The sequence below is a fragment of the Pogona vitticeps genome, chromosome 6 (assembly GCF_051106095.1).
Source record: "Pogona vitticeps strain Pit_001003342236 chromosome 6, PviZW2.1, whole genome shotgun sequence".
NCBI lineage: Eukaryota > Metazoa > Chordata > Lepidosauria > Squamata > Agamidae > Pogona > Pogona vitticeps.
The window spans coordinates 103,963,768-104,015,187 of NC_135788.1; the positions used below are offsets into that span (position 1 = coordinate 103,963,768).

Genomic DNA, 51,420 nt, shown 5'->3' on the forward strand with positions numbered 1-51,420 from the left:
CGGATGATTCGGGTAGACCTAGTCAGTTCACTGACACCTGGTCATACCTAATTCTGGGACTGCATAGGTTAGCAAGGACATTCTGCTGAGATGCCCCTCCAGAAGTACTCAGCCCACAATGAAGCTAATCCTAATAAACTATCTTTTTTTTTTTTGGCCAGGCAGGTTTCTTATTCAACTTCTTATGAAATATATTTTACTTTTACTTCCTTGATGACAATTGCATTCCTAATACCTTACTAGGAAAGTTTTTCAATTATTCCTAATGCACCTGAAAACCCAAAAGGAACCAGTCTTATACGGACAAATTCCAGGTCCAGTTTGAACTGGATCAGGATGTGTTAGGAGAGATGGATGTAGTGATATGATTTTGTGATTAACTGCTGCATCTTCTAATCACATGGAATGTTCCAGGGAAGGATACAAAAATAAAACAGTGTGTTTGGAGGGGAGAAATTCGTTACCACCCCTACCACGGAATAAAGACACGAGAAAATTATTATGAAATAAACATGGGCCACACTTTATTAATTATTCATTAATGCCCTCAATAAATTGGGGGGGGGGTCCTGCCATAGTGTAGAATCAGATTCTGTAGAGGGGTCTCAATGGACCCCTACCAAATTATGGGTCCTGAAGACAGCACGAAATACCCCTCCACACAGTGTTAATCCGCTGGACATGCCAACATAGCTCAGGCCTCTCTCCATGCGGATTCTGGTGACCATTCACCAATCCAAGGCCATTGAGGGCTGCCCGATACACTTCACTGTCAACACTTCCATGCAGTGTTAACACACTGGGCATTCCAAAAGAGCTCAGGCCGAACCACACGGATCTCCTGGTGACCAATCACCCATCTCTAGCCATTGCATCCAGCTCTGCATAGTTCTCTGGTAAACTCCTCCGCACATTGATATCGCACTGAACTTGGCATTCTGTTCTCCATGCAAGCCTCAGGATAGTCGTGGACCATATAATGAACATCGCAGGGTCAGTCGCCCTCAACCATCCGAGGTCACGTAGTACATCCAGATCGAGGCCTTTCGAATGCACAGGCCCGACCCTTACCTCGCAATTGTATTAACAACACAAATGGGAGTTGCAAGGCAAATACTGTTAATCACCATAACGTGTAGCTGCCTCGCCATCACTACCAGATCTGTAATGACAACAGAACCAGGTGCCTGCCCAGGCATGAGGGAGTGTTCTGCCATATCCACTGTAAGCTATTGAAGGCACTGTTGAAGCCTTTGAATATCGTCAGGATGGTAGACTAGGGCAGCTGCAGTTGAAACAGCACCCATTCTAGCAGAATGTACACCAAACCTTAAATCTTGGAATTCCCACCTTATAATAATAATAATTTATTGTCATTGTAACTATATACACAGTATACCCATACAACAAAATTCACAGACAGCCAGAGACCAGACACATGCACACACATAAAATTCCCCAAACACTCCCCACCCACTAAAATTCCCCCCAAAATACAAACATCTACACCACAGGCCAAGTAACACAGTCCAACTAATTATTCACTACTGATGGTCTTTAAGCTCATTATTAATTGCAATTATAGCTCTGGGATCAAAACTATTTAGAAAACGTGTGGTCTGAGTCTTAATTGTTCTATATCTTCTGCCAGACGGTAACAGTTTAAAAAAGTTATAAGCAGGATGGGAAGAGTCTCTCAGGATGCTGTGTGACTTCCTTAGACAGCGGGATGTGAAGATGTCATCCAGGGTTGGTAGCTGGAGCCCGATGATATTCTGGGCAATTTTAATGGTTCTCTGTAGTGCAGTGCCATGTCTACAGTTTTACATAATTGGTACTCTGTTAAAGGTTAAAATGTTAGTGCACAAGGAAGTAATCCCATTGATGCCCCCTGACTTCTGAACATTCACCTCCAGCCCTTCCCCGGCATAGCTCCATTATAGAATGTGGAGCTGGACGAAGATCGGCACCTCAACTTCGCTGGTCACTTTGGATCGGTGAATGTACAACCTGACTGTAGTGTCCTGTTGCATGGCATGCTGCCATTGTAATACTACCTTGGTCAAGTCACTCTTTCCTATAGTTACCAGTTCCAGAATCCGTAATGCATCAACTTATGTTAACAGTGATGCCACCCTAAATAATGCTGCCTTGTACCCATCCCTACAAATGGCAAGCCGTCGACAGTCAATGTTACAATGCTAGGGATATAGGTACCCTTATATCCTAGACCCAACCCCTTTCTAAACTTTGGCCTGCAAATGTATTTTTAATGCCCAACTCAGAGGTATGATCCTGATACCCCCAAATTGGGGCCTGAAAAGCCATTGCTGACAACCTGCCCCTTATGGATCCCATCAACAGTTCCTTTCTATGTGACTAAACTATAAACTGTTGCAGTTGTTCCACTGGAGTGGCCACAACAGCCCCCAGCCTCTTAGGTTTCTAAACTCCTAAAATCTTATGCTCACTGTCGAGTACCTGTTTAGCATCCTCGGGTCAGTGCACAAACTTATCACGCTCTCCGTATCAACATGTGGATTTGCTAAACCTCCGAGGGAAGCGTTGTAGCGAGCACACTGAAGCCTCTATTATCTCAGGCCTCCAGGAGGTGCTCACTCTTCTACTCAAGTTGCTGCCACCAGGTATTGCTGTTTCAATACCAATTATTCACTGAGACATGTGTTTCTTTGAAACTTAAACTTGTTTATTTGATTAATAAAAAGTAATAGGTAAATCACAAGTTGATAATCAATCTCTCTCACTCACTGAACTCTCTAATACACAGAACCCTACTCTCACTGACTTTCTGGCTCACTGCCTCACAGACTCATAATCACACCAAACTCTCAAAATTCTCCCAAATCTCTCTCACAATCTCCATACACCCCCTTTATATGCCAACCCCTCCTCCTTTAGCACCACCTTCCATTCACTCATTGGCTCCTTATACCTTGTTCAGCTATGACGGACAGGTGAGGGCAGGGCTGAATGCTACAAGCATCTCCGGGAATTACTGGGCTCCTACAACTAACTCCCTAACTCGATCGATCTATTGGCATGACAGTGCATCAGTTAAGCTGATATCAGCAAGGAACTGACTCCAAACTTGCAAATCCTGACATGTGCATTATGTAACCTGGGTTCAATGAAAAGGAGCGATGCAAACCTCTCATTGTGTCACATAATCTACACAGAAATGCCCAGCCTGGAGCAATTACCCTACACACAAAATTTAGGTGACCTACAATCTCATGCAGTCCTTTCAAAGATACTTTCCTGCTTTCACTGAGAAGACAAATCCAAGACCTGAGGGTCTCCAGCTTGTCCTCTGGCAACTGAGAGGCTTGTTGTCTAGTGTCTGATTCTATCCCCAGGAAAGTAAATGTTGTAACTGGCCCTTCTGTTTTCCCTGCAAACAGGAAAAATATAGATATAATTTATTTTATCTGTACTTCTGAATGGGGAGGTTTAACTTTTAAAGTGGAAGTTGCAGATTAGTTTAGAAAATTCTAAAATACCCCACCCCTCCTTCTATTTCTACCCATCACTGTAAAGCGTTTTGAGATATTGTATATGGAAAAGTTTGAGCACTAATATTTAGATATACTAGTAATGCCTTCACTGTAGTAGCAGCATTTCCATAGTCCAGATGATGGAAGGAGATGTCATAGTCCTTGCTATGATGTCACAGTTCTAGGGATTTGATTTTGCAAGTCCTGCCTCTGCTACACTACTGGCCATCCTTCAATTAATATTTTAAATTAGTTTCAAAGAGCACCACAAATTATGTAAGAACCTATACATTAGAAAAAAAATCATAGATAACATTTGAAAAATGTGCTACACGCAGGTTGCTGAGGAAATTAAGACATTAGCCAAATCCTGTTGCTTAATGCATCAGATCGTGCTTGAGTAGATTCATGGAATCAATCATGATTTAGTGAGTCAATTCCTCTGCAAGTTCCATTGATTATATTGGACATACTTTGTGATTTGCTTCAGCATAGTCAGTTGTAGTTACAGCAGGCCCATTTGAATCAATGGAGGAATTGACTCACTAAATCACCATTGATTTAATGTGCCTATTTTATGTGATTTACTACACTAAGCAACAGGACTTTGGCCATTGTTTCAAATACCGCTCTGTGTAGCTACAGATCAGAAATTCTAAAACTCTTTGCAACTCACAGATATCCACAATGCTAACAGGAGGTTCACGAAGTGAAAACTATAAGATGGAACATGGCAGATCTGACTTTTAATGTGATGTGCCATGTACTCGATAACCTTTGGATTTTGTGCCTGTAGTTACAATCAGTGGAAAGATTCGTCCTATTAGACCCTGAGAGATTATGCATGACTTGGTATGTGAACTTATTTCACAAAACTATTTGTTTGTTTGTTTACTTCAAAAACCAATCTAGAATTTTGTTCAATTTTAAATACAATAAAACTAGTCACTAAAAGAATAAGATTAATTGAATGATAAAAACAATAGCATTATTTGAAAATAATGAATTGATAGTGTAACAATTAGGACATTATGAAAAGTCCAGGTAAATAGAAGCATAATCTGAATGGAGAACTCATTCCATTCACCAGGATTGCACCATTACCTCTTGAACCTTATAAACTAAAACTGGACTTTGACTCAGTACAGTAAGCAGGTATATTTCCCTTCAGAATTTAAAAATTAGACTAATCTGTATGGGAGAGGTGATTCAGAACAAAGCAAGAAAAAAAGGAAAAGGAAAAGGATTATGGTGTCCACTGTGTGTTACCTTTGTAGAACACTGAGAATCAGGAAAGCTAAACAGCGCAAATTAAGTAATCCATGGCAAGAATCCTGTTACTGTTCATGTAACATCTGTGAAACTTGCTATGGCTAATTGCATCTAACTGATGAGATGTGGGGTGCATCTCACATTCACAGCTGGATACATGAACACGTGTATAGCCAAAATGTAGCCCAGGGCATTGTCAGATAGCAGTAAATAGCTGTGGCAAGGTACACACACCTTATAGGATTCAGGCCAATGAAAAGGAGAAGATGCCCAAGGACAGCGATCTCTCTTAATTTCAACACTACTTTGTTTTTCAACAGGAACCATAATATCAAAATGCAAGTCTCAGTTTCTTCTTAAACATAGCTTTCACCTCCTTGTTCTGTAGACTGTAGATAATGGGATTTAGCAAGGGTGTGAATATACAGTACTGTAGGGAAAACAGTTCATCCAAGATTACTGATGACATTGAGGAAGGTCTCAGATAGCGAAAGTAACCTGTTCCATAGAAGAGGATCACAACAGTGAGGTGGGAGCTGCAGGTGGAGAAAGCTTTATTCCTCCCTTCTCTGGAGTTAATTCTCAGGATGCTGGAGATGATATAAATGTAAGACAGCACTGTGAGGAACAGGGATACAAGCCCAACTGCACTTCCAGAAATGAAGAACAACATTTTATTCATGGATGTCTCACTGCAAGAAAGAGAGAGGATGGAAGGGAGCTCACAAATGAAATGCATGATGATGTTTGATCCACAAAACTGCAACTTTAACAGTGGCAATGTGTTTGCAACTGCATAGAAGAAGCCAATAATCCAGGAACCTGCCACAAGCTTTTGACAGAACACTATGTTCATTGTTTCCATGTAATGCAGTGGTTTGCATATTGCCGAATATCTGTCATAAGCCATAGATGAAAGGAGGAAAACTTCAGCAGTAGCAGAAAACAAGATACAAAATGTCTGAGTGAAGCAGCCAAGAACTGAGATGGTCTTCTGCTTTCCAATGATAGTCTCCAGCATCTTTGGAACGGTAACAGAAGAGTAACACACATCAAGGAAAGAGAGGTGGCTCAAGAAAAAGTACATGGGACTCTGGAGCTGAGGACTTGTTCCTATGACCAACATAATCATGATGTTCCCCACCAAGGTTAGGAAATAAATGAGCAAGAAAAATGAGAAATAAAAAATCTGGAGCTGCCGATTTTTGGTGAACCCAGTGAAAGTGAAATACCATTGGAGAGTTTCATTCACCATTGAAAGCAACAAAGAAGAAAACCTAAAGAAACAACAAGACAAAGTAAGCTGGTCACACGCATGAAAATCTGAAAAAGAAAGAAAAAGAAATCAAATTTCTCAGGGGAATATTTAGTTCTCCAGATATTTTGGACCTCAGTTATTTTGGACCCTGAGAGGCCATGGCCTACCTAAGGGATTTTGAAAGATTTAATGGCAATCTTCAAGAAGTCCAAAAGTTTCATACAAATAAGAGAAGAGCACAACATTTAAAAACTGTGAGAACAGATTCAATTTCCTACCAAACCTTACTTTACAATCATAAAGTGATTACAGAGATTCCCACAAAGGTGAAATATTGAGGTAATATTGGGAAAACAAGTACATCTTCACTTTTAGAAAGCATGTGGAGTGAGGAGTTTAAATCATGGGGACAGTGAAAATGGCCTCAGTCTCATTTATTAAGGCTCACTCAAACCATCATCTAGGATCAGATGGGTTTCCAGTCAGCCTTCATCATTAGCGGTGCACAAAGATGCTTTCGAAGGGCAAATTGCATCATAGAGTGTAAACTCCTTCTTGTACATTGACAAGTTAAGACTAGCCTTAACATCAGTTATGATCCATCAATTATATTATTCAGCATCCAATTTAGCATCCCAAACAGCTGGATCAAACACAGCACAACATCCCTTGAAAACTGCTATATGTAGTTACTTCAACTGGGTTCAGGTGTCTTTCCCCACCTGCTGATATACAAGATTTCCCCAGCCACACTTGGTAACAGGTGTGTATAGAAGAAGACTGTTCATAAATCCAAGGAAACAAGCATTTGAAATAACCACATTCAGTGTCTAGCATATTTTAGGACATTGTTCGTTCCTCCACATAGTACATTGTAGAAATAATTACAGTGTGGAGAATGGTGTGAAGGTTAATTATCATCATGATCAGGCTGCAATCAATTCACTTCTTTCCAAATATATGAGAGACACATTTGAAATATGTTGTGATGGTTGTCATTACCACACCACCCTCTGAAGTGTCACCTACCGCTGATTGTAATACATCAAAGTTATGATGGGAATTCCTTTCTAGGGGTGGAACTGTAAAGAACATGAAATGTGAGCTAAAAAGTGAGGTTGGGGAACTTGTGACCTTCCATATGTTGTTAGGAGTCATCTCCCACTGTCTCTCACTGTTGACTCTGCTAGTTGAGGATGTGGGAAGATCAGAACAACAATATCTGAAGAGCCACTTATTAACCCCTGGTACTCAAGCATATATTTTGCAAATACGAGTACAAATAAATGAACAGTAACACAGATATTTATTTACTCTATTGTGTTCACATCCAATTACTTTTAATAACTTTTATTTAAAAATATTAAATAAGCAAAGGAAGTGATATCTTCCTGTAAGATTTTATACAAATCAGACTTATGCCCAGATATTTTAATACATCTCTTAATTGACATAACTTCTTTCAGAGAACAGAATAAGCAAGTTAAACTAACCCAAAGTGAAACTGAGATGATAATGATATGAAATGCATGTTTCTTTCTCTTTCAGAATTCAAGATTTTTTCATTGATCAGTGGAGAAAAAGAGAATATATGAATCTTTCATTCTTCAATTTCCTTCCTTCCTGCACCTTGCTGACCTTTTTTTGCAAATGAACAGATTTTAAGAACATCCTCTCTCTCTCTCTCTCTCTCTCTCTCTCTCTCTCTTCAACATACACACAGATGTGTAAGGCAACAATTTTTTTCTGATGAATGACTCTTGAATGAAGATACAAGTCATGAGTGTACCAGCAGTAGCAGATCATGTCATGTAACTCAAGATCTCAAGTTTCTGTGAAGGATAAGTCGAAATGTGAATCTCTAAGCAAAGCAGTGATACAGCTGAGGTGTCTCATGATATTTTTCCCACAGAACAAGAATTTTAGAATTGATGATGTCATGGCACACATAAACTCATTGGCCACGAACCTCTCCTCAAGCATCCTAAGAACGCTTATGTTTATAATTTGAGAACAAAGAGGTTTAAAGATGACTCCATATTGTGTAAGAACCATTGCTGCAAGAAAGAACATTTCAGTGCATATTACTGGAAAGATGTGAGATATTAGACCTCTGGGTAGTGTGGGCGGCATATAAATAAATAAATAAATAAATAAATAAATAAATAAATAAATAAATAAATAAATAAATAAATACATGAAATTGTCTGACTTTTAGAGTAATGCAGTAATAGCTTAGGTGCAGTTACTGAAGAAAGAGAGACACCTAGAAAATGCAGATGATTCAGTAACTGCCACATCATAAAATCCAATGGGGTGCATTCAGGTAGATTAACCTTCTTAAATGTTAATAGGAAACAGGTGTCCCTATCCTATCATAAAGGCCAATATGTTTTCCATGAAAGAAGCAAATATGGTCTGTTCCCCCAATCCATAAATTTCCATTCATTTGAACATCAGATATAGAAATTTGTAGAAAGCAGATGATTTTGACCCACACCAGAAAAAAAACTGTCCAAAGCTGAAATTCCAACTCAGATTTCTAGATAAATAAAACTCTGTCCAACCTCCAATTAGAAATATTAAAACTTCTGTTATCTTATTTGAATTTGAATGTTCATGCATTCTCTCTGCTTTCATACTTGACACACAATCTGTAAAGTTCTTTCTCTCTGGTATAGAAAGAGAAAGGCATGCTATCACTCGCTGGATGTACCTGAAAAGCCTCCATTTTACCAGTTGGCATCTGGCATGCGATCCCACCCATCTATTGTGACTCTACCTTGAAACCAAAGGAGAACTTCGACAAAATGACTGAACAAATGGCACCCACTCTGAATTAAGGACAATGGGGACTCCTTTAAAACAACAACAGCAACAACTTGATGACCAAACAATAATAGGAGACAAAGGAAAGGAACAATACTCACCCCTATTCAATTTGTTACGGTAATTCAGTCTGAACAGTTGTGAAGGGTGAGAGAACCCTTGACAAAGATTTACTGTTTTCTTCAATGTGTTCATACAGATGCTGTGTGCATTACATAGAGTGTGAGCAGAGAAAGAAACAGATGGTGTCATTCAGAAATACAGCCATGGAGACTTCATTTGGTGATTTAAAAGCTCATTGGGGAGCAATTTGTCAGCAGAGTCATGGGGCTTGCGGATATCAATATGTAATTTCCAAAAGGAAAATGATAAAAATACTTCAGTCGAGGGATTTTCATAATATCCTAAGTTTATCCAGCGGGTAATGCAAAGGCTTCTGTTCCCTGTCGGGAGGTACAATGAGGTTGAGACAATACCTAAAATAGGTGCTCAAGTAGCATCTCATTCAATTTTTTATCCAATATTTGCTGTACTTGTTGGGGACAACCTACCCCAGGCTCTTCTCAGAGGTCAAAAACATGATTTCCATCTTGATATCAACTATGATGTCATTCATTGACTAATCACTTTGGTCTCAGGAAGGCCAAGATCTGGCAGACCCAGAAGTCCTACACAGATTGAGACAGGCTATCTGTAGGACTGTAGCACCTCATATGTATCTCCCAAGCTTTGAAGATCTTCTGGAGAGGGCCTTCTCTTGGTTTTGCTACCTTCCCAAACCCATTTAGTGAAGCCATGAGAAAGAGACTTTTAGGTGGCTACTTCCAGGCTGTAGAATGGTCTCCCCAAGGCCAGTCTGACCCCCTTCCCATTACCCTTCTATTAGCAGTTATTCAGTTATTCAGTTGACTTGGACAAAGAATCTTATTATGAGATGTGAATATGCAGATCTCATTGGAAGGAGGAGTCCTGTTAGGTATCAAGGTCCCAAGACGTTTAGGGCCTTGTATGTCAAACTCGTCACCTTGAAGCTGGCATGGAAACAAACAGGTAACCAGTGCAAGGTGGCCAGTGTAGGGTATTTCTTTGGTATTTCTTCATCCCACTCAGCAATCTGGTCAACATGTTCTGGACCTGCTGAAGTTTCCATAGTGGTCCCATGGGTAGCCCAACATAGAGAGCATTGCAGTAGTCTAATCTCAAGACTACCAGTGCATGGACAGCATGGTGAAGGACCTTGTGTCATGGTAGGGATGCAGCTGGGCAATCCACCTTAGGTGGAGATTGGTGGAGTGGATCCCAGATCCTATCTGGGACTCCATTGATAGTGTTGGGTCCAGAAGTACACCCAAGCTGCAAACCTCATCCTTAGTAGAAAGAGCACCTCCCCCAAGGAGAGGGAGGCACCCAGACCACAAACATTAGGGGCACCCACCCACAGGACTTCCATCTTGCCTGGGTTCAGCCTCAGTCTATTATCCCTCATCCACCCCAGCACAGCATCCAGGCAGTGCTCAATGGATGGGACGGCATCCTCTGCAGAAGGATGGAAGGAAAGATAGAGCTGGGTGTCATCCATATATTGGTGACACGAGGGTCCAAAACCTCCGATGACCTCCTCCAGTGGCCTCATATAGATATTCAACAGCAAAGGGAATATGATTGACCCCTGTGGGACTCCATAATTAAAAGTCCAGGGGGTGGACATAATCTTCCTGATTTGCACTTTTGGGGGATGGTCCTCTAGGAAGGATCAGAGTTCAGGACAAAGCCAGGCCAGAGAGCCTCCCCAGGAGGATACCATGGTCGATGGTATCAAAGGCAGCTGAGAAATCGAGGAGGACCAACAGGGACATTTTGCCTCTGTCAGTCTCCCTCATAAGGCCATCTTGCAGGGTGACCAATGCCATCTTTGTGCCATGACACAGCCTGAATCCTGACTGGAATGGATTGAGGCATCAGTCTCCTCCAGGATTGCCTATAGCTGATCAGCCACTACTCTCTCCAGTAGCTTGCTTAAGAATGGAACATTAGCGAGAGGTCTATAGTTGTTAATATCATCTGTCTTGAGACTTACTTTTTAATGGATATGCCTGGGTGGAATAATGATTACAGTGTTTTTTCTCATTCTACAAAGAATGGAATTATCAGGTGCACCTACATGACACAGATACAGTTATAGTTTTATATTGTTTCCGCTGTTATGGCTGCATTCTAAGAAATTATAAGTTCTGTGGTTAGATGAGATATTCAGCATCTTCTGGTAGAGAGATGTAGTCTCTTGAACTACAATTACATTAACTGTAACTACAGTGGTGCCTCGCATTACAACGTTAATTCGTTCCAGCGAAATCGCTGTAAAATGAAAACATCATAATGCGATTTTAAAAAGCCCATAGAAACGCATTAAAACCCGATTAATGAGTTCCTAGGGGCTTGAAACTCACCATCCAGCAAAGATCCTCCATAGCACGGCCATTTTCGCTGCCTGTGCAGCAAGGAATCCGTGCCAGAAAAGAGCGGGCGGCCATTTTGTTTACCTGGCGGCCATTTTGAAACCGCCAATCAGCTTGCCAGAAATCATCGTTTTGTGACGATTGGTTCCCAAAGCAGGGAACCGATCATTGCAAAGCGAAATTCCCCCATAGGGAACATCCTTTTGCAATCGCAAAAACATCAACGTCTAGCGATTTTGTCATCAAACGAAGTGCCCGTTAAGCTAGGCACTACTGTACATTAAACCCAATTTCCCCTGATGCTCTCAGGGAGCCTGAAAGTAACTCACCACACTCCAAATTCCATATTTTTCTAGGAGGAGCCACAAAAAAGGACAACTTTAAAATGTCTACGATTGTGTGGTGCAGATTAAAGATGTAATGAATGTTTACAATTTTTCTCTTCCTTGGTGAGAAATAATGACACCACTCATTGACACCACTCATCAGAAAGAAATGTAAACTACTATGAGCTTTTCAGCTTCTCCATGAGAGAGAGAGAGAGAGAGAGAGAGAGAGAGAGAGAGAGAAGCCAGTACTTATCCAATAGCAGCGGAAATGACCAAAGAATAGTGTAGAAATGAAGTCTGCACAAAATCTAGAAGGCAAGATTTTTGCACTTGATACAGGGCTTTGCATCTTTTATTCAACTCCATTTTCCTATTCATTAAGTTATTCTCAGTTTCCTACTCTCAGGCAACAGAAATTCTCATTCTCTCTCTCTCTCTCTCTCTCTCTCTCTCTCTCTCTCTCTCTCTCTCTCTCTCTCTCTGTCTCCATCCATCCATCCATCCATCCATCCATCCATCCATCCATCCATCCATCCATCCGTATGTATGTATGTATGTATGTATGTATGTATGCATGCATGCATGCATGCATGCATGCATGTATACTACACACATGGAATCAGAAATAGCAAGCATCATCAAGCACCTGGGTTGTGAAGAAAATGGAACTGTATAGCTGTCTAAGATCAGCTGCAAATATTTGAACTCAAGCTCCTGAACAAACCCTTACTCTTTCAAAGACTTCTTGCCGGAATTACTGTCTGTTCTCTAGTGATTAAACTAATGATGCTGCAGAAAACTGTTAATTTTTATTAAGCTCAAGAAACCCTGAGATCCACACCTTCAGGGTACTTAGTACACAATCCCAGTGTTTGTGTTTTGTGGCCCTCTCTCTCTCTCACACACACACACACATTTCTTGAATTATAGGAGACAGAGGACTGTTTGAAAGAAAGTAGATGTTAGTCCTGTTGGAACATCCAACAATAAATAGCAATTTAAAGGGAATCACAATATAGGATGTACAGTATATCGGCACTTATTAGGGTACATTCACAAATTATTCAGACCTGTCCCATGAAGAAACCAATTCCACTAACTTTTGTTATTTATCATACTGATTTTTCTTAAAACAAAATTGGGTAATATAGATACTATCTCCAAAAAGAAATAGCTGAATTAGGTGTTCAGATCAACCTCTGTGCCCCCAGGAGACATAGGGATACTTAACTTTACCACCAGCTTCAAAAGGTTCTTAAGAACAGAGCTCCCTGCAGATCCACTCTAAACCCATATTAACAAGCTGATACTAACATTTCCATCTCAGTTTCACAAAGCTGCATGACAGGACGCGATGCACCATGTAGAATAAATAAGAACAAACAGATGCAACAGCTTGAACAAATCATCATCATTGTGAGCCTGAAAAACTAATTGGGAGTAAGGCACAGGAAGGAATTGAAAGTCCTTTTGTTTTTCCGTGCGTTGTATTTTTATCTAGTGTTAAAAACTAATCGAATAAAAACCCATCCGGTCTATAGGTCTTCAGTGTTTCATTACTTCACATCTACAGTAATTTTCTGGTAAGTTGTTTTGCATGACAATTCTTCCTCTGGTTCCTTTGTCCTCCTGTACTATTAACTTTCAAAATACACTGTTACAAAATGCTGTGACAGTTCCACAGTTAAATGACTTTTTAACAGTACTGTTACGATTCATGGAAGATGGTTGCTGTTGTCAGAGCTAATCTGAACACTCATGCCCATAGCAGGATGAGTGGGGAAAAAAGTTTCTGGGTTTGTTGGGTTTTTGTTTGTTTTTTGTAATAATTTATTACAAATAATGAATTTCTTCAAATTTGGAGTGGAGAATTTTGTGTTTTCTTTAGGTGAATGAAGACAAACAGAAACATTCATCCATTTATGTTCAAGGATCTGAGTGCTCAGTTCTTACAAGTCTGAATCTTAATCCCTTAACTTTAAAGCTTGCTATAGCCAAATTACTGTTGCTGTTACATACAGCACTGATGTTACCTGTCTGTCATGGGTTTGGAGGGAAAGTTCCATCCTATGGGGAGTGGAAGGCGGGACATCAGGAGGAGGGGCTGTACTGTATATATATGTGAAGCCTGTGTGGAGAAGTTAGGAGACGCTGGGATGTGACGAAGCAGCAGCTGGGAAGAAGAAGCTGGTGTGGGAGTCTGTGTGTCAGACAGGGTACTACTGTGTGTCAGAGTACCAACCTGATAGGTTCAGGTGTCTGTTGGTTAGCCAGAACTGATAGGTTCAGGGTCTGTGCTTCAAGTTAAGGGTTCTGTGTGAACCAAACTGTGTGTATGTATGAGTGAGAATAAGCCACGTTACTTTATCTTATTCACCTGATCGTTTTATTTTTCCCTGTGTGTATTTAAATAAACCTTATTCTTTTATTTGTTTAAAAATCCATCCCTGGTCTGTGTGACTTCTTACAGGGAATGGTTGGTGGCAGCTTAGTTAACGTGTGGCATATCCCAGTAGGTCTGGGTTTGTCACATTGATTGGTGTCCAGCGTGTGGGATACGACTGGTCCAGTTGTCCAGCGGTCCAGCAAAGCCTTGGCAAGTGTGCCCAGAGCAAGGGGGGTCTAGTCAGGGACAATCTGAGGCGCGTAGGTAATCTTCTAGGTGTACCTCACGGGGAGGTGCGCTAGTGGAAGAACGTGCCAACTGGGGAGACTAGATTAGGGTGCTCTGAGGCAGCCTGTTTTTGGCGGGAAAAAAGCTGAGGCAAAACTGTGTAGTAGCAGTGATCTAGCCTGCCTGCTGAGAGGCCTAGCAGAGGGGGGTAGACTCTGACTCGCTACAGTTGCAAGTAGTGCTGAAGGACAGCAGCAATCTATAGGGAAAGCTGGTTCTGAGAAAAAAAAAAGTGGTCGTTTTATTTTGAGGCTTGACTTTTTAAAGCAGCCTGTTCTGAGGGGGGATTATGCCCTTGACTCGAAGCCAGATGGCAGAAATGGGTGAAGTGAAAGACCCCCAGATTGACCAAGGTTCTGAGGATGAATTTGGCTCAGTGCAAGGTGACAGCACGGGAGAACAAAACCCAGAACTCAGAAAAATACTCATAGCCCAACAGCATGAACTGAGGGTGAGGGAAATGGAGGAAAGGGAAAGAGAGAAACAACGGCAATTTGAATTAGAGAGAGAGAGAGAGAGAATGGAGAGGGAAGAAAGAATGGAGAGAGAGAAAATTGCTCTGGAAAAAGAAAGAATGGCGTTTGAATTAAGAAAATTGGAAATGATGAACCAGAACAATAATAACAATAGGGATTCTGAGGGAGGCCAATTGTCTAAAGCTGACCTGAAGAAATTCCCTGTGTACCACAAGGGAGATTGTCCTGAGGTGTTCTTTTCCTTAGTGGAAAGAGCGTTTGTGGACTTCTCAGTGAGGGAAACTGAGAAGATGACCATCATGCGATCTTTAATCAGTGGTAGCCTGGCTGAGGTTTATTCAGAGATGCCACAGGAACTGATGAGAGATTTTGCAGAGTTTAAAAAACTGGTGTTTGCAAGACATGGGATAAATGCGGAACAGCTGAGGCAAAGATTCAGGTCCCTCACAAAGAAACCAGAGCAGACTTTTACCCAAGTGGGGGCCCAATTGGTGAGGCTGCTTGAGAAATGGCTATCTCAGGAGGGGACAGAGACCTTTCAGCAGCTTAAAGATTTGATAGCGCTGGAACAGTTCTATTCGGTCCTGCATGGGGAACTGAAATTCCAGGTGAGGGAAAGGAAACCAAAATCTGTGGCAGAAGCAGCCGAGATCGCAGATTTTATTTCCCAAATAAGAAAGCCCTTGGGTGAGGGGAAATCTGTGGGAAAACCTAAAGAAACCTACAGCAAGTACTCTCAGGGACCAGGGAAAAGCCAGCAAGGGGGAGGGGCCCATGGTGAAGGGAAGCCCTCAGACATGAAACCAAGACCTCAGATTTTGGAGGGAAAACCAAAACAAGATGAGAAAGACTCAAAATACACCAGAAAATGTTATTTCTGTCAGGGAAAGGGCCATCTAATCTCAGAGTGTGAGAAATTAAGGCAGCTAAAAGGAATTGTGCCTCAGGATTCGAGTGGAACCAAGCCAAAAGCTGTGTTCTGTGTCCAGAAAGAGCAAGGCTCATTGTCACTGAGGGAGCCTGTTGCCATGGCTACTCAATCTGAAACAGCTACATCTGCTGATCAGGCTGAGGAAAATGGTCCTCTTGTAGAGGTCAGGCGCTGCCTGTTGGTGAGAACAGATTCCCAGTTGTTTGAGACAGCAGGGGTGGACGTAGGAATACTTGGCCATCAGTATAGGGGGCTGCGGGACACTTGTTCCCAGGTGACCCTGTGCCATCCAGATATTATTCCTAGGGAGTATGTAATCCCAAATGAGAGCATGAAGGTGGCAGGGATTGAGGGGCAGGTAATCTCACTGCCAGTCGCGGAGGTACCTGTCAACTTTCAAGGCTGGAGGGGAGTTTGGCGGCTAGCGATTTCATCGACTCTGCCAGCAGCCGTGCTCGTGGGAAATGACCTGGCTGAACATGTGAAACGGGTGCTAGTGATTACACGCTCACAAGCCACCACGGGGACAGTTCAGGGGGTAATGATGAGCCCGAGACGGAAGCAGAGGGGAGTTCAGAAGCTGTGGTGGAAACCTTAACCACAGACAGCAGATTTGGACAAGAGCAAAAGGCAGACGCCACTCTCCAAAAGTGTTTTGAACAGGTGACTGACGCCCAGCTAACACCTGAAACCCCAGTGAGATTTCTGGAGAAAAAGGGGATTTTATATAGAGAGACCCTGAGGAATATCTCAAAAGGGGGAGATGGGATCAGAAGTCAGCTGGTGGTACCTGAAAAGTATCGCCCCATGATCTTACAAAGGGGGCACTCTGACATGTTTGCTGCACACTTAGGGGTGAACAAAACACAGCAGAGAATCACACAGAATTTTTACTGGCCTGACATAGGGAAGCAGATCAGGGAGTTCTGTAAACAATGTGATGTGTGTCAAAGGCAGGGGAATAGCCGCGACAGGACCAAAGCAAAGTTGTGCCCTTTGCCTGTGATTGACACTCCGTTCAAATGCATAGGGGTGGATATTGTGGGACCTTTGCCCAAGGCCACAAAGAGGGGGAACAGGTTCATTCTCACCATTGTGGACCATGCCACGAGGTACCCTGAAGCCATACCCTTGACTAACATTGAAACTAACACAGTGGCAGATGCCTTGGTGGGGTATATGTCCAGGATGGGATTTGCCTCAGAAATAATCACAGATTTGGGCGCATCGTTCACATCAAAGCTCATGAAACGCTTATGGCAAATCTGTGGAATTAAGCACAAGGAAACTACTGCCTATCATCCTGAAAGTAATGGGTTAACTGAGAAGTTCAATGGGACTCTAATGCGCATGATTAGGGCTTACTTGGCAGAGAATCCAAACAATTGGGACCAGAAGCTGCAATCCCTTTTGTTTGCTTATCGATCAGTGCCACAAGCCAGTACCGGGTTCAGTCCATTTGAACTTTTATTTGGGAGAAGGGTGAAAGGGCCCCTTGATTTGATCAAACAAAATTGGGAGCAGATCACCCAGGATGACCCACAAGACGTTGTGACATACATAGACACCTTGATGAATGACCTAAAGAGAAATCTAGAGCTGGCAGCAGAAAACCTGCAAGCTCAGAAGGTCAGACAGAAAACATGGTATGACCACAAAGCTAGAGAGAGGCACTTTGACCCAGGGGAGGAAGTGCTTTGGCTTAGGCCCTGCAGAGAGAACAAACTGCAGCTCAAATGGGCAGGACCATATAGGGTCATTTCCAAGATGTCAGACCTGAACTACCTTATAGAGCAGGAGGAGAACCAAGCAAGGAGGGTGGTTCATGTGAATGCCCTAAAACCCTACTACAGAGGGGAACAGAGGGTTTTATTTGCGATAAAAGCAGCTGAGAGTGAGGAAGCTGAACTACCTTTCTGGGAGGGTAGAGGGGAAGTAAAATACAACCCAGAGGAGGTAAAGATCAGTCCTGCACTCACCCAAGACCAGCAGCAAGAACTAAAAATGCTGCTCAGTAAATATCAACAGGTGTTTTCCAACAAGCCGGGGATAGTGAAGGGAGTGATGCATCGGATCCACACAGGGGATGCACCCCCGCAGGCAGTATCCCCATACCGAGTAACGGGACCCTATAGGGACAAGGTGCGGAAGGAGCTGGACGAGATGCTTAGGGAGAACATAATCGTCCCCTCTTCTAGTCCTTGGTCCTCTCCGATAGTCCTTGTGGACAAGCCTGATGGGAGCATTAGGTTTTGTGTCGATTACAGGAAATTAAACCGTGTAACCACTCCTGATGCCTACCCAATGCCCAGGCTAGACAACCTGATTGAAACCATAGGGGGTTGTCGGTTCATCTCATCATTGGACCTGGTAAAGGGATATTGGCAATTAAGAATTGATCCCAGGGATCAAGAAAAGACTGCCTTTTGCAGCCCTTTTGGTCTCTATGAGTTTCGAGTCCTGAGCTTTGGTCTCAGAAATGCACCAGCCACATTCCAAAGGCTGATGGACCAGACCTTGGCAGGGCTCAGTGACTTTACAGTGGCCTACATTGACGACATAGGGATCTTCAGTAATACCTGGGAAGATCACCTGATACACCTGGAATTAGTGCTGCAGAGGTTAAGTGCAGCAGGGCTAACAGTAAAGGCCAGCAAGTGTCAGCTGGGTAGCCCAGAAATAAAATACTTGGGTCACATGGTAGGGGGAGGAGTGATAAAACCCCTGGAGGCCAAAATAGAAGCTGTTCGTGATTGGCCCAGACCCAACACCAAGAAAAAAGTCAAATCATTTCTTGGGTTGGTGGGCTACTACAGAAAGTTCATCCCGAGGTTTAGCGAGATTGCGGCTCCGCTGACCGATCTGACGAGGAAGAAGGCTGATGACCGCATCCCGTGGACCAGCGACTGTGAGGAGGCGTTCCAGAGGTTGAAGCAGGCGCTCATCAACTATCCAGTGCTGCGTGCTCCAGACTTCGACCGGGAGTTCATCATCTACACCGATGCGTCTAACAGCGGGGTAGGAGCAGTTCTTTGCCAGGAGGATGAGAATGGTGACCAGCATCCAGTGTCCTACCTGAGTAGGAAACTTCAAAAAGGTGAGAGACATTTGGCAACCGTGGAGAAGGAGTGTTTGGCCATAGTCTACGCGATCCAGAAGGCCAAGCCTTACATCTGGGGAAGACATTTTGTTCTGTGCACTGACCATTCACCACTGCAATGGTTAAAGACAATGAAAACCCACAATAGCAAACTTATGAGGTGGGCTTTAAACCTACAGGACTATGACTTTGAAGTGAAGGTGGTCAGAGGGTCAGTGAACTGTGTTGCTGACGCCTTGTCAAGAAGACCTGAAGAATGAAGACGGCGAAAGAAACATGGACTATGTATATATATTGATGACAAAAAGTTAAATGTACCTGTTTTTTGAACTTGGTTTGTATGAATAAAGGTAAATTGATGTAATGTATATGGTAAATGTTTAAATGCCTAATTGCTATGGTTAACTTAGAATGTAAGTATAAGTAAGTATGATATGGTATGTATAACTGTTGTTGTGTGTTTTATCCAGGTTGTTTTTTTGGGAAAAAGCACGTTAGCTTTCCCCCTACAAAACAACTTATAAAGAGGGGAGGTGTTACATACAGCACTGATGTTACCTGTCTGTCATGGGTTTGGAGGGAAAGTTCCATCCTATGGGGAGTGGAAGGCGGGACATCAGGAGGAGGGGCTGTACTGTATATATATGTGAAGCCTGTGTGGAGAAGTTAGGAGACGCTGGGATGTGACGAAGCAGCAGCTGGGAAGAAGAAGCTGGTGTGGGAGTCTGTGTGTCAGACAGGGTACTACTGTGTGTCAGAGTACCAACCTGATAGGTTCAGGTGTCTGTTGGTTAGCCAGAACTGATAGGTTCAGGGTCTGTGCTTCAAGTTAAGGGTTCTGTGTGAACCAAACTGTGTGTATGTATGAGTGAGAATAAGCCACGTTACTTTATCTTATTCACCTGATCGTTTTATTTTTCCCTGTGTGTATTTAAATAAACCTTATTCTTTTATTTGTTTAAAAATCCATCCCTGGTCTGTGTGACTTCTTACAGGGAATGGTTGGTGGCAGCTTAGTTAACGTGTGGCATATCCCAGTAGGTCTGGGTTTGTCACAGTTGCCACCTTTTTTATTTGCATGTTCTTAGTTTTGACAGGCTTCCTAACATTAATATAGGGAAGACAGGCAGAAATGGGATTTAAAGGGGGGAAAGTGGCACTAAATCAGCACCAATTTAATTATATGTAGAGGGATGAAAACGCAGACTTTTAAAAGAGGTATTATCATGAACTTGTGAGCTTGGGCATGAAAATTTGCCAATTGTGGTTCCACTCATATTCATGGGAAATAGTTAACTTCAAGTTAAATCCTTCCTCTGAAAATGTTTGAAAGAACTTGTTTGAACAATGAACCAAGCAAAATCCTCATTTATTCCTAGCTGCTATTAAACACCTCCCAAACTATTGTAGACCATGCAGAAATCTACCAGACTTTCCCCATTTACCTTTTAAGCATTCTTAATATAATGTACCAGGTGTGTGCATATTAGTGATTACAAACTTTGCATAATTTATTCTTGCAGCTAAGAATGAAAAATGTTACCAATTTTCTCTCTGGTGTGGAACTTATGAGAATTGTTGTACATTTTTCACATTTGAATGGGGACTTTTGGTACAAAAATCATGCAGTTTGCACAGAATGTTATATTATGTGCAAAATCGGTTGCACTGATGCAAAATAAACATCTTTGTACAACAGTTTTTTTCTACAAAGAATGATTGTTGTTTTTTAAAAATCCTGTTTCTGAAAAAGTGTGCTGGTCTTTCCTCTCTCTTTCAGGAGGAAAAAAATGCAGAGCCACTGAGCTTTTTTTTCAGGTAGGGTGACTCCCTGGATAGAAACAATTTGTTTGTGAATACATCTTCAGTATACATACAGATTATTGAAAAAAAATCAGTGAAAGGCTTTTAAGACATTTTTTTTACTAGAGGAAGAAATCCAATACAGTGGTGCCTCGCTAACAAGCGCACCGTTTAACGATGAATCCGCATAGCGATCTGTTTTTTCAAATCGCTAATGCGATCGCATTGCGATGTTTGAATAGGGCAAACATCGCATTGCGACGATCAGTAAGCGTTTCGCTTACCGATTTTCGCATTGCGATGTTTTTTTAACAGCTGATCGTCGGTTCCAAAATGGCTGCCGGAGGCCCAAAATGGCCACCCGCATTGTTTTCGCGCCCTGCCTTCGCTTACCGAGGGCGCGAAAATGGCGGCGCTATGGAGAAACTTCGCAGAATGGTGAGTTTAGGAGCCATAGGAACGCATTAAACTAAGTTTAATGCGTTTCTATGGTGTTTTCCATTCCGTATAGTGATGTTTCCCCATAGCGACGGTTAATCCGGAATAGATTAACCTCGCAATGCGGGGCACCACTGTATAGGATATGGGATATGGATTATTATTTTTTTGGTGGGAAAGCCCTCAGAATTTTTTTATTCATTATTGTCGTTGTTTTGTTATTGTTTATGCCCCTGTAGTGGTCTGATATGATGGAGAAAGAAAACAGAACTGCGGTTGCAGAATTTGTCTTTCTTCATTTCACCAGCATACCAAACCTTGAGACCCTGCTATTTGTGCTGTTCTTAATCATCTACATCCTGTCTCTTATGGGGAACCTGCTGATTATTGTTATTGTGCTGGTAGATTCACACCTGCAGTGTGTGTGTGTGTGTTTAGTCGTTTAGTCGTGTCCGACTCTTCGTGACCCCATGGACCAGAGCACGCCAGGCCCTCCTGTCTTCTACTGCCTCCCGGAGTTGTGTCAGGTTCATGTTGGTTGCTTCGCAGACACTGTCCAGCCATCTCATCCTCGGTCGTCCCCTTCTCTTCTTGCCATCACACCTTCCTAACATCAAGGTTTTTTCCAAGGACTCTTTTCTTCTCATGAGATGGTCAAAGTACTGGAGCCTCAGCTTCAGGATCTGTCCTTCCAGTGAGCATTCAGGGTTGATTTCCTTTAGAACTGATAGGTTTGTTCTCCTTGCAGTCCAGGGGATTCTCAAGAGCCTCCTCCAGCACCACAATTCAAAGGCATCAATTCTTCGGCGGTCTGCTTTCTTTATGGTCCAGCTCTCACTTCCATACATCACGACAGGAAAAACCATAGCTTTGACTATTCGGACTTTTGTTGGCAAGGTGATGTCTCTGCTTTTCAAGATGCTGTCAAGATTTGTCATCACTTTCCTCCCAAGAAGAAGGCGCCTTTTAATTTCAGGGCTGCTGTCTCCATCTGCAGTGATCATGGAGCCCAGGAAGATAAAATTTGACACTGCCTCCATATCTTCCCCTTCTATTTCCCAGGAGGTGATGGGACCAGTGGCCATGATCTTAGTTTTTTTGATGTTGAGTTTCAGACCATTTTTTGCACTCTCCTCTTTCACTCTCATTACAAGGTTCTTTAATTCCACCTGCAGACTGCCATGTATTTTTTCATCTGCAATCTGTCGATGGTCGAGGTCTGGTACACCACCGTCACAGTGCCTAAGATGTTGGAAAATCTGCTGTCGAAGAAGATGACCATTTCCATTCAAGGATGTATCACCCAATATTACTTCTTCTTTGCCTTTGCTGCTATAGAGCTCTTTATCCTTACAACCATGGCTTATGACAGGTACCTTGCCATCTGTAACCCATTGCGTTATTCTACTATCATGAATCCTGTGACATGCAGAAATGTAGCTGTGATATGTTGGTTTGTAGGGTTTCTCTGCCCTACGTACACATCGTTTAGGTTAGCGAAAATTTCCTTCTGCTGCCCCAACAGGATTAATCACTTCTTCTGTGATGCTGGGCAGGTATTTCGACTTGCATGTATGGATACATATGCCATTCAGGTTGTGGGCTATGGCTTTAGCTCAGTCATTATAATGGCTGCTCTTTTATTCACTCTAGCTTCCTATATAAAGATTTTAATCACCATATTGAAAATGTCTTCTGCTGCTGCCCGGAGGAAGACGTTCTCTACCTGTGCCTCTCACCTCTCTGTAGTCACCATCTATTTTGGCACTCTTATTTTCATGTATGTCCGCCCCGCAGTAAAATACAAATCAAATGCCAACAAAATTGTGGCTGTTTTTTACTCTGTGATAACTCCACTGTTGAACCCAATGATATATACACTGAGGAATAAAGATGTGAAAGAAGCCTTGAAGAAAACTTTCCTCAGAAATGCACACTAAAAAAAGTTTTCTTTCTGTGATTTTTTTAAAATGATGGCAATAAAACAGGTGAGATATGCAAAATTCTGTGGTGAGTTATGCAATTTATTTGGTTTGCTGATGGTAGTTATCGAATGAATCCACTCTGAAAGGGGTTCTTTGATTTTTTCCTACAGAACATGACTTACAGGGTCCCTGTACTTAAGTTCAGACATTGTGCCCCCCACACTGTAATAAAGAGGTAAGACACAGGCGTTGCATTAATTAGGGCCATACTTTATTGAACAAGTGACTTTATTGTTCCCAAGCAGTGGGGCTGTGTTAGTGCGGGATCAGGTTTGAGGCTGAAGTTCTCATGGGACCCCCTCCCCAAACACATTCAGATGAGTCCCATTCCCCATTGTCACGTGGTCCCTTGGAGAATGCAAGGCTGGCCGGCACCTGAGGCAACCACCCCTGGGCCTGTAAGCCCTCAGCCCAGGGCAGGCCCTAGCACATTCTCCCCCCCCCGTAACCTCACAATCCGCAGCACCACAAGGTTAGTTGGGCTATCACCTCCCTTATATTCCCTGGGCACTCACTGATCGTTGTTGTTTCCTCACTACCCGACAGCATGATCAGTAAGTGAACCACTAACAATGCAATGCAGCAAACCTATACCAGTGTGGGATAGGCGAAAAACCCTACCAACCATAAGCCAATCTGGCCAGCAGGGAAAAAATTCCTATCTGGCCCTAAAAAGACAACCAGTCAGACTCAAACTGGATAAAGGGTGGGTGGTGAGTGGGAAGAAAGCCTCGAAAGAGGCTGCAGAGGAGGAAGAGCACAGTCAAATACTGTGCAGCCCACCCCTGCCCCTGGGATGAAACACGAGATTCTCATCTCTCCTCATGCTGGGGGGGGGCAAACTCCATTCTATCCACATGCACCAATGGAGCAGCCATTCTGCAAATATGTCACAGTGACACTCTGTGATTTGTGTTATAACATGGCCACCTCAGTATGAACTCAGTTGTCACACTGTGTACAAAAGCATCAACCCCTTCTAATTATACTTGCACATAATGGTGTGCTGTTCTGTACACAATTCCCACCACAGATAAAACAACCAAGATACAGTGGGGTCTTGACTTAAGAACGGCCCGAGTTAAGAACATTTTGACTTAAGAACCGCTCTCATACGAAAATATTGACTTGACTTAAGTACTTAGATTTGAGTTACAAACTGGAAAAAAACCCACGTGGGAGGCAGGGAAAGTGCAAAATGTGAACTTTCAGTTAACTGTTGGCCAGTGAAAAGGGTGCCTGTCTGCTTCCTCACTCCTCCCAGCGTTTAGAGAGTGGATTGGGAGACAGTCTTCGGACTGCCTGGTACTGTACTGCCTGGACTGTATTTTCCCTGCCTTCCCTGAACCTTTCTTGACCTAAGAAAAAAAGAAACAAAATATCCCCCTCTAGTGGTCGAAGGCGGAATAGTTTCTATGGACGGAAAAGAGCAGATACGGATCAAATGGTTTTCAATGCATTCCTATGGGAAATGCAGATTTGACCTGAGAACTTTTTGACTTGAGAACCGCCTTCCAATATGGATTAAGTTCTCAAGTCAAGACCCCACTGTATTAGGTCTGGAACTATATCCTCCCCTCTAAGATACTCAGAGTTTGATCTTTGTCAGCTAAGATGTTAGGAGGACCTCCTTCTCAATTCAAGAGTCCTTCTTTCATTGTACAAACTGAGCCTTTCTTGCTGCCATTTGAGAGAACCTCAAAGGAAGGCTAGAGTTATTGTGGAGGACAGCCAACACATTTACTCAGATGAGAAGTCTAACAACGAGCAATGAACAATTGTTCTTTCTTTCTTTCTTTCTTTCTTTCTTTCTTTCTTTCTTTCTTTCTTTCTTTCTTTCTTTCTTTCTTTCTTTCTTTCTTTCTTTCTTTCTTTCTTTCTTTCTGGCATTTTTCAAATGGTGCTCTTATATTTGTAACCTATTATTTGACCAACTATGAAAAACAACTATGATATAATACTGTAATATAGTGTAATATAATATACTATAAACCAGTGGTTCTTAACCTTGGGTTACTCAGGTGTTTTTGGACTGTGACTCCCAGAAGCCTTCACCAGCAGCTGTGCTGGCTGGGGTTTCTGGGAGTTGCAGTTCAAAAACACCTGAGCAACCCAAGGTTAAGAACCACTACTATAAACTACCATTATGTATATAGAGTATCATTGCTTCATGTGAAAATTCCTGTGGATTATTGCATAAATAGGGCTGCATTTGGCAAGATGGTTCACTGATCTAGAAATGAGAGGGACATAGAAAGAATGGTGGTTGATTGATCTCTGCTATGAACATACATTCTTTAAAGCTTCCAGTTGTTTTAGGAAGAGAACCACTGTTTCATAGGAACAGGCTAAAGTTGTTGCCCTGATCTTTACATGACAATGCTATCTCACTTCCATATCTCTTGATATCCAAGGAGTGGAGGATAACCATTAGTTAGAACCCATATGGTAGCAATTGCTTGAAATCCCATCAACAATCATGGTGCCTAGCTCCTGTCCCCTTTTCCTCATTCTCTGTACAGAACCTACAGCTCTTGGCCATTTTACTGCTGTGGTTTGTACACTATGTATTATCTACAAGTTCCTAAGATATGCAAGAAAGTTCTGAGGAAGTGGATTTGTCCAAAAATGTTCACCTTAAAATACAGCAGTTAGTCTTTAAGGTGCCATAATGTTTTATTTTTATTTTTATTTTGTTTGTTTTTTCTTGATAGGGCCATGTGGGTGTTCTTCTCTGTAATCTATCTCATCTTTTCTTGTCTCTACTTTAAACTGATATTCTCACAGTGGCTCACATTTTTCTGCCTTGCACTCCCATCATGTGGCCCCATTCAAAGGATGTAGACTTGAGGTCGCCTCCCACATTAACTCCCCATTTCTAGAGGGATCCTATCCTAAACTGTTTTCTCAATTTAAATCAAGAATGGGCAGCTTTGCCTTGCAGAAGTGACAATTTTCTGTCCCTAGGATTTTCCAGGAATAAAACATACTCTCAAAAATAGCAAAACAGCTAAACAGCAACTAGCTTGAACACCACTTCCAGTTATGAAGAAAAGGCATTTTGATGTATGAAGTAAGGCACGGAAATTCTGCTGCCTCTTGAAAAATGGTTCACAGGTACTCTTGCAATTCACTTTTCTTTTAAATCAGGGGTAGGCAACTTTACCAAGGCCAAAATGGAGGGAGACCTGGAAGTGGCAAAAAAAAACTCCAACAAACATAGAGGGCCATGGCAGCTACCCTTTGTCCACCACAATGTTGATTCCACGCCTTCCAAAATATACAAAAGGGAGCACATTTTATATTAAATCAACTCTTCTTCACTTAAATGGTGACCAGTCTTCCTGCTGAAAATATTTCCAAAATTTCAATAGGGAGGGAAGCGGTTTCAGTGGGAATAATTAAAAATGTTGGCATTGTCCTTCCCTTCCATCCACTCTACTCTGCTTACAGAATGAGGCAGTATTCCTGGTAACACTTTTTAAAATAACATCCTTGTTCAAGTAAATTTATGCCCTAGAGTTTTATCCTTTAGAGATCAAATTCCCCTGGGTCCACACATGCTGAAGAAATTCATATTATAAAGTGTGCTGATGTCTAATAAAATCTTCATACACAAATGTGATAACAGGTTTTATCTTTTGTCCAAAAACTTGGAAATGTACCGGGTAGCTGAATCCTATTTCTTACGCACTACTATTTTTTATATATCTTTTTATTATGTTTTGCCAAATTGCACTTCATGGTTAATTAGAAGAAACCAACTAGGTTCAGGTACATGGTTTGCATCAATGTGAGTATGATTATACCATTGCATTCCCATGAGGTAATTTTTTATTTGGATAAATATAAGATATTGACCTGATTCTTGTTGTTGTTTAGTCATTAAGTCGTGTCCAACTCTTTGTGACCCCAGGGTCTTTTCCAGGGAGATTTCTCTTCTCACCAGATGGCCAAAGTATTGGAGCATTAGCTTAAAGATTTGTCTTTTCAGTGAGCACTCGGGGTTGATTTCCTTCAGAACGGATAGGTTTTTTCTCCTTGCAGTCAAGGGGACTCTCAAGAGTCTCCTCCAGCACCACAATTCAAAAGCATCAATTCTTTGGCGGTCAGCCTTCTTAATGGTCCAGCTCTCACTTCCATACATCACTACTGGAAAAACCATAGCTTGGACTATGTGTATCTTTGTTGGCAAGGTGATGTCTCTGCTTTTTAAGGAGCTGTCAAGGTTTGTCATTGCTTTCCTCCAAAGAAGCAGGTGTCTTTTGATTTCGTGGTTGCTGTCTCCATCTGCAGTGATCATGGAGCATAAGAAAGCAAAATCTGTCACTGCCTCCATATCCTCCCCTTCTATTTGCCAGGAGGTGATGGGACCAGTGGCCATGATCTTAGTTTTTTTGATGTTGAGCTTCAGACCATTTTTGGTGCTCTCATCTTTCACCCTTATTAAGAGGTTCTTTAATTCCTCCTCACTTTCTGCCATCAGAGTGGCATCATCTGCATATCTGTGGTTGTTGGTATTTCTTCCAGCAATCTTAATTCTGGCTTGGGATTCATCTAGTCCTGCCTTTCGCATGATGTGTCTGCATAGAAGTTAAATAAGCAGGGAGACAATATACAGCCTTGTCATACTCCTTTCCCAATTTTGAACCAATCAGTTGTTCCATATCCAATTCTAACTGTTGCTTCCTGGCCCACATATAGATTTCTCAGGAGATCGATAAGATGGTCAGGCAGTCCCATTTCTTTTAGAACTTGCCATAGTTTGTTGTGGTCAAATAGGCTTTTGCATAGTCAATGAAGCAGAAGTAGATGTTTTTCTGGAACTCTCTGGCTTTCTCCATAATCCAGCGCATGTTAACAATTTGGTCTCTAGTTCATCTGTCCCTTCAAAATCCAACTTGTACTTCTTGGAGTTTTCTTTCCACATGCTGCTGAAGCCTACCTTGTAGAAATTTGAGCATTTCAGAATAGACACTGCTTTATTCGTTAGTTTTTTCCCCCTCAATAACATACCTTGATTTGGCAGTGAAAAACAAAATTCAACTAGTCATTTTACAGATGCATTCTTCACATTAATTATTGAAATTTAGAGGAATGTTGTGTTATGAAAAAAATAAGTAGCAACACCATTACCTAGGTGTTTTGACACCTAGAAGTCTTTTTGCAAAATAGCCTGCCAATTGCTTTGTGTTTGGGTGAGAAGTGGTTAATTGATGGAAAAAAGAATCAGCTTCTAAGATTTTCCCTTGATTGGTCTAAATGGCAGCAACCACAAGAAGGGCTCTCGCAGACCATTTTGACTCCGACAAGGGTGTTGTCAACATTCAGTCTGTTCTTTGCTATATAACATTTGGCAGTCTTATTCCCTTTGGCAATGTGAGCAGGAAATACCAGGTCATTTTTTTGGCATTTTGAATCATAAATACAGAAGCACAATATCCCACATTCATAAACTGGAGGCTTTTTGAAGAATTAGATTTCCTGTCTTTTTAAAACAGAAGTTTAAGTATACGTAAACTACCCACGAATTGCAACAGCAACTTCTCTCATGCTAGAGATTCCCAGAATATGATCACATTATTTGCAATATATGGTTATTTCTCCTGGACCACTGAGCCCCCATTTTAATGCCAAGCATTAAAATGGAATTTATAACACATTAAGATTTACTTCTACTATAGCTTTAAGAAATAATTCTTTACAGTGACTTGTACAGTTTTACTGAAAAAAGTGGATCAATCATGGAAATCCAGTAGGATTTTGACTAGTACTTTCCCATCCCAGTCATAGGCTGTGGAAAAATAGTGGTCAAAGACCTGTCAGATTTTTACATGCATGCAAGAAGAATCACAAATTTGCTGTACCTTATTGTAGCTAATTGCCAAAGTTGAATTCATGTTGGATATGCAACCAAGTTTGAGACCCTCACTGTGGCAATTAGCCATGGCAAATTGTGAATTTTCTTTTGTATACATATATAAATAGCAACTTGTAATTCTGTAATTTCTGGATAATCTATATTGATCCCTAAATTACTTTTATGACTTTTGCCTGCTCACTGTTTTATGAAGGGTTGAAACTTCATTGGCTCATACGGTACCTCCATCTCATGGCTGTGATGGTGAATACAGAATATAGTTTATTGTTACAGTCCTTAGACCAATCACACAGGGGGAAAATAGACATTTACAGTTTACAAAATTCCAAATACCTTATAAAAACATTTGACAATAACATTTCAAAATTTCAGGTACTTTGTAAAAAAAAATTGGCATTTAATTTAAAATCTATTATCTAGTTACCATGGAATTTCCAAGGCCTGAATATCGCTATACAAAATCTGGCTATTTGATAAGTGATCTTGGAGTCTGAGTCAAAAAACTAACGACTATTTTTTCTTTGGTCAGTGGGGTGATAGTCTCCTTACAAGGCACCTCATAATTACACAATTATTTACCTACAGTCCTCAGATTCATCATACAGAGAAGTGGACAACCCAGATGCACACAATCTCTGCAATGTGTAAAAACATCAAACTTAGACATAAAACAAATAAACAAGTATACAACAAGTATAAAGCAAACAAGTATACAAGTGATTCAAAAAACCCCATACCAATACCAGAGTCAAGAATGGGGAAATTTCTGAAACTTGAGAATCACCAGACAGAACCCAACTACTGTACTCTGTGATGGTGCCTTATTTCCACTCAACCGATTTTTGAAAAAAAAAGGAATAAATCATTCGTTTCTAAAGCACATTAAAGTTAGTTGAAAGAGTTTGTCCACACTAAAATTAGCAAGGCTTAATTTAGTCATGTATGGACCTCACCATATTACTTTCAAGAGGATGTGGATTCTTTTGGTGAGGAATATATGCTTTTACAGACTACCATTTTGTGAACAGTTTCTATTGTAATTTTTCTAAATTTATGTCTACACAACTGTATTCTGCATTAATGTCCACAATGATTATTTGGAGTAATATGGAACAAACTTTGAAGTGTGATCTTTGTGGAATAATATTTTTTAAAGAACTGTAAACTTAAATTCTGTCCCTGGGATATTTTATCCAAACTGTTCTCTATAGTTCTATAGCTCTATGATGATGTGCTGTCAAGTCAATTCTGACTTATGGTGACCCTTTTCAGGTTTTTTTTTTTTTCAGGATAAAAAGTGGTTCACCATTCCCTTTTTCTGGGGGTGCCCTGGTGCTGTGCAGCTTGCCAAAGGCCACACAGGATGGCTGTACTCACAGGAAGCACAGCAGAGAATCAAACTCTCAATTCCTGGTTTCACAGCCAGATACCTAAACCAGTGGTTCTTAACCTTTGTTACTCGGATGTTTTTGAACTGCAACTCCCAGAAACCCCAGCCAGCACAGTTGGTGGTGAAGGCTTCTGGGAGTTGCAGTCCAAAACTCCTGAGTAATCCAAGGTTAAGAACCAGTGACCTAAACCACTGAGCTATCCAGCCACCTATAGCTTAGTGATATTTGATTTATTTATTTCGTTTATATGCTAACGTCCTCCCAAGATGGGAACCAAGATAATTTAAAACAATATGATATGTCATACAATAATGTGATATAATCCTCAGGGCCAAGTTGCCCATTGAAGTCTTGTGCAGTGTATGCTGACAGAACATATTTGCTTTGGAACAATGCTGAATTAATTCGTATTTTATTTTCCAGAGAGAGCACCAGTTCTAACATGGATCTTCCAAACTTTACAACAGTGAATGAATTTATTATCACAGGGTTTCCCAATCTGCAGAAGAACAGAGCACCTATCTTTGTGTTAGTGTTGATTGTCTACATATTGACAGTGACTGCAAATATGGTTATAATCTTTATCATCAGACATAAACCTTCCCTCCATACCCCAATGTATTTTTTCCTTGGTAACTTCTCCCTGCTGGAAATCTGTTTTACCTCAGTCACAGTCCCAACAATGCTGGCTAACCTTATTAAAGAAAGGAATGTTATATCTTTCACTAACTGTCTTGTCCAAATATATTTTTTCCATGGTTTAGGTGGAGTTGAGTGTCTTCTTTTGTCTGCTATGGCATATGATAGGTATGTGGCTATACGTTCTCCTCTAAGATACAGTGTCATTATGAATAGTTTTGTCTATTGTCAACTTGCTGCCTGGTCATGGATCATTGGTTTGTCTCTACCATTAATACCAGTCACTCTCATATCTCAGCTCAATTATTGTGGGAACAATGTGGTAGGCCATTTTTTCTGTGACATCTTGCCATTGCTCAGGCTGGTTTGTAATAGAACCCAACTCAATGAAATGCTGAGCTTCTTCATCTGTTCCTTCCTTCTTGTTGGCTCATTCACAATAACTTTGATTTCTTATGCTGCTATTCTGGCCATTGTTCTGGGCATCCGTTCATCAGATGGTCGTAAAAAGGCTTTCTCTACTTTTGCCTCTCACTTGACAGTAGTTGGCATCTTCTATGGAACTATGATGTTCATATACATCAGGCCCACCCGAAACCTCTCTTTCAATATGGACCAGCTGGTGGCTGTGTTCTATTGCCTTGTTACTCCACTCCTGAATCCCATCATATATAGTCTCAGGAACAAGGAGGTAAAACAGGCTCTTAAAAAAGTTCTCTGTAGAAAATTAATGGACAGAGGTGACATGTGAATCTTCTGGAGAAGGTTGTGACGAACTACAGTTGAGGAACAATCATCTTTTTCTTCTGTATATCATATTTCGTATACATCTTATAATGCATCATATGTAATGTCAAATTGCACTGTCCTTTTCTTTTCGTAGAACAATATTATCACTACTCCATAACATAACTGGCTATGTTGCAATGCAGTTTGACATGCAGAACTGATGTATACTTTGCTTGCATGTGTTTATAGTGGGAGTTTTCCTGTGAAAGATTTGCATCTATTTTCAGAAAACTTTTGGTATGTTTAAGAAATAAGATCTTAATAGGTCCACTCATTGACCTAGTCATTCATTGACCCACTGATATCAATGTGACAAGTTAGTCGCAACTAACTAGTCCCACTAATTTCAGTGGCTCAAATCTGACTGAAAAATTAGGTTCTTGGTGTCAAGTCTGTTGGCATAAATCTCAGCTGCAAAGTAGCACAACTAAAGAAGGCAGAACCAGCATTTGCTACTGTGTATGAAATCATTAAACGGATGTTCAACCGTAGATGCTTACACTGACTTATTAACATATGGAAATTTGCACCTAGACTTTTGCCAATGAAGTTATGCCAGCAGATGTAAGTAACAGGATTCAGTTCCATAGATCTACTTTTAACCACTCTTCACTAAGTATGGTTAAACATATATCCACCCATTCCACTGCCACTGGCAATCTAACAATTCACTGATAAGCTATTTCAACTCAGCATGTAATTAGTAATTGTCTTGTATTTCAGTTGAATAATTAAATCCTACATATTCCATTAATTCTACTGCGTGTAATAAATGTATTCTGAGGATAAATGTATAATGATGATAAACATATCAACCATATAGCAGATGTGCTTGCATAGACCAAGCCAGTACTTTGATCAAATGGATATAATTCCTCATCTCTTCTCAAAATGTTTATATTTATGACTGTTGACTCTGGACTACTATTTACTATATATAATCTACAGTATTGGTTTTTGCCAGACTGGCTGCATTTAGCTATGTGTCTAGGACATCTGGCCAATGATAATGATTTTTTTTATTACCTAGACCTAATGAAAGAAGCTAGTCTTATCACAACTAGAGAGTGGGGATAATGAAAACCAACCCTAATTGATAAAAACTGGAAACTTATGTGATTTAAGCATACAGTTCACCAATCTCCTATAAGCATGTAAAAATCTAGGTACAAATATATAATTATCAGGGGATCTATTACAGAGTCATATTTTAATAACCCAGTTAGAGGACTGAAGAAGCATTTCTCAAATACATTTTATTTTTTTCCAGAACTCCCTTATGTCTCATAAGCTCTCCTATGAAAATTATGTGCACAATCTTCGTTCTCAAGAGATTTCATCTTGCGATCAAAAGAATGTATTTCTTTAATAATCTTCATTCATTTCTTCTTGTTCTCCTTCACCTCCATGTACCTTTAGCTGTCTCTATATATATGCGTATTGGCCACTGTTCAGGAAGGTTTGCCCTAATTCACTGGCTGGGGGTTGCAAAACAGAACACAGAGTCAATCTTTTTAACAATAAACTATTGCTTTCAAAAGCAGGAGGGTCACTAACAGGTTCACTAACACACACAGAGAGAGTATAGGTGTAAAATTAGTCTCACTGAATAATACAACAGGTTAAATCTGTAAAGCTTCAAGAGGAGAGTTCCAAAATAACAACAGAGCATGTTTTTCTTTATTTCTTTCCTGAACAGTGTATACAACAAATCTCAGAAGTGATGTCTTTTGCCTCATGTTAACAGTAATTACCAAAAGATCACTATTTTGTTTTTCTTTTGTTTCTCATTTAATAATGGATACTAATTTACATTCAATTAGTTTTTTATAAGAATTTACACTAACTTCCAAGTTTCTTCATATCTGAGATGGAAAGAATTTCAGTGAAAATCCTGGGCTCCATTAGCACCTCTGGGGAAGACTGAAAATTAAAATGGCACATGCTCGCAGACATATAGAACACCTCTATGTTATGTCATGTGCCATCAAGTCTCAGTTGACTTATAGTGAATCTAATAGGGCTTTAAAGGTAATTGAGATATTTATGAAATAGATCAATGAGCTTCCATGGCTGAGTGAAGGTTGAATCTAGGCCTCCTAAGTCCAAGTCCATCATTCTATCTAGTACATATAAATTGTATGGGCATCCCAGGAAATCTCTACGTATAAATTGTCATGTTTACATGTTCAAGGGTGCTTCCCAGACACATAAGTAATCTTACCCATGTTCTGAAAAGATACACAAATATATACTCATTTGCATCTTGCTGAGAGAAGTTATCAAGGCAAATTGGTCCCATTAAACCACACTTACACAGAGCTATTTCTCAGAATAAATATTTTTATTAACACATAGAAATTCAAATGTACATCTTAATTGTATTCAGAAGATAATTTTTAAATCTTCCTTCAAGACTGTTGGGAACACAATTTCATCTACTGCACTATAGGGAATCAATGTAGCATGGTGATGTAGAGTAGTTTATGATATACACATAGCTGTGTTTGCCCCCTTCTCATCACCACATTCTACCTAAGATAGCTGCTTTGCCCTGCTTTGTGATAGGACTGGGCCCATGTTATACCCTCAGTCCTGAGCAGTTAAAAGAAAGAAAAAGAAAGGCAAATTACATGGAATAAATCTGATTGCATTTTGATCCATAAAGACTGGTTCAAGCACACATACATATATTGACAAATATTACCTCATGACCAGTTAAAACTTAGTAACGGGCAGGAATATGCAAGTTCACCACATAAACAATTGTGCTTTACATGATGCAGGATGTTTCTAAAGTTCTCAGGGTGATTTAAGATCAGGGATGGCTCATTAACATAAACATCATCACATAATCTTGGACTCCTTAAATCGTGATTGAGAATGTATGAACTCTGCTGTAAAATGCAAGAGTTTATATACAGAAGTAAGGCATTGATTATAGTCTTTATAATTTCTTCAACATACTTTGTCAGGCTTTCTTCACATCTTTGTTGCGCAAGGTATATATAAGAGGATTTAATACTGGGGTCAAGGTGCTATATACCAATGGAACCCGCTTTGAGTTAACTAATGAATGAGTGGAAACATGCCTTGAGTAGCTGAAGATGGCACTACCATCTTCAGAAGGAAAGCTCCAATTTCAAACCTCCACTGCCTTGTGGCTATACCCACTCATGGAAAAGGCTTCAGGAGTTAACCTCGAGGCAAAATCCGGAGCTGGAGTCCCGAAGGCAGCATGTGTCGTTCTGCCAACTCCTGCGACATTGCTGGAACCAGTTGTATTGGCTCTTGCCTTTCCATTGGACCATTTCAGCAATGTGGAGAGGGGGGATCTGCTGCTTGGGTAACAGCCTATCCTCCATATTACCTTACCCGGGCTTCATGCTCTGGAGAGGACACTCCTCGATTCAGAGCATGTTACCATAGTCTCTCGAGACTGAAGGATGCCTATGCTATTTGTATATTCACGTCTAAGCACAAAACTGCCGAATAGCTCAGTGGTTTAAGTATTTGACTGTGGAGCCAAAGGTTGGGAGTTTGTTTTCCCATTGCACCTCCTCAACAGGGGCTGGACTCAGTGATCCATAGGTTCCCTTCCAGCTCTGCAGTTCTACAGTTTGTGTGTGTTTGTGTGTGTGTGTGTGTGAGAGAGAGAGGGGGGGGAGAGAGAGAGGCTAAGCTCCATTATGACATCAGAGAGATGATTTCTGCCCTTTAAGGGATAAACCTAGAGGTCCAAGGCTTGACCAAATTTTACCATGGAGCTATGGCACCTTGGAGGGACAAAGTAGAGTAGATCATTTATATTGCTGTAGCACTGAGTATGCTCCACAAATATAGGCAGGAAGTGAGGAATTCCTATACTTTAGAAACACAGAGGGCTTGTGACAGCATGGTGTGGACCTACAATGTAAGGGATTTGCCCCATGGTCCACTCAAAGTAGAGCATTGGCTTTGGTATTTTAGCCAAAGCACATGGCTAGGTAGGCAGTGTTCACGACTGCTGGGTACGGAAGGTTAATGGAGTTTTGGGCCAGGGAGTAGGCCATGGTCCTCAACACCAGAATCTCATTTTTCTCCTCTGTATTGGGATAGCTAGCAGAGAAGTGATCCCGCATTTGCAGGGACAAGCATGAGGCCATGTTATTTTGTGCCTCACCATTGGTGGCATTTTTTGAGTCTTCCTCACCTGCTTGCTGGTACCCACTCCATATTCAGGCATGACCAGTAGGGTTGAACAGGTTTGAGTGTTTGATGCTCTCTGTCTCCAGTGCAAGCTGGGCAGATTTGGTCAAGGCACACAGGTGACATTGGGGCTGTGTTCTATGGGTAACCTGTACCCAGTGCAATCCATGTCACAATATATACAGCAGGGTGAAAAGCATCATGACACCCTTTTTTTTTCCTTTGCTGATGGCACCCTGCTCATCCAGTTCCGGAGGGTGACAGATAAGGCACTCCTATAAGCAGATATATAGGGGAGGCAATTTGGGGAATCCATTCCTTTTGGATTGGAGCCACTACTATTGTCATGGCCTTGGGGTGCACATCCTGCCATCAAAGAATTTTTTGATGGTCATACACAGGAGCAAAATGTATGTGTCCCCCTTCTGCAGTGAGCTGTGCACTTTCTTGGAAGTTGTATTCTGCTTTTCTGTCAGTTTTGCTCCTGCTGGAGAAATGGCTGAAAGAGGAAAGTCATGCAGGTGCATTGTTTATTGGGCCAGACGACATGCGATCATCACCGGTGCTATGGAGCACGTCTCACTGGAATGGCTTGTAAATGGAGCATGCATTGGGAAGATTGGCTGCCTCTGGTTGTACATGAAAACATGAGTTAGGAAGCAGGAGACTTGAGTTTGATTCCCCACTCATCTATCGAAACACATGGGTGGGGTTGGAGTGGTAAAATAGATTAAACTTGGTCTTAAATAATAGTTTAAAAAACAACTATGAACCATGGTAGGATGTGGAGGATGCCCAAATAATACCTACCTAAATATTCATAAGGTGCAGAGGAATCTCAAGTTCATGGTGGAAAATACTTCAACACTTTGGTACTTTAAAGAAATGTGCACTTAATAGTTTTATAATGTTTATTTGTTTTAAGAAATGCATTCTGATGTTAGAGTACTGCAACATTAATCAAGAGCTTTGATACTGAAAAATAGTGTTTACATCTATAAAATATAACAGTGTGCGAGATTAATTCCATTCTCATTACACTGAACTGTTGATAAAAATTCCTCTTCTGTACAGTGTTCTAATCTTTTCCAGTATGGTTTGCCAAGCCTCCTTCACATCCTTGTTGTGCAAAGTATATATAACAGGATTCAGTAGTGGAGTCAAGATACTGTACATCAGGGGGATTAGCTTTGTATTCAGAGATGTTTGGGAGGAAATAGGTCTCAAGTAAGTGAAAACACAACTGCCATAATAGAGAATAACTACAGTGAGATGTGAAAAGCATGTGGAGAAAGCTTTTTGCTTGCTTTCATTGGAACCTATCTTTAAAATGGTTAAAATAATAGAAGCATATGATAAAAGGATGCAGAAAAAGGGTGTCCAAGCTATGAATAAGCCAATGGTTAGTAGGAGTCTTTGGTTGAGGGAAATATCTCCACAGGACAGTTTTAGCAGTGGTGGAATGTCACAGTAGAAAGCATCTAAGTGATTATCTCCACAGAATGGTAACTGGAAGGCAAAATATGTGTGTACTGCAAAATTGAGGAAACCACCAGCCCAGCATGCTGCAGCCAGTTGCACACAAATGTTCCTTCTCATAACCAGTAAATAACGCAAAGGGTTGCAAATGGCAATATAGCGGTCAAAAGCCATGATTGCCAGAAGAAGACATTCAGTGCCCACAAAGGAGAAAAAAAAAAGTACAGTTGAAGGACACAGGCTGCATAAGAGATGTAACTTCTTTCTGTGAGAAGGACATCTAGCATCTCGGGAATGGTAGTAGTACTGTAACAAATATCAAGAAAGGAAAGGTTCCCAAGAAAGAAATACATGGGCGTTCTTAGCTTCTGATCCATTATGACTAAGATGATAATGAAGGTGTTCCACAGCACTGTGAAGAGATAAATTATCAAGTAAGAGCCGAAGAGAAAGAAATGTATCTCCTGCAGCATATTGAAGCCAAGGATGATGAATTCTGATAGCTGTGTTTCATTTTTTACCTCTATGTCTGATCCCAAGGTAGACATGATGTTCTATAGGCAAAAATAAAAGATACTCAAAAATAATGCCAAAACTGCATTGAGATTCAGATGGTTTTATAGTATGCTCTTGTACGCTCTTGTCAATAAAAGGTGTGGATTATTTGACCCAGAAAGTCCATTTGCACGTAGCAACTGCATTCTCCATCTCATCCCTGTTGGAATTGCAAGCACAAACATGCAGTTTAAATCAAACATCACAGTACTTAGAATAGATTGTATGTTTCTATTCCATCCACTGAATTTTCCCACTTTCTTTAGATATTGTGTGATTATGTTCTTGCATCTGAAAAGGTATCTCACCATCCACTACAGTATTCCTAAATATTCCTTCCAATACATTCAAACATTAACCTAATTTGAAGATTTCTAACCTCCTGTGCAGACATGATTGAAAACCTTATATAGGTTTGGAGTTTTGAAATGAGAATACTGTGCTAAGACAGTGATTTCTCACCTACATGTTTCATATCTAGTGCAGAAACCATAAAACTAATGTGTATCTTCTGTAGTTACTGCTCCATAGTCAACTGCTAATACCATTGTCCTAAATCCTAAGTGCTAGTGTTACTGAATCAGGTATATATAACTGGATTCATTAGTGGAGGGGATTAGCTTTGGAGACACAAACATATGGAAGAAATGGATTTCAAGTAGGTGAAAATAGCACTGGCATAATAGAGAAGAACCACATTGAGATGTGAAGAGTATAGCAAGCAATGTGGCTTACTATTCAATAGCTAGCTCAGTGGTTCTACCTTATTTTGTTGGACTAAATCTGTCAAAAATGAACCCAACTCTTGGTCTCATATACAGAAACTATTTAATCAATGTTTGAATAAAAATTCTTTTTGAAGAATGGAGTTTAGGATGCATGACAACAGCAAGTACTTCTGTTCAAAGACTTAGTCCTGATTTAAACCTTTGGCTATTGGATAAGTCAATAACATAACAACATATATACAGCAAGACATACCTCCTACAAAATCATGGAATAATAAAACCCACTTCCATGAACAACAATGGTCTTCCCTTTTGCGAAAAAGGGAAGACACACATACATCTCTTACACCAAAAAATCAGATTAGCTCTTGGAAAATCTCAACATTTCATGCCAGGAGTTCTGTGTGGCATTCTATGGATTAACCCAAGGACACAATCAGACAACATGAGAATATCTGTACTGAGTGATGAAAACATATATGACATTAGAATAAAAATAGAGTTATAAAATTAAATGACTTTATTGTCCTGCAAACGACTTGGATCCAAACTAACTGTGAAGTCTTATAATGTCTATCAGAGACAGTTACCATTGAGTTGAGTTGGAGCTACTTTCAAGTAAGAGTGCAGAAGAATGCAGTTTAAGTTAGGCTACCATCATGGGTACATTTCAGTAATGAGTTATGACCCATTAACTGGGATTTGAAAATGTGTTTTCTTCAATATGAGCTAATAGTATGGCCAATGGAAAAATACTTTAATATCATATAAAACTCTTCTTTTCTTACCTGTACAGAAAGTGAAGAAATGTTCTTCTTCCATATTGTTAATGTTCATCACGTACTATGCATTGGCTGCACATTTGATATTTATATACGTATTTTCCAAGATACCACTGGGAATTTTTGCCCCAAATGGATTTTTACACAAGCGACATTCCCTGAAGTGTTTCAAAGGCTCAAAGCTTATAAAGAATATTATAACTAAACTACACAGAATAGCTTTGTGTTTTTTAGGCAAAATAAATAAATTAAGATTCGTGTGCTGAGTAAGTCAGTGCACATCTAATGCTATATATGAGAACTAAGACATTGTATGGTGAGAAAGACTCCCTGTTAGGTTAGCAAGAAGAGACTATGGTCACATAAATGAAAAACTGCCACCAAAATCTAGGTATGGGACATGTATCTTCAGAACATGTTTGCCCAGATGTATGATGAATCATGAATAATAGGTGCTAGTGCAAATGCCAATAGGAGCAGCTTGGGGAACAAGGCACCGGGCATATTATCTGAAAACTGCACGGAAACACCCACTCATGAATCATCTATGCCATCTACCTAACCCACCATTCAGCTAGGACTATCTTTAGACACAATGCCAAATTGCTTGAAAGAGCTAGGTATGTACAGTGGTGCCCCGGATAGCGACGATAATCCGTTCCGGATAAATCGTCGCTACCTGGAAACATTGCTATATGTATATAAAAACCCCATAGGAACGCATTAAACTCTGTTTAATGCGTTCCTATGGGGGGAAACTCACCGCTAAGTGTAATCCCCCATCCGGCTGATCGCTGCGCAGAGGGACCCGCGCGAGTCCTCCCATGGTGCAAGGTAAGCCCCGGGGGACCCCCAAAGCCAGGGCGTGTGGTTTCGGGGCACCCCCGCCAGGGTTCTGATGGCTTCCACTGCACCATCAGAGCCCTGGCGAGGGTGCCCCAAAACCACCCGCACCCACTTTAGAGCACTTCGGAGGCTTTTCCTGACTGTGCAGGAAAAGCCTCCAAAGTTCTCTAAAGCGGGCGTGGGTGATCGTAGTGCGAAAAAGCCCCATTGGAACCATCGTTTTGTGATGGGTAAATTGATCACAAAAAACCATCGTAAAACAATTTCGTCGTAAAGTGAGGCACCACTGTAAATAAGTTCTGTTTGCATTTACCAGGCAATTGTTTGGACAAACATCTTTTATATTATGGATAGAGGTAATCCACTGGTGGCAGTGAGGGGAAAAAAGACTGGTACCTTTGTGAGTGCAGAAAAAGTAGATGCTTCACAATTGGTGTCTAGATGGGCGGGGTATAAATTTAATGAATAAATAAATAAAATAAATTATCCCAGGGTGCAGAACATTGATAATGGGCTCAAGCTACAGTAAGGCAGATTTAGGCTGAATTTCAAAAAAACTTCTTACAAATCCTCACAGCAGATGGACTTTCTTGTCGAATCCAAGTGTAAAATTAATGGGCAGAGAGAGTAGATCACAACTGGTCAGGTCCTTGACTTGGTTTGGCCTTAGCCTTCTTCTACTATTGAGGAGAGATTTATGAGCATCAAGGTACTCTCTAAGCCCTACATTATATGCCTACCCTCTTTTCTGTTGCCACAAAAGGATCGGATTTGCTTGACTCTCTTTCCACACCTGCCCACTCATGTCTTATTGCAGATTCTGCAATAAAGTATGCAGTTCATGTGACACAGTGCACTCTGTATACTGTAGTTGTTGCTGCTTCAGTACGAAAGTGACCTCTTAACAGGTGGATAAATTTTATTTAACGACGACGACGAACACTAATTGTATGCCTTTTGTTTCTGTTCATGGGGTTTTCTAGGCAAAGAGTGGCTTGCCAATTCCTGCTCCGGGTGGATTGCATTTAGTCAGAACTCTCCACTATGAGCTGTCCATCTTGGGTGTCCCTGCACAGCATAGCCCATAGCTTCTCTGAATTACTCAAGGCCCTTTGCCATGACAAGGCAGCAATCCGTGAAGGGGCCTCATTTCACACACTACTAAGGTTATGCTCCGAATCCTACAAGGTAGGCTTCAGCAGTATGTGGACTGAAAACTCCCAGAAGTACAAGCTGGATTTTGAAGGGGCAGAGGAACTAGAGACCAAATTGCTAACATGCGCTGCATTATGGAGAAAGCCAGAGAGTTCCAGAAAAAAATCTACTTCTGCTTCATTGACTATGCAAAAGCCTTTGACTGTGTGGACCACAGCAAACTATGGCAAGTTCTTAAAGAAATGGGAGTGCCTGACCACCTTATCTACCTCCAGAGAAATCTGTATTTGGGACAGGAAACAACAGTTAGAACTGGATATGGAACAACTGACTGGTTCAAATTTGGGAAAGGAGTACAGCAAGGCTGTATATTGTCCCCCTGCTTATTTAGCTTATATGCAGAATACATAATGTGAAAGGCCGGACTGGAGGAATCCCAAACTGAAATTAAGATTGCCAGAAGAAATATCAACAACCTCAGATATGCAGATGATACCGCTCTGAGGGCAGAAATTGAGGAGGAATTAAAGAATCTCTTGATGAGGGTGAAAGAGGAGAGCACAAAAAATGGTCTGAAGCTCAACATCAAAAAAACTAAGATAATGGCCACTGGTCCCATCACCTCCTCGCAAATAGAAGGGGAAGATATGGAGGCAGTGACAGATTTTACTTTCTTGGGCTCCATGATCACTGCAGATGGTGACAGCAGCCACGAAATTAAAAGACATCTGCTTCGTGGGAGGAAAGCGATGACAAACATAGACAGCATCTTAAAAAGCAGAGACATCACCCTGCCAACAAAAGTCCGCATAGTCAAAGTTATGGTTTTTCCTGTACTGATCTATGGAACTGAGAACTGGACCATAAAGAAAGCTGACCGCCGAAGAATTGATGCTTTTGAATTGTGGTGCTGGAGGAGACTCTTGAGAGTCCCCTGGACTTCACAGAGAACAAACCTATCCATTTTGAAAGAAATCAACCCTGAGTGCTCACTGGAAAGACAGATCCTGAAGCTGAGGCTTCAATACTGTGGCCATCTCATGAGAAGAGAAGACTCCCTGGAAAAGACCCTGATGTTGGGAAAGTGTGAGAGCAAGAGGAGAAGGGGACAACAGAGGATGAGATGGTTGGACACCAACATGAATTTGACCCAGCTCCGGGAGGCAGTGGAAGACAGGAGGGCCTGGCGTGCTCTGGTCCATGGGTCACGAAGAGTCGGACACAACTAAATGACTAAACAACAATAAAATTGCATGCCTGATGTATGTATTGGCTTTGCCGTATCACACAAAGTATGGGTTAAACTAGGGCCATGTCGTTATTTACTCATTTTTAAACTTTAATTTCCCCTTCCACAAGGGGGCCTGCCAGAGTGCAAAAAGGTCTGGAACCAATGTCAATCCTGCCCAACCAGTCCAGACTTCTCTCCAGTAAGTTTCTGAGCCAAAAGCACACTGTTGTACTGTACAGCACACTCTTGCCCATCTGTGCTGGTGTCTTCAGAGGCCGCCCTCCATCCAAGCCTCAAGACCCTAAGTGCCCAACATCCCCTTGGGTCCCCCTACTTCTTCTTCCCTTCACTAAATCTCTGTTGAAGCAATTCTGAAACAAGGGGTGCCTTGCACCCACTGGGTTCCTCCCCTGGAACTCACCTGGACCTCTCCTGTTTTGCACTTGTTAACAGTGTGTGTATAAATTTAAGACTAGTAACACCCTTGCAAGTTAGAAAGGGATGGGCAAAAAACCACCTACACCCCAGATCAAATTAGGATGCAGGTCAAAAATTCCAATCTGGCTCAGAAGCAACCAGCTATTCTCATTCTTACTATTTTGTGTGGGTGGGTTACTTTATGAGGAAGGGAAGAGGATGGAGCACAGATGGGCAGCCTTCCTAAAGGCTCACCTGTAGCCCTGTTTGCCTGTCCCTTTCACAAGGTTCTGGGCGCAGGAGGGGCGTAACGACGCCCTCGAAATGCGCAAGCTGGCTTTGCTCTACCAGCCCCGGAGGACGCAAGGCAGCAGGGTCCACGTGACGAAAAGGTAGGGGCTGGCTTTTATTTAAAGAAACGCCAGCCCCCAAGGAGTCCTCTTTCGCTTTCTGGCACCCACCCGCCCACCCTCTTTCTAGTGTGTTAGTTCGGTTGCCTCTTTGGAGCCGGATAGGAATTTTTGACCTCTATCCTGATTGGCTTTTGGATGGGGGAATTTTTTCGCCTATCCCACACTGGAGAAGGGTTGTTGGCATTGGATGGTGGTTATCCTCGGTCACACTGGTGGGTAGTGCGGGAAAAACTGGTTGTCTCGGTGTGTCCCTTTGATAATTATGCTAAGCCAACAGCGCATGAGACCTACCGGCTCTGCAGATCGTACAATTACAGGGCCGGAGGCGGTAAGATGCACTGGGCCACTTTCAGACCAACAGTCATCAAATATAGATGGCTCGAGGTCTGGGGTGTTTAATAGAGGCTGGCTGGGTTCCTGCTGTCATCAAGACAGCTGCAACCTGGGGCCTGGGACTAGCCAATTGCCTGATAAGGGTATCGTGGATGCCATGCAGTTCTTTCTCCGCACTACCGCAGGCCCCCTCAATTTAGGAAGAAATTGATTGATATAATCAGAATGGATTTAATAAAGTGTGGCCCATATTTAATCCAAGTCCCTGTCTTACATCTTCATTTTAGGACCTGGGAGGGCAAGGCTCCCTGAGCTCACCTCGTCCATGCCTTTGTGGAGGGCACTTCTTAGCATTTCATGTGCTTTTAATATTGGTGTTTTCTCCTCTTTGTTGCATGGTTTGAATAATGGTTTGAAATGCTTCAAATGCATAAAATATCCAACCAGAGATGCATAGTACATTTAACTTGGGAGGGAAAGTGGCAAGGGCTCAATGTGCCTCCAACCAGTGAGGTGATAAGGGTTAGGGTTGCACTGAATAATAGGCATCTTATTGCTTTATTTTTTCTTTCACAAGACATAAGCAGGGTTGCGTGCAAAATTCACTCTGTTCGGTTATTTGTTCTTTACTGTCATGTTGATCTGAACACAGAAATGGAAGCAATGTTGTGGCTGGAAATCCATATGTTTCTATACTTCTGAAATGGTCTGCCCATCCACCCCAAAGTGCTTGAAAATGTATGTTTGCTTCCAGAGGGCACAAAAAGAACCCACACGTCTTTATAATTCTATCCTTTGGTTTTGCAGTTGAGATTTCTGCTTCCAGTATTAATATTTTAGTTTGTGTTTTCTCTTTATTAGATATTTTGGATTTGGATTCTTAATGAGTATATAAAAGCTGGGGACATATATGCCCTGAAAGCAGCCAGGGAATTCCTCAGCTCAGCTCAGCTCAGCTCAGCTCAGAGACTCTATCCCTGAGGTGATTGCCAAGGTTTAAAAGTCCCTAGGACTCCATCCCTCTCTTCAGAAGCACACAAACCTGCACAGCAAGCGTCATCTTTTTCTCTACGTAGTTCTGGATACACAACACAAAGGTATGACTTCTAATGAAGTAAAAATTCACAGCAGTCTTTGAGATGAGGTGAAACTATTTTGACAATCAGCTGATTTCTTTCTTTCTTTTTTACTTAGTGAGTTGCATGCTTCTAATAGCTGAATTTAAGGGACAGACATTTTTTTTTCTTCATGAATACCATTCGGTTCTGGCTTCTGTTCCTGCTTAACACCCATTGGGAGTATTATCCTGTTCATCATGTAGGGGAAGAGTGGTTTACTGCTCCTTTCCATTGCTTTGATAACATAGACCCCATAAATAAAGTTAATAAAAAGGTATTGATTTTAGGCAAGTATTGTCTTTTGTACAGCACCAGGATGTCCCCAGAAGTAGGTAAAACACTTCTGAGTAGTCTCTTCTTAGAAAACTCTGAAAAGTCAAAATTGACTTGACTCTTCCTTTCTCCCCTCCCTTAACTAAGCCCCATCATCACATCCGAGATATATTTTGGGCAGGTAAGCAATAAACCTTACCATTCTTTATTTTCATATGGATGAACACTACTGTATGTTTCTGTGAAGACAGACTGAGTCCATTCTTCCTTCCTTCCTTCCTTCCTTCCTTCCTTCCTTCCTTCCTTCCTTCCTTCCTTCCTTCCTTCCTTCCTTCCTTCCTTCTCTCTCTCTCTCTTTTATTTTTTCTGTTCATTTCTTTATTTTTCGACCAGCTACATAACACTGTTTGGTCTTGTTCACCTTATTACCTGCTACAACACATAGCTCCTTTTAACATCAATTTCTGCCCAAATTGTTCTTCATCTTACAACCCGGTCTTTTTTTAAGGAGTATTTTAATTTATCTCTTATCAGTTTTTGTTTTAATTTTGTTTTAAATATGTATATTATTTTGGGGAGGGGCAGTGTACTATTCTTTCTAGATTGTTTTGAATCATTATTCTGTCTTCTGTTGTGTTTGTTGCCCCATCCAGCCTTAGGTTTTCCACAGGTTTTCTGACCATCCTTACTTTACTCTCAGACAAATGAATGGAAACATTCAAAAGCTGGGGGCCTAGGATGCAGCCCCTGGCCTTGATCAGAAAGTGGGGGAGGGGGTCCTTTCTCTGATCAAGGAAATTATTTCTGTTTTTCTCTCCCCTGCCATTCCCCAAGAAATCTCACAGATTTTTTTATATATTTCATAGCCATTTCTTTTTTTCCCCCGAGAATAGCTTATGCAGAGTTATAAAATTCCTGTGGAAAAAGCCATCTTTCCTGCACAAGATTCCCTAAAAAGGTCATTGAACTGGTAATAATTTGGCAGTTTCTTTCATAAAAGAAGAGGTGGAAGTAAAAAGAAGCAGGAAACGAAGGAAATCTTGTCTCTATGAGAAGTTTCAATGTGGTTCATTGAGAAAATTTTTCCAAGTATATTTCACACCCCATGATATCTAGTGTTATCTATGAAATTAACAATTTCAGGCTATGATGATGGCCAATTACTTAAGTAATTTCAAGCCTACGATATCCTTCTTGCTTTTATGTCTGTAGAATATGGGTTTCTGATTAGCTGCAAATGTCTGAACCACAGGTTTATGAATGGCTATGATTCATCTATGATTAACAGGACTGACTATCCAGTCCTTTTCTAGAGGTGAAAACTGAATGCTGAGAATAAGCAACACAGCAAAGCTGTTTTCCTCATGTCTGTTTGTAACCTTTCTAGGATATTGGGCTGTCCCCTGTTGGAACCATAATACTAGCTTAGATGGAGCCTTGTCTGAATACAGGAGCCTCATGGTACAGTGGTTAAACTGCAGCACAGAAGTGGAGGCTGCTCACAACCTGAGTTTGACTGGGCTCAGGTAGCTGGCTCAAGGTTGAATTCTCCTTCCATCCTTTCAAAGTCAGTAAAATGAGCTTCCAGATTGCTGTGAGAGGGGGGGGCAATGTATAACCTACATAATTAAATTCTTTATGTGCCAGCCTTTTCTGCTTGTTTAAAATATATATTCTTATGCTATTTTCTTTAGGCGTGGAAGTCAAAGAAACCTTTCACTTCACTAGTACTGCTGCTGCTGTTATCATTCGTCATTCACTATCTTTCTTTCTAGAAAAGAGAACATGAAGCTTAAATTCTCTTTCATGGCACATTTCGTGACTCAGTGAAACCATCAGGAGAACTCAAGATCAGTGAGACAAATGGCTAACCACAGCACACTACCTGAATTCCAGCTTCTGGGGTTCCAGAACCTTCTGGGATGGCAGACCTTCCTCTTCACTATATTCTTACTTATCTACGTGCTAACTATCACAGGGAACGTGCTGATCATTGCAGTTGTAAAGTTGGAGCCATGCCTCCATTCTCCAATGTACTCTTTCCTCCAAAACCTCTCCTTCTTAGAGATCTGGTACACCACCACAATTGTGCCCAAGATGCTCAACAACCTCCTCACAGAGAAAAAGACCATCTCCTTCCATGGCTGCATGTCCCAGCTGTATTTCTTTGTCTTTTTTGGAGCAACAGAATGTTTTCTGCTCTCTGTGATGGCCTATGACCGGTTCCTGGCAATTTGTGACCCACTGCATTACACAGCCGCCATGAACACAGAGTTCTGCAGCCACCTGGCAATAGGGTCTTGGGTGCTTGGTCTCTGCACAGGGCTGTTACCATGTTTGCTGGTCTCCAGGCTAAGCTTCTGCCACGCTAAGCAAATCAACCATTTCTTTTGTGACATCTCACCTTTGCTGAAGCTCTCCTGTTCTAATACTTCAGTAACAGAGATTAGCATATTTGTTCTCTCTATATTGGTCCTCTTCACTTGCTTTCTGCTTACCTTGGTATCTTATGGTTTTATTATCTTGACCATTCTGAGAATCCCCTCTGCTTCTGGAAGGAAAAAGATGTTCTCCACTTGTGGCTCACACTTGGCTGTAGTAGTAATATACTATGGCACTATGATCTCTATGTATGTTCGACCTAGTACTAAACTTTCTGCTGGGCTGAATAAGGTAGTTTCCATATTCTACACTGTAGTAACGCCACTTCTTAACCCTGTCATCTACAGTCTGAGGAACAATGATTTCAAGGAGGCCTTGCAGAAACTAGTCAAGAAGCATATCCAACACAGTTTTTAAAAGGGGAAAAGGAGGTTTTAGCAGATATTAAGGGTAAGCTCACATACTTGGCTTTTACATTATGTTTGCATTTACCACTAGTTCAAAATTGTTCAAAAGAGCTACCAGGATATCAACAGGCAATATTATCACTAACAAATTGTCCATGTACATTGCATTTAATGATTGTTTATTAGAATCCCAACTTTAAAAAGGTCAATAGATTAATGACAAATTCAAAATGTGCAAGGTAAGTAAAAGAGACAATTTTCAGTAGTTAGATATTTCCCCTTGTCTTCCATGGCTTTTTGATTTTCAAACAAGCCAGTTCTTAAGTGGAAGCCATGGGATCTGCAGATTGAGAGGAGGACATATTTCATTACCAAACATCTCCGCTTATTAGAAACATAGTCAAGATGTAAGGTGTATGCATGTTTGGCCTGGATAAGGTAAAGAACCAGAGAGAGAGAGTTAGGACACAAAGATGGAGACCAATAGAACCAAAGGAACTATGGGACTTTTATTTCTGGCTATAAGCCGTCATTGTTAGAAATTCAACTCTTGAATTGAATGTTTTGAACTATGCTTTCAGTAAGTTGACAAAAAAAAACTGCTTCTAATTGAGGAAGTGGAGCAAACTTGGAGGTTAAAGAAGACTCTGGTATGGGGATCCTCCTGAGCAAACAGATTCCACACCTGTCCACTAAGTGATGGAAGACACATTAAGCATTCCATACTTCACAATAGGTGATAAGGACCATATATCTAAGGGGAAACAAAGAAACATCTAATGGGCAAGCCCAGCTAGCAACCTGCGTAAAAAATATATATAAAAAGAGGGGTCCGGTCAACCATATTTTGTCTGCTGAGACCAAAAGGCTATTGGAACCAACTGCTTTTTTTGTAACTTGGGTAATGCAAATAAAGAATTATCTCCTTGTTGAGTATGTATGTGGTGTGAATGTGCTGAATGCATGAAACCCCTTTTATTAGAATTGTAATCAATAGGTAATAAAGTATATTCATTTTGCATTTTTAAATGTGTCTTGTGAGGTCATTTGCTGTTTAAGATTGTTGTTCTTGGGATACAAAGATCCAGTAATCACCTTTTTGTGACAAGCAGATAGCATTTTTGATAATAAAATATTTTCTCCTCCCATACATGGCTCCCATGATTTCTATGTGATGAAAATATGGGCTGTGCCGACAGAATTTCAGCCATCAGATTCAAATCTGAGAGTACTAATAATTTGTTTTTGTTCTTATCAATTCTGCAAAATGTTCTATGCTCAGCCTCTTGACTGAGTCTCCCCCTGCGCTAGAGATATTTTCTGATTTTTCACAGAAGCAAGACACCTGGTTTCATTTTTTCCCATCCTCCCCATCTGCCAGTTTTCACTTTTTTTTCCCTTGAGATACTGCCAAATTCTGCACAAGTCAGGACTTTCCAAGGAACCTTAGCTGAAAAGATGCAATTCTGCACATAAACTGCAACAATTCCAAGCATATTGGTGTTTCTTATTCCTCTCCCTGTGTGTGTGTGTGTGTGTGTGTGTGTGTGTCTGTGTCTGTGTCTGTGTCTGTGTCCGTGTCCGTGTGTGTGTGTGTGTGTGTCTGTGTGTGTGTGTGTGTGTGTGTGTGTGTGTGCGTGCGTGCGTGCATGCATGCGTGCGTGCGTGCGTGTGCGTGTGTGAAATCTCTCCCAAACACCCTTGTGTAGAGAAATCTCACTGTCAGGAAAGAAGAGAACAAAAGGCTGTAAGATACATGTCCTTAATCTTTTGCTTTGTTGACAGAATTCAGCTTATTGCAAAAAAAAGAAAAGAAAAGAACAAGAAAAAAAGAAAAAAGAAAAAAGAAAAAAAGAAATCTAATACATTTCACATAAAAAGGGCAGAACATATGGATTTAAAGACTCAAAAAATATTTTGATAGTCTCTTACGTCTCGTAAATTCTGCTTTATGGGGTTTCTAGTAGCTACTCTCACATAAATGAAAACTAAAACCAAAGTGAATGAAAGTCAAAGGGTGTAGATAAGAGGCTGAACAGTTCCTCAGCATCCTATAGTACAGTGGTTCCCAAACTTTTAGACTTATAGCTCCCCTGAGTGGAGGCAGCAGTGGCAGAGCAGGAGGAGCAGCAAGAGGTGAGGGGCACAGCAGGAAACAAAGAGGTTCAAAGGAGCTGGAACTTGAGCATCACTGCCACCACCAGAAGCTCAGTGAAAAAAACACTGGGCACTAAAGCACAGGATGCTATAGTAGGGAACCCCTACTATAGTACATCGAGCCCGTCATCATCATTTATAGAGCAGAATAATTGATAACCCCCCTCTCCATTCCGAGAACAGGTGTACTTCTTTCTTGATGAAAACGGAAAGTTTCAGTTGCATTTTTGAACAATTTGTCCAAATTCAGAAATTTCATCATATCTGGATGGAAAGAAGATGAACTTTAAAAAAAAATGAAAGAAAGTAAAACTGACTGATTTGTCATGAGGGTAGGTCTCTTTCAATTATAAGCTGGTTGTACTAGGCCAGTAACAAACAGAAAACATCTCACATGAAATATTAGGTAGTAAGAATATGTGAACGGGCTGTAACTATGGGTTGTAGCTATATTTTATTCAATTATTTAATATAGTGGGTTTAATCAAGATTTAGTAATCCTTAGAGTAAATCCACTGTCATCTGTTGTCCCCTTCTCCTCTTGCCTTCACACTTTCCTAACATCAAGGTCTTTTCCAAGGAGTCTTCTCTTCTCATCAGATGGCCAAAGTACTGGAGCCTCAGCTTCAGGATCTGTCCTTCCAGTGAGCACTCAGGGTCGATTTCCTTTAGAATGGATAAGGTTTGTTCTCCTTGCAGTCCAGGGGACTCTCAAGAGCCTCCTCCAGCACCACAATTCAAAAGAATCAATTCTTCTGCAGTCAGCTTTCCTTATGGTCCAGCTCTCACTTCCATACATCACTACAGGGAAAACCATAGCTTTGACCTTGTTGGCAAGGTGATGTCTCTGCTTTTTAAGATGCTGTCAAGGTTTGTCATCGCTTTCCTCCCAAGAAGCAGGCGTCTTTTAATTTTGTGGCTGCTGTCTCCATCTGCAGTGATCATGGAGCCCAGGAAAATAAAATCTGTCACTGCCTCCATATCTTCCCCTTCTATTTCCCAGGAGGTGATGGGACCAGTGGCCATGATCTTAGTTTTTTTGCTGTTGAGTTTCAGACCATTTTTTGCACTCTCCTCTTTCACCCTCATTACAAGATTCCTTAATTCCTTCTCACTTTCTGCCATCAGAGTGGTATCATCTACATATTGGAGGTTGTTGATATTTATTCCGGCAATCTTAATTCCGGTTT

The 51,420-nt window shown here is 41.1% G+C and overlaps 5 protein-coding genes across 5 annotated transcripts; 3 read left to right on the top strand and 2 right to left on the bottom strand.

Annotated features, from left to right (window-relative positions):
• Nucleotides 1-1,888: 1,888 nt before the first annotated feature.
• LOC110091549 (olfactory receptor 5V1-like) lies at nucleotides 1,889-8,073 on the bottom strand. The gene has a single exon (XM_078378083.1). It carries the CDS (start codon nucleotides 6,040-6,042, stop codon nucleotides 5,119-5,121), a length of 924 nt encoding a protein of 307 aa, XP_078234209.1. The 5' UTR covers nucleotides 6,043-8,073; the 3' UTR covers nucleotides 1,889-5,118.
• Nucleotides 8,074-20,006: 11,933 nt separating this feature from the next.
• LOC110091532 (olfactory receptor 6N2-like) lies at nucleotides 20,007-23,196 on the top strand. Its single transcript, XM_078378091.1, has 2 exons — nucleotides 20,007-21,503; nucleotides 22,257-23,196. The coding sequence occupies exons 1-2, from the start codon at nucleotides 21,330-21,332 to the stop codon at nucleotides 23,019-23,021; spliced, it is 939 nt and encodes a 312-aa protein (XP_078234217.1). The 5' UTR covers nucleotides 20,007-21,329; the 3' UTR covers nucleotides 23,022-23,196.
• A 1,651-nt stretch (nucleotides 23,197-24,847) lies between these two features.
• LOC110091531 (olfactory receptor 6N1-like) lies at nucleotides 24,848-33,996 on the top strand. The gene has a single exon (XM_078378073.1). The coding sequence runs from the start codon at nucleotides 30,781-30,783 to the stop codon at nucleotides 31,726-31,728; it is 948 nt and encodes a 315-aa protein (XP_078234199.1). The 5' UTR covers nucleotides 24,848-30,780; the 3' UTR covers nucleotides 31,729-33,996.
• Nucleotides 33,997-36,864: 2,868 nt separating this feature from the next.
• LOC110091529 (olfactory receptor 5V1-like) lies at nucleotides 36,865-40,206 on the bottom strand. Its single transcript, XM_078378064.1, is given in 2 exon segments — nucleotides 36,865-37,652; nucleotides 37,655-40,206. Coding segments are annotated over 2 exon segments (990 nt in total). The 5' UTR covers nucleotides 37,982-40,206; the 3' UTR covers nucleotides 36,865-36,989.
• Nucleotides 40,207-43,652: 3,446 nt separating this feature from the next.
• Nucleotides 43,653-49,211, top strand: OR11L1 (olfactory receptor family 11 subfamily L member 1). The gene has a single exon (XM_078378080.1). It carries the CDS (start codon nucleotides 47,148-47,150, stop codon nucleotides 48,081-48,083), a length of 936 nt encoding a protein of 311 aa, XP_078234206.1. The 5' UTR covers nucleotides 43,653-47,147; the 3' UTR covers nucleotides 48,084-49,211.
• The last annotated feature ends 2,209 nt before the right edge of the window (nucleotides 49,212-51,420 follow it).

Coding starts and splice junctions, on each gene's coding strand:
- LOC110091549 (XM_078378083.1), bottom strand. CDS start 6,042: ATGGTGAATGAAACTCTCCAATGGTATTTCACTTTCACTGGGTTCACC.
- LOC110091532 (XM_078378091.1), top strand. CDS start 21,330: ATGATGGAGAAAGAAAACAGAACTGCGGTTGCAGAATTTGTCTTTCTT. Junction 21,504..22,256: donor TAGATTCACACCTGCAGTGT/GTGTGTGTGTGT, acceptor TTCCACCTGCAG/ACTGCCATGTATTTTTTCAT.
- LOC110091531 (XM_078378073.1), top strand. CDS start 30,781: ATGGATCTTCCAAACTTTACAACAGTGAATGAATTTATTATCACAGGG.
- OR11L1 (XM_078378080.1), top strand. CDS start 47,148: ATGGCTAACCACAGCACACTACCTGAATTCCAGCTTCTGGGGTTCCAG.